Source organism: Chinchilla lanigera, unplaced genomic scaffold (assembly GCF_000276665.1).
Source record: "Chinchilla lanigera isolate Chin_1 unplaced genomic scaffold, ChiLan1.0 scaffold00008, whole genome shotgun sequence".
Taxonomy (NCBI): Eukaryota; Metazoa; Chordata; class Mammalia; order Rodentia; family Chinchillidae; genus Chinchilla; species Chinchilla lanigera.
This window is the reverse complement of record NW_004955409.1, coordinates 4,437,682-4,503,041: the sequence shown is the minus strand read 5'-3', so window position 1 is coordinate 4,503,041 and position 65,360 is coordinate 4,437,682. Positions and strand designations below refer to the sequence as shown.

Below are 65,360 nucleotides of genomic sequence, written 5' to 3'. Positions count from 1 at the left end.
TACACACATTCCTGGCAGGGATAGAATAGAATAAGCAACACTGATCTTGTTTCTGCACTCATACTGTGAAGAAATGCCCTGTTCACTATGTAGTACCATGTTTTTCACATTTTTTGTGCTGTTATTGCCAGTTGTGCTATTTGACATGGCTACTGAGTGTGCTCTGAGTTGCTGTTCGGTGCTTGAGTTAAGTGAAAGAAGACTGCTGTGCCTTATGGAGAAAATATGGGCACTAAATAAGCTTCATTCAGGCATGTGTTATGGATCTGTTAGCCTTGAGTTCAGTGTTAGTGAATTTAAAATATATATTAAATAAGGTGGCTTAAACAGAAACACACAGGGTTATGTATTAACTGTTTAACATAACACTATGATCAGGCACTCATAGGAATCCAACCCTATATTCCTACAGGAAGCAATGATTCAGCATTCACTAACTCAGTGTTTATTGGAATTTAGAACCCAAAATCACAAGTAAAGAGAATTAATGGTATATATAGTATTTTTATTGTTTTCATATATTATCTTTATATATAACATACATTGCCTATATAATGTCTTATACAGTATCATATCCTTCTTACATATATTCCTATTAGTAGTACATGCATTGATTTCCAGGGTTGCATATGTAACAACTACTAGGGGACTTTATAGAATTGTAGGCTGCACCCCAAGATGTTCTGACTCACAGGTCTGGAAGAAGCCTAGAAACCCTTGTGTTATAAAACCCTCCCGTAAGATTCAGACTCACAGCTGAGTTGGGATCGACTCAGCAGCACTTTCTTCCTCTTCCCTTAGTGTTTTGCCACATTTTAAGCTCATCCATGAAATTCAAATATAGAAGTCGTTTTTCTACCATTAGCAGTGACATGCCCTCATGAGGGATCGGAGTAAGACCAAGGAGGTGATAATGGCCTTTTTCAAACTAGTGCTTTCTATTAAGAAGGAAAACTTCCTTTTGTTTGTAAGACCCTCACCCAGGAGACCCTCTTTTTCTCTTTTTAAAATTCCCTTCCCTTTCCTCCTGCCTCCTCTAAATCCTCTCCTCCCATTTTCATTCTTGTTGATGTTATTAATCTTATCTCTTGTTTATGACCCAGCAGACACCCATGATGTGCAATTTATATGCACTAAGTTTTAGGTCCTGTGTTATTTTATTCTATTTGTTCATTGACACAATCTTCAGACATTGTGTGGGAAACCTCTGGAGACCACATGTGAGCCAGGGCTGTTAGTACACTCGGTTCCTTGTGTCCATAGATGCTACTAGGTCTACTCTCCCCATTTGACAGTAAGTTAAATCTGAGTTAAAACTGGTTTTATTTTACTACAGAACAAAAGTACCTATAATCTGAAATCTTTCAGTTTATCACACACATTGAAGGTCTTAGAATTTATTATCTCCGCAGCTTTACACCTTTCTTCTCTGCCTAGAGTGCTGCCCCTTCTTTAATGGAGGGGCTCAAGTCTTCTCATTTAGGATTCAACTTAAGCATCCTCTGAGAGAAACCTGCCCTATTGCCCTATCCAGAGTAATTGTCCCAATATAGTGTTCTGTCACAGCTATCCGCTAATTGTTTTATTTCCACTTACCGCTGGTTATAATTGGCTTGTTTTTTATATGACATTTATTGGTTGCTTTTATATCAGCATCTAAGTTCTGTAAAGGTAGGAACCTGAATTTACTTATTTATTTATTTACTGCTTATTTATTTTTTTCTTTATCTACCAGTGCCTGGTAGATACTCAGTCAATGAATGAATGGATGAATGAATGGATGAATGAATGAATTGTAGTATATCTTGTTGGCTTGAATTTTCATAGTTTGTCATTTGGGTTTGACTCCATGCCATTTTCCAAGCATTAGCATTCTCAGCACTACCCAGCAAGGACAGGTTGGGCCACTCTTGCTTGGAGGGAGCAGGAAGAACTTATTTGCAACAGTGCTGCTCTGAACATGCTGTGCTCAAGGGTCCATGACTTTAAGCACAGCATCTCAGCTCCCAACCTGATTTCTCTTACCCAAATTGAGGCTCCACATGAGAAATTCAAATACATATTTAAAAGTTGTTGGAGGACCAAGTAGTTTATAAATTTCTGAGTTGGAAAGTCTAAATGCTACACAAGTATAGCTGTGTGATTCTTATCTAGGGTCTATGCTGATAATCTAACATGTGACATAGTGTAGAAGAACACTGTTCCAAGAGGCAGAAGATATATCATCTCTGTTGTCATCTCTATTCTACTGCTAGCTTGCTGCATGACCTCTAGGAAGCGTTGTAATTTCTGTGGACTTCTCTTTCTCTATCTGTAAAAAGTATGGGTTTGAAGCCATTGGCACCACAATTCCTGCTCTGTTTAGCCGTACAAACCAAATCAAACACTTCTCCTCTTATTTCAGAGACGGGGAGTTGATGCAGGCCCAAGCACACAGAGACAGGATCTGCCAGGCGAGGTCTCTGACAGAAGCAGTGCAGCCCATTCATGCCAGGTCTGCTGTGTATGGCAAGACAGGGCAGCACAGAGACACTTTAGTTCAAGTGCTCTCCGAAGTCACAGAGGAGAGAGGCCAGGTTTTGGACTCTGTGCAGCTACTGCTTTCTTAGGAGGTGTCGTGGTTACTTTTCTCTCACTGCTGACAAAATGCCTGATGCCCAAAATTAAGGAAGGAAGGGCTTATTTAGCTCAGAACTTGTGGAGGTTTCAGTCCATACTCTGCTGGCTCCAAGGCAGAGTGGCACATGGCAGAGAACAACAGTTCATGGCACTGAAGATAGCAAAGCAGCAAGAGCAAAAGGGGAGGAGTGGTGGCAGCAAGCCTCTTTCACTCCCTTGCACTGTATGCAAACTACCCGCTCCAGGGCAGGTGTAGCACTCATGCCCATAGTCCCAGCACTGGACCATGGATTAATCATAAACTCTAGAAACCAGCCTCATGACTCCATGTGGCTTTGGGGGAACATCCAGACACAAACGGTAACAGGAGGTGAGCAGACCTTTGTGGAAGCCACACTGTGGTGAGGACTGTTTAATGTTCATGGAGGTACAGCAAAGGGCAAAGGAACAGAAAGAGCAAAAGTGGGAATTGGTTTTTTATTTACTAAAAGATTTTGAGGCATAGGGGATAATTTTGTCCTCATAAGTATAAAAGCCTGGTTAACAAAAATTACTCTTTGGGTTGTACTTTGGTCACTGTACTATGGTTTGCTTCTGTAATCCCTCCCTTTCTTATTTCCTCATAGACAACCTACTAATGGTCCTTCTTTAGCAGTTATTACATTTGTTATCACATTTAGTCAGGTGCTAACAAGAAACAAACAACAACAAAGAGAAACTGCTTCAGGAATTTGCAACAAAAGAATTTTAATTTGGGGAACCGGTTACACAACTGATCTACTAGCTCAAAAATAGAACAAAAGATGACATTACAGCACCCTAAAGGTCAGCTATAGTTGGAAACCGCCCTGAGTGGGCTACAACTATGCCATCCAACATGGTAGCCATGAGCTAGCTATGCCTGGATGTTGATCTCTTGAAATGCCTCCAGTGTGAACTGCAGTATGCTCTTGGTGTCAAATAGGCACTAGATTTGAAGACAGTATAAAAATACAAAACAGCTGATTTGTGAACCAACAGTAGTTGATGTGATTTTATTTTTAAATTTGACTCTTTGAATGTGGTCAGTAGTAAGCTGAAACTTACATGGAGGGGTCCCATAATACTTCTGGGACAGTTCTGGGCTAGGGAAACAAAGGTGGGAGGAAAGCTGCTACTGAGATCTTGCTGTGGATTGCTCCACTGAGAACTGGAGGTGCCACCTGGAGCTAAATTGGAGGAAGAAGTACCCCGCTTTCCCCTGCCACCCAACTTCTGTCAGTGCTGCTGAACCCACTGAAAGTCACCTAGAAAACTTGCAGGGATCAATCGTACTATGACATGAAGCTGAGGTCTGGGCAAAAGTAAATGCACCTGAGGGTGAAGGATTCCTATAACTTTACAAACAGGGTTCTGGTAGTCTTTTTCATTCATCCACTTATTTAACAAATATTTGTTGAGAGTCAACTTCCTCCAGGGACTCTGTTTAATTATTTTTCTGATTTATCGCCCAGATTCTTGCTGTTCAGATTCTGTGCTTGATTTGGTTCCAGCTTTTCTCACTGTCGGTGGTCAGGATACTTACTGTCCCTATAGTCTTTGATCAGATGGCTCACCCTGTTCTCTATGTCCTTAGTATTTGGACCTATTGTCTTATTCTCCTCATTCCTAATGTTCTTGTTGGGATTTTCATCCAACTGCCTATTTCATGTCATTTATAGTTCCCTATAGTCCGTGGTACCAAACCAGCTACTTTCCCAAGCATATCAGCTGCTCTAGAGTTCTTGGAAACCAATCTTGTAGCCTTACCATGATATACCACCATGCTTGGAACCAGTGGTGAGAAAGTTTGACCTCATGACCCAAGGCATGGACAGATATCTGAAAGAAATATGCAGATACCAAGTCTAATGGTGGATCTCTCTGGCAGAAAGCTAATTGTCTCAAAGTGTTTACCTCAGAAAGATTTATTCTTTAGGCTGGATCATCATCAAGTTCATGGAAAAATAAGATTTTCCATCAACAGCAAACACTTTCAGGATAGCAGTGGCGTGCTAGGATTTTGTAAACAATAGAATACAGAGATGAAGCCTTCTGGGGCATGGAGATAAGAAGAGATAAATAATGCAAGGACTCATGACATCGTGTGGCACAAATAATGAATGTCCTAGGAGTTTAGGTGAAGAACTTCCTTGTTGCAGGAGAGTTTCAGAGAGTCTCTCAGAAGAAGGGAACTTAAACTGAGATTTGAAGAAAAGCAAGAATCAGATAAAGAAAGCACAAGGAAAGATTTTCCAGCAAAGGCAAGTTGTACAAACGCCAGAAATATGCAGATGTGGGAGTAAATTTGCTCCACATTGAAGTGGAATGTACTGTCTTCCCAGGAAGCTCAAGTCTGGATGAACTGTCTTCACCTAAGAGAGACCCAAGGACAGTGGCAGCCTCGGTCAAGAGCCCATCATGTTTTTATGGAGATTAAAGCTAGGGCTGGAAAGCAGAGCTTCTTTGGAAGTGGTGTGGGGCTCTTCATGGAGATTATGTATCAACAGTAGAGCATGGATCCCGCTTTGTACTCTACAGTTCCTAAGGGACAGTGGCCCTTCTGTTCAGTGCTGAGTCTAAAGGCATGGCCCAGAATAAATGTTCAGTGATTCTCTGTTGAATGAATGAATGTCAGTAAATGATATATAGCGCATGAGTCCCTAGATGAGGAGACCTAAAGCAAGTCTTAATTCAGAATGTATTCCAGAACAGAGTTTAGAGGATTAGTAACAGAGTTAAGAGCATGTTCAAATTATTAAGACAACTCCCTTTAAAGACTTGAGTAGCATGTCCCTTAGGGCATAGCTATTGGGGAACCAAGAAAAACCCAGTTGAAAATTTGTTCAACCTGGCATGTTATTAGGAAATGATAAGATCTATACTATAAAAATATCACTCGCCAGTCTTTTGTTATAGTGGTACTTATTTAAGGCTGCTTCCACTCAACAATCTGGATTGGATTAAAAGTTAGATTGAATTCATCCTTAAGCGAATATTTCAGAGAATAGTCTCGCAGGCCATGGCTAAGTTCATTAAATTATAAGACCTGAAAATGGATAAATTATCATCACAGAACCCAGAGAATCATAAAAATCGTTGAAAGTCTCAGGGAAACAGCATTACATGAAGGAGGTTTATAGGGGGTCCACTCATTCATGCAGACGCTGGGGAGTGTTGCTTTATGTCAAATGCAGGCAGTGTGCTCATCCAACATCCCACCATATGGAGGCCATACAGGGGTGTTTTGTGGGTGTTGTCTCTAGACTCAGCCAGAGCTAGAATCAAAGCCTGGGTGCAGCACATATTACTCTGTGAACTTGAATGAGTGATGAGGATAAACATAGCACTTACATCATAGGGGAGTTGCAAGCATTCAGTGAGATAATGTGAGCAAGGCCTCTCACACAGTGCCTTTCACAGGGAAAGTGCTTAGTAAGTGTTAGCTCTTTTTATAAGAACGACAAAAGTTCAGTTATGGTTTACCCAAGAGAACCGTCCCTAACCATACTCCCCACTTCCCTATGTTCAACCCTTGTAAGATTGGGACTCCCTCAAGACCAACCATATACATTTCTTACGTGTTGCCCCAAAACATAATGCATTCAACCCACTACCCACTTCAATCCTGGATTTGCCCAGGGATAACTTTTGTGCATGTCTCTTCTTCAGATGACTGCCTCTTGCTCTGATTGCAGCACAGCTCCTGTCCTGGTTTTGTTTTACTGACAAGGTACTGTCCTGTGGGTCTTCCTTTCCTCAGCACCTGAGCCAAGTTGGCCCCACGGCCTACCTTCATCTTCCGATAGCCCACAGTGACCCTCACACTGCTATAGAGCTAAAACGTATTTTACAAAGAGAAAAGAAAATAAAAAGCCTGAATTTGAGGAATGAGGACTGGTGCCCGACTACTTTCTGAGAGTGGCTTTTGACTGGGGGAAGGTAATGCAACGAAACTGAAAAGAATACACCTGCGGATGCTGTCCCTTGGCTGGACACAGAGGTCAGGGAAAGAAGGCTCCCAAAGGGTGATACACAAGACACACTTCTGCTTGACAGCCCTGTCCGGGGGTTGTAGCAGCTAATGGTGGCCCTGGTGGCAGCTAGTAGTGCTTAGTCAAGGAGTCATTTCATCGGAAATCTCTTTATCTTTTAAAATATATTCTATTTTTTCCACTTTTGAAGATGAAAAGAAAAGGCCGTCTCTGCGGTTTCTCGAATCCCTGAAACTGAAGTCCTGCGGCAGGTTTTCAAAGCAGTCTCTGTCAGAGTGTTGCTTTTATGAGCCCAGAACCAAGCACTTGGCTTTAGGGAAGCGAGGGATTTGGAGATGAGCCACTCCAGGCCTGGAGCCAGGTCCTAGTCTGATGATGGTATCTACAACTCACCAGCCCGTAGAAACTGCTGCCTTCCGAGGGGGATTAAGATGTCTGCATGGCCCTGTGAAGAGGCATCCTCACCACAGAATGAATTTGCCATTCAGTAATTGCGATCCCTGCTCTGCTGTGGGAAACGCTGTCATTGGAGCTTTGGTATAATCCAACATGGCAAACACTAGAGGAAATTTGTGTTAACCATGACTGAGGTTTCCGTCTATAGACTCTCATATGCAAATATAAAAGCCTGAAAGTCTGTCTCTACCTTCCAGAACCCTTCCGAAGGTCTCTGAGACAGCGTGGAGGCCCCGAGAGCTCTTCTCGGCAGCTCCAGGCTCTGCCCACAGAGAGAAAGCTCTTTCTCATGAGCCACACTCTTCTTCCTTGTGTCTCTGCCTAGTTCTTCTCATTCCTGCCAGTCCCCTGCCTGTTCAGTGCCATAATATTCCAGGAAACTTTCTTTTTATTTTATTAGTACTTGTTTGCAATGCATAGTGATTACATTTGTCATGGAGAGTTCGTACATGTACATAACACGTCTTAATTCTTCTTTTCCTCCCTCTCCCCTCCCTCCTGTGCCTTCCAGCTCTCATTCCCCTTCTCATCTGCAAAAGCTCTATTTCCATTTTTTCTTCAATTCTTTTTTAATCCCTTTTCCTTTCCTTTCTCTCCCTCTTTCCATTTCTTATTCTACTTTCCCACTTGAAAAAGATTTTCTCTATGTCCATTAACACAGGGTAGAGGTAGCAATCCCTCTCTAATAGAAAATGTAATGCACCATATGGCTTTAATGTATGTTTGAGGAAAATTGACCAGGATTAGTGAGACCAAAAATAAAGTATTGCTATTTTATATGAATATTTTCAGAGAAGGTCACTCTGATAGTCTGAAAATTAAACAGACAATTGAATAAAATGAAGTGAGATTTAGAAGTATTAGAGAAAAATGATTCTAGGTGGAAGAAACAGCCAGTGCAAAGGCCATGAGGTAACAGAGTGCTGGGCAGGTATTCAAGGAAAGGCAAGAACTAGGATGACCGATGCACAATGAATGAAGGAAAGGAGGGCAGAAGAGAGGCTAAGAACTATTGAGGGGCTGGACCAGCTACTGTTTTGTAGGCCTTACTTTGGAAAGACAGGACCCCATTGAAGACTTCTGAGCAAAAGAAGGAGTCATCTGACTTAAATTTTGAAGGTTCCCCATGGTTGTCAAGAATTGTCTATGTTTAGGGCACCAAAAAAGGGGGGGGGGAGCAATCAGGAAATGATTGCAATAAACCAGGTGAGAGATGGTAGAATCTTACCAAGGTCACAGCAGTAGATGCAAGAAAATTGGAAGAGAAAGAGATGATAATTAGTAATATTGTGGATGTACTTTTTTTTTGTCTTTTTGAGACAGGGTCTCGCTGTGCAGTGCAGGCTGGCCTTGAGCTCACTTTGTAGCCCAGGCTGGCCTCAAACTCACAACAATCCTCCTGTCTCAGCCTCCCAAGTGCTGGGATTACAGGCGTGTGCCACCACCCCCGGCTCTGTGGATGTACTTTTAAGATGGAGCCAGTATTCCATCAACAGATGAATTCATAGAGAAAATGTGGGATTTACACACAATGGAGTATTACTTTTCAGGAGATAGGCCTTTTTTCAAGTGGGAAGGGTATCCAGAGATGGAGGGAGGAGGGAAAGGAGGGAAGGTGAAGGGAATTAAGATTTGTTATGTGCAAGTACCAAACTCCCATAAGGAATGTAATCACTGTGTATTGCAAAAATGTAACGACCAAAATTTTACTTTCAAAGAATTTCCCATACCATTCTAATAAAATACTATGCACACTCACTAAAAACCTGGCAGAATTTTAGTAATTTGAAAACAAAAAAGAATCGAATAAAAGTAGAGGTTTTGGCTCAGGAAACTGGATAGAAAAATTGTTGGTGTAGGTGAGGTTGGTTGTTGGTACAGAAGAAGATGATCAGAATCGACATAAAACACACTGACTTTAAATTCATGTTAAACAACTTTAGGTGGAGATTTGAATGGATAGCACTTTGGGTGGGAGGGTCAGGCTCAAAGATAAATACAGATAGTTGGAAGTGGTGCATACAAGTAGTCAAAGCCATGGGACCACAAGAAATTGTAGATACAGGTGGTATGATCAACATATATGAATGTTTAAGTTAAATGTTAAATTTATTACAGTAGAAGATACACTGACATCGTGTCCTTGTCATAGTGTTTGTAGCAAGGGGAGTATTTTAAGAGAGGTTAATGGCAATATTTTTTTTTACTATAATAAAGCAAAAAAATTAAACTTTCACTGTATTTTTGATCACATCTTGTGCAAGGATATTAAAGACTGATCGCTGAGTCAGGACAAGGTTTGGAGTGCAAGCAGAAAGCACCGAGGGTGACTGAAGTGAACAGCTCAGGAAGTAAGGGGAGAAGAAAAAGAGTGGACTATCAAAGCCAAGTAAAGAAAACACTCAGGCAGAAAGTATCAACGTCACTGAATGCTACCGTTAGGTTAAGAAGGCGAGGGCTGAGAAACACCCAGAGTGGAGAGTTGAAAAGTAGAAAGACTCTTGTAGTTGAGTGTTTAATATATTTTCCCTTGCCAAAAAATTAAGGGGCTTCATAGAAGCATGTGAGAGGTAAATATATATTATTGTCCACCATACTTTTTTTTTAACTCTATTTTTTTAAAACTGTATTTCTTAAACTCTCAAATAGATAAAGGTGATATCATAATGGAGCAATATATTTGAAAATAGAACAGTTTTTCAAAACTCAAGCCATTTTGCCATGGACCAAGAGAGATCTTTCAACAGAGATCAGCTCACTGCTTTGTGATGCTTTCTTACCCCACTGAGAATTAATGACCTACTTATCCTTTATTTTAGAAACCATTCGTAGCTCATGCTCTCAGTCCCTCTATCCATCTGTCTAACCATCCTACATCCATCTACTTATTCATGAAAGAAATGCTGCTTCTGTGGAAGGTAACCTGAACACTCAGCTCGAATACTTGCTAACAGAACGAGGAGAGTCTGTAACTTTTTTTATCTTAGGGGCTACACAGGATTATACCATTCTTTGATGTAAGAAAAAAGACTCCCTACAGCAGTCTAAAGCTCTCATTAGCTGTTTACACCTATGAGTGCCAAGTGATTTTGATTCTTTATGGGAAGGCCAAGGAAGAGCTATTTCTGAACGCAGTAGTAATTTCAGTACTTCTCCGAGTGATCACAGATTACAGTAGGGAGGACAGAGAGATGGACAATGGAGTCTGAGACATGTGTAATGTTCAGAAGGAAAGGTAAGGTAGGAAGAGATGGCTGCATATACAGACTTGGTGGAACAAGTGAGAAATCTACTCTGAGTTAAGCATTTGGTCTGTTGTAAGAGGTGGATGGAGTCACGTAGAGTATCCATAGTGGACGAGGAAGGACAGATTAACTACACTATCAAATTTTTCAGACAGAACTGTCTTTTCTGGACCTACATTTTATCCATGTAACAGCCTTGTTTCTTTTTACTGGAAAAATGCCATTTCTGATTAAATAATTGCAAAATAAATCACGCGAGAGAATAATAAAAGCAGGCCATCGTCAACGTTCTCATGTATCAGGGGAACACATTAGAAGTTTTTTCCACTCCCCGCTGCCTGTACCCCACTCTCTTCAGATTCCAGTTGTTCCATTGTCTTATTAAAGTCTGGAGTATTTTCTTGGGCACATTCCTGGATAGGGATATTTGGAATAGAGTAATCCTTCTCATAAAAACCACAGAGCATAAAGCCTTCTGAGATGGAATGCGTCTTGATAGTATTTCATTTGCTGTTTCATTTCTCCTAAACCCTGGCGTGCTGTGTAAACACAGTCTGAGCAGACACGAAATAGTTGAGAAAAAAGGCCTGTAGTTCTCTTCTGTGACGTGTATTGTTTTCCCTTTGGTTCAAACAATAGTGGCACTCATAGGACTTTCTTTGGTAATGCTGTTTCCTTTACAAGTCGGATGGGACCGTTCGGGGGTTTTGGAGGCAGCACGCTAAACACATCCTGCAGAGCCTCTTATTCAGGTTCCTAATTGCAGAGCCCTCCTTCTCCCTCTTACTGCTTCTCCGGGGGATCAGGACTGTTGACTCGTTTTCCTGCTGACATCCATAGCCCAACATCTTGCAAACCAGACTCATTTGCTTAATGAAACTGACTTAGAAAAATGTTTAAAATATGCATCTTAGTAATGAACTATAGCAAATTAAAATTGTGTGTATATTTTGATACTTTGGGGGCATTAGACATGCATTTGAACATGTCAATAAACAGATTTGTAAAAGTGCCTTGTCATTTAATTTCCTCTTAGCACTTTAAGATGTTTTCCTGTTTATTTCCCAAAGAAACTTATTGGAAACTTTTATTATCGTTGGAGGAGGGATTATATTTTGTCCAAGATGCAAATCATGAACAAAATTTGTGACATGAATAATATATATGCAAGAGTATTAAGCAAATGTGTGTGGTTTTATTTATTTGCCAAGATAAAAGGTATTCAACATGAGGAGTGCAAATCTCCAAACTTAGCATCAGCAGTTGCTTTGCGTGCAGCCATTCAGGTGAAGTAGAAGCTCACAGGGTGGTGGGAATTAGGTAGGAGATAGATGGAGGGAATAAATGATATTCTGAGGCTCCTTCTTTAAGGCATCCGTCCTGATACAGGCTTTTTACACAGTCCCCACACAAGCCATGTTAAAGTTTCAACTACGGAGCTGGGGATTTAGCTCAGCCACAAAGCACCTGCCTGGCAAGCGCAAGGTCGTGAGTTCGGTTCCTGGTACTGCAGAAAAACAAACAAACAAAAAAAAGTTTCAACTATGAAACTTAATAACAAGAGACATGTCACACAGTCACCCTCACCCCATCCTTTGGCGTAGGAATGAGCAAGGTGCAGGTCGGGGTGTGGCAGGGGTAGGGATGGAGAGACACCCGGACACAACCTGGCAGAACAAGCACGGGGCACGAAGAGGCGCATACTTATCAAACTCTTGTCAGGACAAAAATCACTAATCATTCTTAGCTAACGCACCTGTGCATTCTAGAAAAAATTACACGAATGAGTACTCCAAATATCTGCTTCCTTGATTTTCCTTTAAACCCATAAAGGACACACTAATTTTTCATTTAAATCAATACACAGAACTTCTATCTCTATCTCTATCTCTGTCTATCGCTAATCAAGGTAACAAGAGAGGGAGGATATTCAGAAAGAAATTGACCCCTTTCGCTTTACCCTCTGTAGAGAACTCTCAATTATATACTTAATGATTCTCTGAACAGTCAAAAACTGTACACAAATACCCATAAGCAGAGCATAACATTAACTATGTCATAAAGATGCAGAAACATGGATCTATTAGACCCACATTTGCTCTTTAGAATATTTCTATTAATCAGTTATTAATTTTAATTTGAGTTTTATATTAAACAATGAGTACTTAACGGCACTGAATTTTTAATATTTATTATTTATTTAAAAAGCGTCAAAGTTTTCAATATTGCCTGTATTTTTGGTGTGCTAAGTCTAAAAAGAACAATACAAATCAATTCCTATATGAACTACAATGAAAATAACCAGTGGAACTCCACCACAAAAATAAGCTTTGCTTCAACAGTCACACCCAAGGCAGTCTTCACACATGACAACTGCATGTTCCAGGCACAAGGATCGCTTACACTGATAGCACATATGTTTTGTTTTCCTGCTCTTTCTTGTGGAGAACAGTTGACATCTGTTTGGTTTTCCTGTTGTCGAAATAGGTCTTCTGATGCTGCCCCTGCCTGTTCACCTGTCAGCTCACCCCTGTGCTCCACAATTTTTTGCATAGTTCCCCGGGCAGAAACATTTTGCTTTTCCTCTGCTGTAAATGATCTCTGATGAGCTCCAGTCACAGCCTTCTAAGAGAATTTCTCTGTGATATTTTGCACTTGTTATTTTCTTTGTAAATTATCAAAATATTTATGACGCACATGTTTAGGATTGAGTAAAACACAGCCATTGGCCAGTGCTTTGTGCGTCAAGTGACATCATAGTTGCAGCATAACTCATCAGCAACATCTGCCTGCCTCTGGTTTTGTTGAAGAGAGTTAGCATCTCAGGCTTCTGTTTTATTGAGGTTTCCCCATCACTACTTCCACCGTGATGACATGTTCACATTAGCTGTACTAGTTTGTTTTTCTCAGCCATATATAAAGCCAATGTTACACCTTTCTAAAATACAAATTGTATACTATACATTTCTCTGTTTTAAAATTGCAGCATTTTATGTGGAAGTTCTGCTTTGTTCCTGACTACAGTTCCTGTGCTATCCTATGTTGGCAAATGTAACATCAGTTGGAAACTGGTAAATCAATTGTCAAATGTCACATTCCAATCAGTTCGGGAGATGGGTGTGACAATTCTGTTCATAACATCATCTGGCTTATTACTATACGAATAAGGACCCACCCACTGGCCGAGTTCCAGGATTAATTCCTAAACTGAAGGCATAATAAGTCTTTAAGTCTACAAGGACATACATTTTTGTCATATTTTGACCCATCACTGTTTGATAAGTCTTTTACATTTCTGTGATTACCATGAGAAATCTCTGCTAAGTACAGCAGAGCTATGAATGCTTTCAGTTCAAATAGTGAGGTGTCATAAAAAATACATTTTTGAATATCACTATTAGTGCATATAGAATGTTTTACTTGCATTTCAACCTTTGTGTATTTCACAGCATCTTGTAGCATTTCATCTATCATCATTTTCATCAATGAATGGCAGTGCTGGCAACACCTTTCACTCTTTGCCAAGACTCTCACTATATTTTCAGACCTAGTTCTAACATTGGACCATTCCATTTGGTTGTGTCCATTTTGCAACATTTAGACCAGTCAAATATACACTCACATTTCTGTTTTCTTCATCATCAAATTCAAGGAGGTCTGCATTCTGTGTGTCTACATCAGTTGATTCTTGCTCCATTTCACTGTTACAGGAACTTTGGCTCACATGGTCAGTGCCAAAGTTATCATCATCATCATCATTATCATTATCATTATCATCATCATCATCATCCGCCCACACCACCCTTCTGTTATGAAAGCATGTGTTTTACCATAATTGATCATCTTCATTATCCATGGATGAATAATCTGATGATTCACTTTTGACCTCCAAAATTTGCACATCTGGTTTTTCATTTACTGAATTGGGCTACTTCTATCAGAAAAATCAAAAGAAAACTTACAACAAAATAAAACAAATCCTGTGGTGGTATTGGTCCATTGGACTGTCTATGATGCTCTGGTAAACATATGCAAAATAAAGTTACATGGAACATAAGGTGGCTAAAAATCCCGTTTGCCACATTTGCATACATGCACACACCCTGCCGTTCATCGTACCAAGTAGGTAAACACATAGATTGCTTCCTGTACCCCTCAGGGAAAGGTCCTGAGATGCACAGCTGGCTACTATTATGCCAAAGTACAAATTTACAGTAGAAAATAGGGGATGGGCCTGCTTAACTCGATCTTATGTACCTGGGGCTAAAAGCTCGTGGGTTAATGTACTGCAGATGTTTCTTGATAAGAAGGCAAAGGGAAGCTTGAATATTTCAGGCATTTTTAATCCAGTTTTACTCAGCTGGGATAATGGGCTGCCTCAGTCTATCACAATGATTAGACAGTCAGTATAGCCATGAGAAAGTAACTCCATGAAATTTCCTTCTTATAAATGAAAACTCAGGCATAAAATTATTTTAGACCTATAGAATGTGGAGAATTTTTTTATTTTTTAGAAGTTTGCTTTTCTCTATTGTTTTGAAGGATTTATGATTGTGCCTTTTGGAAACCCCTGGATCCAATCTCTCTCTCTCTTTCTTTTTTTTTTCAGCAAAATGCCAGATAGTCAGAATATTTGGAAAATGGTGAAATCTGGTTACTTCTCTATTTTATATTTCTGATGTTTAAGAGTTTTTTTGTTTTCTATGGACAGTCTTTTCAACAATCATTTTAGAAGAGCTGGGCACAAGGGAAATACTATAAAATACATTAGTCCTTTTTCCTGTTTTAGTTGGTTATTTACTTATTTATTTATTAAATTAGTACATGTTGGAGTACATAATGTTAACATTCCTTGTGTCAAGTTGGTATATGTACGCAACACGTGTTAATTTCTTCTTACAACCCCTTTCTGTCCTCTCCCTCCCCTCTCTGTCCGTCTATTGATCCTGTTCCCCCTTTCAAAAGATCTATCTCCCTACTTCCTACCATCTATCTGTTTTTATTATATTTTAAATTTTTATTGATATGTTTTTGCGGTACGTAATGATTACATACATCATTGGTGGTTGGTGCATGTACACCTTAAATCTTTTTACTTACCCTTCCAGTTGGTTATTTATAAAGTCAATAGATATTTATGGATCATCTTTGTGCTGGTCAGTTTTAGATAAAGAACTATGCTTTTGCCCTCAAAGAGCACACTGTTTAGCATTAAGAGACAGGTATATAAGTGCAATCACACAGTGCATGGTAGAATAGACTAACTTCTATAATAACCAATATTGATTTTCAGTGGTTTAACACAGAAAGGTTTACTGCTTGAGTATATCCCAGCCCTGAGGGTACACAGAATGAGGTAGAGTTTCTGTTTCATACAGTCATTCAGAGACCCCAGCTTCTTCTCTGTAGTGCTTCTGCCATCGTTTGGGGCCTCAGACAGTTCTACTGGGCTTTCCATATCTGTTCAGCAGTGAAGGAAAAGAAAACATGAAGTATTACAAAGGAAATATCATGGACTAGATCTGGGAGATACATCTTTACACATTCCATTAATTGAAACACAGACATATGACTGCCCCAAAATCTGGGAGTCTGGAAGATACGGTTCAGAAATGTTCAGTTCCTCTCTTTTAGACATTACAAGTTTCTCTGCACTCTGAATTTATGTATCTTTCCGACAGTGCATCTCATCATTTTCTTTGCAAGGCAAATGATCTAGTCAAATAGTTATGCCTTGTTCTCTGAACTACTAGTGTAAGTCTAATTTTATATGAAATGTTCTTCCATACCAATATCTCCCCAAAGCCCCTTACACTTAAAGGCCAATTTTAAAATTCATCTCTTCAATGAAACTGCCACTGGGGGAAGGTTGCAGATTCACTTCTGCTTACAAGACATGAAAGAAAAGGTAGCTCCTTTGTTTTTCTATAATTGATCAGCACTTCCTTACAAGCTGTGTGTATCATAACTACCAAAAGAAGAGTAGGGGGAATATAATTCCCTAAGGTTTAAAACTCAGCTTGACTTAATACTTTAAACATATTTAAAATATGTTTTACCTGGTCCAAACATTAAACTCCTTTACCTGGTCCAAACGTTTGGTCCAAACTTTTTAGATGTATTATTTAACATGAATATGTATGTTTATCTAATGTATGCATCAAAATTATAATAAAACAAATAGCTATGGACTAAATACTCATTTTAAGCAGTAAGACATTATGCATGCCGTTGACTGTCCTTACGCATACTTCTGATCACATGTCCCCTGTATGGGGCACTGTATAACCATTCAGATCCTGTCTTCCTTGCCTGGCTCCTAAGGCTTGGCCTGACGGTGCCACATGGGCTGCCAATGCCACCTCCAGGCAGTCTGGCCAGAGGTCCCACTGCTTTTGACCCAGCAGGCAAACACTAGAACTTGCTAGCTCCTTTACCATTTCAAGATTTGAAGGAAGCATCCTCCCATGGAGCTTGGGAGATGGCTTCCATGGCAACTGCTGCAGAGCTGACAGGTCCGAGGAGTGCGGGAGAACTTGCTTTCTGAGGTTAAACTTTGACCAAGGAGAGCCAGAAGACTGGAGGGACCAAAAGGTCCACTTCCCCTCCCTCTGCCCCCTGACAGGCTTTTCCCCTTCTGCCCACAGGTAGGCTGCTCTGAGGACGGTTCTTCCTGCGGCATGAGCTGTGAGCATGTTGATTTATCTTTCCATCCCACTCTCTCCAGTCTTCAGTTTGTCTTTCTTTCACTCTTGGGGCCTTGAATTCCATGTCACCAAGATTACTAGCATTCAAAATCTGCATCAGGTTAGTCTTCTAGGAGACATGACTTGAGATGTTCGTCACTCAGAGGTAGCAATTATGGATTTGAGGTACAATATTTCTATTTAATTTTTTATACTTTCAATGCATACACACCTATTCACAACATGTAATATTGCTTTTACATGCCCTCAAACTTCATGTACATTTAGAACATAAGGATAGTGGGGTTTTTTTGTTTTTTTTGTTTTTTTGTTTTCTTCCAGTACCGGGAATCGAACTCACGACCTTGCGCTTGTGAGGCTGTCACTGTGCCAATGAGCTAAATCCCCAGCCCCAGGATAGTTTTCTATATCCTTATTAGAGTTGCTTTTTTCATCTGATGTTATGTTTGTGATCATTACCCAAGTTGAAAGACACCACTCCTGTCCTCTCATTTCGCTGCTATAGTGTATTCACAAATTATTCCATATCAGTGATAAATAACATCACTTGTTACTTTTTCAATAAATTGGTGTAATCATCAAGTTGTTGATGTACTTTTGGATTGTTTTCTACTTTTATGCTTTAGTAAATAACACTTTAAAGGATACTGTTACACACATCTTACACAAATGTGCCAGAAGTTTGCTAGGTTTACACTTAGAGGAATTGCTAGGTCAAAGAATTTATTAGGTGTTACAAAAACGCTCTCTGAAACCTTTCTATGATTCCTACATGCAGTACATGCAAGATATCATTGTTCTACATCATTACCAACATATTTTTTCTTCTTTTATTTTATGGAAAAAATATATAACAAAATTGCATAGCAAAATAATAGGAGAATAACAATAGCTAATACATTGCATGTTGTTATCTATAAAGTAGTTACTCAGAGTACAAGATATGGGCAGAAAACTTTCTCCAGTCAATGTGAGCACACACCTTCCTTTTCAATAAGCTAGGAGACACTAATAGTACAACTGACTTGCAGTTTTTCCCTTTTCCCCTCTGTCCTTTCCCCTATCCTAGTTCTTTTTGAACAATTTCTTCCTGTTTCACAATATCTATTGTACATTTCAGACCTTATTTACCTTTTCAGTTTCTCACACCAGGGAGACAATACGATGTTTACACGTCATTCTAATTTATTTCACTTATGAATACGATCTCAAGTTGCATCCATTTACTTATAGAAGTTTCAAGTTTATCCTTGTTTATGCCTGAGTAATAATCCATTCTATAAAAATAGCAACATTTTGTATTGTCATATTTATAAATTTATCCATTCTGATTGCTGTGAAATAGTGTGTTGCTGCTTAACCTTGTTTTTGAAGTTGAGTGTCTTTTCATGAATTTCTTGCCTATATGGATTTTCCTTCTTTGTTGAGTTTTAATTGTTTTCATATTGATTTGCAGGTTTTATTAATGCCCTAAATGCCTATCTGGTCCCAAGCTGTGGTTTGTTTTGCTCTGTTCATAGCATTTCTTTAAATTCAGAAATGTTTAATTTCAACCCAATGTTATTGTAACCAATTGATAATTTTTTAAAAAATGAATCTTACTATCACATTGTTTAAGAAGTTCTGAAACACACAGATATTCTTTTATATTTTTATACATGTTTTACAGATTTTCTTTCCATATTTAGGCTTTTTATTAACCTTAAATTGGCTTTTGTGAGGTTGTATGGTAGCAATATTATTTTATCCTTGTCGTATGTGTAAATGATTGCTGCAGCACCATTTATTAAATAGTGCATTCTTTTCTTGCCAATGTGAGTATTGTTTTTACTTTCTGTATATTCTTTATCAATCTAAGTCTGTTTCTGGTTTTCTTATTGTGATCTATTGGCCCACTGTTTATCCTTGCATCTGTACACACTGCCTGTATTATAAGTCTTGTTTCTCAGAAGTGGAGATGGCCTAATTTGGTTTCTTTTCACGAAAATGATCCTTTGCTTTTCCTAAAATGATCCTCTGCAGTTGACCCTTTGCTTTTCCATCAGATTTTTAAACTAGCTTATAAAAGTTCTATGAAAGAGCTTTTTCTATGAAATTTTTATTTGAATTGTATTTGATTATAATTTTAATAGAATTAAATTTGTATCTTATTCAAGTCCAACCATTACATAGTTGCTCAATAGACATTATTGAATGTATTAAAGAAAGATGGCAATTTTAAGTTTTAATACAGTGATCCCACTGTATTAGTGGGATCTTAGTATCCTACTAATGTAATAGTGGGAAATTACTACTAAGTTCCTGTATTACTACTGTATTAGTGGGAACTTACTACTGATCAATTAGTAGTAAGTTTTAATAGTGCTGAGAACTGGAAACTCATTCTAAAATTAAACAAAATAAAATTTTGCAAACTGTTGCAAACCTTCCATCAGCTAATACTATCACATCTTCTGCTAGCTTCTTAAAGCATTGGGATGAATCACTCAGATATTTAAATATGAAGTGCCTAGCACATCAATTATTGTAGTTGTGTGCACATAACAGTACATGGAGTGTTTTAATGCATCCCAATTCTGTTTTCTTGTACCACTGTCCAACTATCCACAAAGGTCATTAAAGGCACATGCATAGTTTTTAAAAAATATAGTCTAGGAAAACAAAAAATAAACATTGATATTTTATTACTTTAAAACTATTATGTAATACTTTTACCATGTATTGCTTATGACCTTTTTAATCAATTAGCGTAAGTGTTCGTAGCCTTGAAATAAGCTATAGCTGCTTGGTATGGCAGTTTGCTTGTGGAAGCTTAACAGTAGCATCCATGACTCTAAGACTTACTCTTACTAAAACATAAGATAATCTTTTAAATACTGAAAACAAACCACACAGGTGTATGGTCTAGTGCTTTTTCTAAGATGTCAGTGGTTTACCAGTGTGACCTAAGGGGTCAACTTTGGTATTATATGAATAAGAAATATGACAAAAAAGATTTGGATTTTCTAATGCAAGGAGACCAGTATTGAATAAGATCTTTGTCAATGCAAATATATCCTAATTGAATTAGATAATCCCAGGGTTGGAAGTTGCCTTTGCAGGATTTACTACCACTCCCTTCCTCCCTCCCATCCCCTTCCCTGGTAGTATCTCTGTTCCTAATCAGGAAGAATATAGCCCATTAAGTAAAGTCCATAGCTGAAAAGCGTTTTGCAAAATGAAGTCGGGCATCAGGGAATGGCGGGTCTAATGTTTGTTCTCTAGGCCTGGATAGATAGAGAAGTTCAACAGTCTGTTAAATCGATCGGCTCATCAATGGTCCATTCCTCCCTGAACCTCTAGTCAGAGGTGAAGAAAAAAAAGAATTCAAAATTAGCCTAATGTGATTCAGTCACATTATAAAGTGGTGTGAGAGATGTGTGTAAGCCCCACGCTCTTGCCAGGAAATTTCTAGGTGTCTAGCGAGAAAAAAAAACAAACAAACCCGACTTCAAATTCTGACCTCATTTTGCCACCAGCCACTACCAGGCTACTTCAAGGGACTGAGACTACTTCCAGCTCTGTGCCCACAGGACACAGGCTTCCAACTCTGAAGCAGGCAGCTTGACAAAGTGTATCTCTGGGGTGAGAGCCATTCATAAAAGTGTCTTGAGCACCAGAGGCAAATGTAATTATCATGTGACATTTTGAGTTCTCTCCTGCCAGGCTTCCACTTAGAAATAACAGGAACTTGCCCCATCTAGAGAACAAACCCAGTCTTGGTGTCCTTACAACCCTAAAATTAATTGCGCACCCTGTTGCTCCAGCAGAGGAGGAGTGGAAGGAGAGTGTGGGCTCTGGAGTCAGGCAGGGTTGGGTTGGAACCTAGCTCTGTCACTCCCTTGCCATCTCCTTAGACAAGACTCTTTGGACCCCCAGTGGTATGCGAGTAACAAGCCCTGCCAACCAGGTAGCTATGAGGATGAAATAAATGTTACTTCTTCTTTCTGATTTAGATGCCTTTTATATCTCTTCTTGCCTTGGTTTCCCAAAGACTTCCGGTACCATATTTGCTGGAAGTGTCAAAAGGAGGAGCATTCTTGTCTTGCTCCAGATCATAGGGAAAGCTTATCTTGTCACTGTTGAGTATGTTTGCTGTGGGTGTATCACACTGGCACTATTCCATTGAGGGTCATTTCTTTTATGTGTAACTTGTTGAGAGTTTTATCATAAAATTGGTGGATTATGTCACACGCCTCCCGCAACTACTGAGATGATCATGTGATTTTTTTATCCTTCATTCTATCAATGTGGTGTATCACACAGGTCAATTTGCATATATTGAAGTTTCCTAAAATTTCTGAGGTAGGTCCTGCTTGATCATGGAATTTGAATCTTTTAATGTGCTGTTAAATTCCAGTTATGGTCCTATTATTTTGATGATTTTTATACCTATGCCCTCTTCTGATTCAGGACATTCAGTTTTCCTGTAATATTTTCTAGACACAGTTTCCTGGACTCTTGACTTGATCAGCTTCTTCTCAGCTTAAAGCTTTCAGTTTAATTCTTCCTCAAAGAAGCTTTTCTGTCTGGATTGCTCTTTTTGAAGGCCCTCATCTGATTCCCTTTATCCCATTCCCATGCTTACTTCTAGCAGTGTCTTTATTTTACTCTAAATTACCTGTGTATTTATGTGTTCTACAAACTATTTTTACAGCAGTCTATGTCAGCTGGCTCCATTTCTCTTAGGCTTGCAACAAGGCAGAAACCATAGGAAACCTGCTCACCTTAGAGCAGCCAGGATGCAGAGAGAAGGGCAGACCCTCTGCTTCTTCTTATTTTGTTCTATCTGGGACCACACCCTTTTGGATGGTGTTGAACATATTCAAGAGTACCTCAAGAATATAAGTTCTGTGATGGTAGAAATAGTGTCTATCTAGTTCACTGCAGTATCCACAGAGGCTAGAACAATGCTAGACACATGATGTTCAGTAAAGTATTGGAGGAAAAAAGGAATACTTTTCATCAATGATTCTTCTCTCAGCACACTACCAAAAACTATCTCAGACAACTTACAGGTGTACAAGATCTTGTACAAGAACTCCCAAGGGCTCAAACTACAAAGTCTGAAGAGAACCTTGTTTCTACTGTTTGTGTTTATAATGGTGTATGTGAGAGTTTGTGAGGATTAGATGTATAGTTTGTGGACAAGTTATGAAACCAAGTATTGTAAATGAGAGAATGGATATGGTGGTAACTTCTATTTCATGCCCGTGTTCTATGGTTTTTATACAGATGTCCCCCCAAAGTCCCACACATGAGTAGGTAGGACTTTTGGAGATGACTGGATCATGAGTGTGTGATACTGGGTAGTCCACTGATGGGTTTATAGCTGGGCATGATGGTGGGAAGTGAAGGCCGGTTGGAAGAGGCAGGTCACTGGAGAAGGGTCTATGTCCTTCCCTCCTCCCTTGATCTCACTCTGCTTCCTGCCTGCTCTGCCATGGACTGTTCCTCCTCTGCGATGCCCCTCTGCAAAACAACCCTGCCTTGGAGCCAGCTGACTGTAGACTGAAACTCTGCAAAATGGGAGCCAAAATAAATTTTTCCTCCTTTAATTTGTGGGTGCTGGTATTGTGTCTCAGTGATAAGAAAGCAACTAAGACACCATGACATTGAAATGTTGTGCCCCCAAGGCAAGAAATTGACATCCCTGATACAGCTTACAAGTGCGAATGGAATTTACATCGGTCCACATTCTAGCTGAAACTCATGGTAGAACCATTTTTGGAGCACCAGAGACAGTTCTGACATCCACCAGCTGCAAGCCTAGTGGAGGAACAGTTGGAAACAAGACAGCAGTGTCTGTTCTTGATGTGTGCCTCAGAGCCCTGCAGACAGGCAGAGAGGATGCATACTCTTATAGGGCTCTTCTCCCCACCAGCCACAGTGCACTTGCCACACCTCTGTGGAAGTGCAAGGTCCATAAACCTGATGCGTCTTCCCAGAGACCCAGGGTCCCTTCAGAAGACCCAGGGAGGGAATTGAGGGCACATCCGCTGCAGTGGTGTTTGTGCTAGGTCCTTTCATTTAGTCAGAACATCTATGCCAGAACTGCTTTCTACATTTCATCCAAGAAAGGAAGTACACTACTGAAGACGTTAGGATCACCAAACGCTCTCTGGCACTCTGTGCCCCAGCCCTAACACATCCAGCTCCAGGCTTAGCACATGCTGGGTTTCAGATGCTTCATCCTGTAGTTCTCACAGCTGCCAGCATCTCCCTGAAGGCAGAGCCAGTTTCACCTTCTTCTCCTGGCACAGCTCTCACCTTCTGGAATTCCATAAACAGGCAGCACTGTGAGGAAAACAGAAAAAGAATGTCTTAGCCCTCTCTCACGCACTCCCCTCAGGACATCCTCTGGCTCCCAGGGCAGCACTGTGGAAAGCTATTCTCCCTATTCAGGGCTAGGGCTGGGTAAGGATGTGCTTGCCAACAGACCAGCTCCATTCAGTCTGCCTTTCATCCTTGTCCTCCCCCACACCTCCTTTTTGAAGCGGGGATTGTTGGTGGTGATGTTCAGGGAAGAAGAGATGTGTTAGTTTGCTATTGCTGCATTGAAAATTAATGCAAACTTAACAGCAGCCCACATTTATTATTTAATATGCCCATGGGTCAAGGGTCAAGCCAAAGCTCAGCTGGTTCCTCGGATTATGATCTGTCATGGATGCATTCAAGACACTGTAGTCTCACCTGAGACTCGGGGTCTTCTTGCAAATTCCTTTGAATGCTGGCAAAATGTATTTCCTTTGGTTTGTAGATGGTGGTTTGTTCTTTCAGGACCAACAGGAAAGAGAATCTCAGCTTTCCAGAGCCTCTGAGCTCAGGAGAGGAATAGCCCTCTCTTAAAGGATCACTCAACTGGGCAGGCCCTTCTTGGATCATCTATCTCCTTTTGATGAACTCCACATCAAGCTGATCAGGAGCCTTAATTTAATGTTGTATTAATCCATATTTCATCACAATTATTACCTGAGGAAGGCACAAAAAGAGGAAAGTCTTACTCAGTTCACAATTTTAGAGGATAAATGTCCAAGAAGTATAGAGCAGACTCTGGACAGGGCCCCAAGGAGTACATGTAGGAGGAAAGATACATCTTGAAACAGGAAGTCAGAGACACTGGTGCGGCCAGGCACTGGCTTTTGTAGCAACCTTCTCTTGAGTGCTAAGCAGGTCCCATGAGGTATATTTTAATCTCTCCAAACCACACCGTGCTTGTCCTGAGGACTTCCCTCTGGGCACTGGACTGAGGACCAGGCTGCCAACACAACTTCTGGGAGGACACGCGATGGGAGTAGGGGTGTCACAGAGGTGTGGATCTCTGGAAGTAGAAGACACAGGGGTCATTTTAGAAACATTTGTTCTCTTAGTTACAGGGGCTCATTACAGAAATAATGAAACCAGTAGCAGTTAATTCAGGTTGGAGAAATGGAAACTCAAAAAGATGCGTAAGCACTCATGGTTACCTCACGGCAGAACCTTGTTTTTAATCAGGAGTCAGGGCTCATTCTCTTCATCTCTACTAAGTCATGTGTGTGAAAAGTACATGAAGACTCTTGGGAGGTTTAATGGCAAACAACCCACACAGGACCCTACCGACCCAACTCCATCCTCTTTCCATACTTATCTAATTAGCTACCTTAGGTAGCTGCACGTCGTAGTCCTTACCTATGAACTCCCCCTGAGTTTTGTGAGGATTGGTGCAAAAGCACAAAGCATTACAAGAAAACACAAAGTGCTGCAAGTGCTAAGCACTTATACATGCTCACTGAACTGAAATAAAGAGTAGCAGTTTTAAGTGAGAAGAGATCGACCAACTTAACCTCTTCCTTCTCTGTCAGGTGTGGTTTGGAAGGCTAAGGGTGTTGGTGTGACTGAGAAAGGAAGAGGATGGCAGGAAGGAAAAGGAAGTACACCCCAGACATCACCTTTCTTCTTCCTCTGTGCGGAGGGGCAAAGAAGCGCTGGAGGAATTCTGAGGAGCGCAGTTTTAGGATTATATTTTCGGTTTAGGAAACTGGTTCTGATGGTGGACTGGAAATCAGTTGGAGAGTGGTAAGAAAAGAATACCAGACAGAAAACGTTGCAGAAATCTAGGTGAGAGAATTGTGGTGTGAGGAAGGGAATAGAGACAAAGAGGCTCTGTAGATCTTTATATTACAGAATATACAGGATCTTGTGGTCACTGATATGTGAGGGACAGAAATAAATAACCATCGAAGAGAAGCGTATAACAGTCACAAAGAAATGGATGCCTAATGTAAGATTCCCACTGTAAGAAGACAAGCTCCAGTATTTCACCGTCTTCCATTCATATGGGAAATAGCCTCTTGCCAGGACAGGGCAAAGAGATGGCTTGGCAGGAGCTGTCCTACCAGTGAGGGTCAATGGCTGCGTATCTAACGCTGAGTCCCGGGCAACCATTGCTTCCATTCGCAATGAACCCTGGGAACTTGTCAGAGATGGAACTCGTTAGAACTCATCACCCAGGAACTGGTTGGAACTTGTTCAGCTCCAGACCACTAATTTAGAAAGTAGAGACGGAGCCCAGTAATCTGTATTTTAACAAGTCTCCCTGGCAATTTCCCTTGACAAGAAAATTCAGCATTTCTCCAGACAAGTCCTTTTGTTTCTGAAAATAGACTCCTTGGAAAACCATCAAAAGGAATAGATAACCAGAGGCCTCTGAAGTGGGTCAGTACCCAAGCTGACGTGCAGTTGGCTGGACATGTAAGAACTCAAGGAGGAGAAGGCTCGCCTTTCTTCATCCCCTGTAGGTGCCAAGTGAATATATCCAAAAGCTTACGAGAAAGAAGGTGCCTGTGACTCGGGTTGTGTTACACTTTGAGTCTTGCTTAAAATATTTCCTAAAGGAAAGAAGCAATGGAGAGAGGCAAAGAAAGGACAGAGACAATATCCGCTTAGTCTTGCCCTTGGGAATGCCAGCCTCTCACTCTTCACCTCACAGTTTTATTTACCAGCCCCACAGGCTCAAAGGCCTGTGCCCAGAATCTTCTGGCATTCTAGAATCTGCAGAATGGAGGTGTGGATGGAAGGGGGTACCTATAAGGATGCCCTAAGTCTCTCTGTCATATTCAGTAATCCAGGTAAGGACCCTCAGTTGTCTGTAGCAAGGGGAGGGATGGGCCCGGACTGAGGCCTTGTACACACCGTCTATAGAGGAGGCCTCAGGGTCAGTTCCAGCATGTAGTTTGGTCTCTGAGGCTTACCTACTTCACTGTCACAGTGAAAGGTCAGCAAGATGGTACGCACAGTGTATTAACTTTTGTCTGTTCTTTTATACCAAAGAATTCCTGGCCCTACAGGTGAGATCAGTTTAGTGGCAAGTGGAAGTGCTATTCACTCTTCAAGGGAAAAGTCTTCAGGATTTTCAGGATTGTTTTGACCTTAAAGTAAGGCAAAACCAGCCAAACTCATACACTCTTGGAGGATTCCATGAATGTATTTATTTTTCTATATCTCAAACTAGCTATTTGGGGGCTTAAATTTGCATTGACAGAGAGATTTGATGTTAGCAGGTGAAGGTGGTTTCTCCAACCTCAGAAAAAGTTCTGGGGGAAGGTTTTGCAGTCCTTCAAGTGTTTGCAGAGAAGAGAGAAAGAGCCGTCTTCCTGAAGGAGCACCCCCAGCCCGCTGTGCCTTAACTCCTTTCCTTCATTTTCATATTAGCATAGATAAAGGTGTTGACGTTTTTCCAAGATTTTCTTTTGTAGACAATATCATTGAGAGATTACACAACTTGATTTCCCTTCTGTATAAAATTAGTTCCTTGACTTTTACTGTTTTTTCCCTTTTTGTTTGAGCAAAATATTTTGAACAAGACTCAAAGGCAAGCAGAATGTGAGTCAGAGGCATCTTGTTTCTCAGAATATTTGGAAGGCTTCACTTGACAGCTGGAGGTAGAGTGGAAAGGTGTGTCTTTTCCTTGCCACGTTCTCAAATGACCGGCCAACTGTACTTCGGCTTGAATCTTGGCTGCATTCAGAAGGTTATACATCCGTTTTGTCTGCCTTCCCGGAGGTTTTGTGAATGGGTACATTCTCAGAATCAAACATAATAACTGAAAAAAATTTCATGAAAAAGTGTCTGGAGGAAAAAGCTGTTTTCTTGGTTTCAAATAAGCGTGGCACTACTTTATCACAACTTGAACCAAAGTGTTGATTCTTGAACCACAGTGCACTTTCTTGTTTATTCCCTCACACATAATTTTGCCTTGCACAGAACCCTTCCCTGCAAGTTTTGTAACGTCTGAAAGCAATTTTCAGACTTATTTTGAAAGTCAAACGATTCCTCCTAACAGTTCAATGAAATGTATTTGGAGAAACATTGTAATAATTGTTTTTCAAAATAAAGTAAAGGCAAAGAAGAATAGGCTGCAGGATTAAGACTACATGGTGAATCACTGTTCATGCAGATTAGAATTTACTTCACTTATGCAGTGTTCAGCAATATTCCCATTCTAATCTAATCCTTCACATACTAGGGTATATTTCTTCTGTTTGTCTTATATCTATCTATTCCAGTGCTTTTTAAAGGGACAATTTTATCTAAATATTTTCCCGATTCTTCCCAGCATACATTCAATCTTAAACAATCATGCTATAAAAAAGGAAACTTCTACTGTTGTATCCAATGGCCAAGAAAAGCTAAGGGAAGAAGAAGTCTAAAGGAGCCCAGGAAGGTCATACTAGGGTGATTTTTATCCCTTGGCTGTAACAGAACAATATGAAAGCCTTCTCAAAACAGCATTAACATTTCCCCCGCCTCTCCTTAAGGAACGGCTCTTATGCAATCTCTCTTTATGTGACTGTTGATTCAGAAAAACCTTGGCATTAAAGAATGGGGAACTTCAGAAGCTCAAGACCTTATTTATAACCAAATTATCTATTTTAAAGACAGCATAATGAGTTCCTGTTGAAAGTAAGAGGATAAAAAGAGGTTAGAGCTACAACAAACTCTAAAGATCATCTGCTTCAAAGAGCAGGTTTCAGCCCATATCATTTAATATCAACTCTATTATTTAGGTATACTAAGTCCACAGATCCAGAGATGACTTGCAGAGAAAAGACTGTTGTACTCACAGACCCCCAGAGAAGGGGTCATGCAGTGCTGGAGAGGTCGTGGAGAAGTGCTGAGGTCTGTTGAGAGGCAGAGGGGGAGGTGAGAACTGGAACAAGAGCCATCTCTTTGGTGTCTATGAGAAGCAAAGGCAAGGCGGGTTTCGGATTGGCTCGGACCAATCATTTCATCTCATCGGCCTGTGGGGCACAGGTGCCAGCCCTAGTTGATTGGTACCTGGCCGTGGTGTAATTAGGGAGGATGGTTAGAGGCTCAGAGTGAGAAAGGGAGTAGTTGGGGTGCGGGCTTCTGTCTGGTTGGCTTGCTTTGGACTGACTTGGTTGACTGCCCCTGTGCTTCTGGGAAGTTCATGCACCATTTCTAGGAACTGCCTGACCTCGGAGGGCAACCCTCTAGGAGCAGGAGGACTGCCATTTCTGGATTTTCAAGCCACCGACTCACAAGGGTCTTTTTTTCTCTCTTGAATTCTTCAGTAAAATTGGGAGTTCAAAGAAAATTTCCCAACTACTTGTAATCCCCACAGCAGGCAACAAACTATTTAGACACAAGTCTGAGGCTAACTACCTCCTCAGGGCAATGGTGGCTACTAAAAAGCCCACACAAATGGCAGACCAGAAGCAAAGGCAAACCTAGGAAGTAGATACAATTTTCCTTTAATGTGTTGGCATTTCCCTTGTGGAAACTTTCTACCCTCCTTGAGCCTATTTACCAGAACGCCAGTGCATTCATTCTCTTAGGCAAGTGCCCAAGACCACTCAATTTAGGACTTTTCCCTGACCTTCCATATTTGGACATTCCTATCTATCTTACTTCTTACGCCTAGAAACTACTCAAGTTATGAGTTGAAATGGGGTTGGGTGTGTAGGTAACAAATGTTGAGTTGCCTGGAATGGAGCATAGCCTTCTCACAGTAGTCCACTGGGTTACATCTGTCTGTAATTAGGACAACACGTTGGGTCCCAAGGGAGGGGTTAAAGTTGGAGATAAGACAGTGAAGTGGAAGGAGAGGAGGAAATTTTAGGTAATGGTGTTCATAGCTACCTGGGCTGTGGTGGCTTTCTCAGAAGGAACTGCAAGTATAAATAAACTAAAGAGCAAAATAAAAGACAGATAATAGGACACAGGGAGATAAATCTCTTGCAAAAGATAAGAGGACCAGAGATGGAGGGTGGGGGAGGGATGGGAGAGGAAGGGGATGAAGAAAGAATTAAGATGTGTTTTAAATATGGACCATCTCTCCAAGAGGATTGCAGTCATTATGCAATGCAAACATGTACCAATAAAAATTAGAAAAGGACAATCTTGCAAAAGAGAAATGAGAATGTGTTAGAGCAAATGTTCAGACTTTATGACATCTTTTCCTTGAGAAAGCGTGCTTGGGCTAAACTAGTGAACTGCACACACCCAGGAGAACTGAACAGATGATAATTTTGCACAGTGGAAGTTGCCAAATGTCATTCTTGTGCTGCCATAGTCAGCATCAATAGTTAGGAATGCCCGGGGTGAGTTGTTTGCCTGACTGCAGAAAAGCACCCTGTTTTCATAAAAAATCTTGAGGGGTTATGTGTAACGGCTTTTGTGATTTTTGTCTAATTTTTATAGGATACTTGATTCTGTTTGAGACTTGCTTATGAATTTGGGCTTGTTATGATTTATAAGTGACCTTTGGATGAATCTGCAGTTGTGTTTGGAATTTATACCACAGGGATTCCCTTCTTGTCCTCCTTACTTAATTAGTGAACATATCACACATAAATGCGAAGGGAAGCCAGACATTTAAATTATATTCAGAAGAAAGCGTATGTTGGGAAAATATTTGAGCTTCATCCATCTTATGGGTCTCTTTTGTCTAATTCAAGCATTTTTTAAAAATTTGGCCATCCTGATAAATTATTACTCAAAAGCATTTAAGCTTAATGTACTCTCCTCAGAGTACTGGTAATGATGTGGCAAACACTCGTTCAAGAGTTGCCTTCTAGGTCAAGGTCTGGTAACCAGACCACACCATTTAACAAAATTCTCAGGTCTTGTGAAAGGTCACAAGAGATCTCAGTGCTGGAGGGGAGGATCCCACCCCTCATACCCACTGCTGAAATGCTGACTCTTGGGATCTAGTATGGTAATTCTGTGTCTTTTGTTTTCTTGGAATATTCCAGAGATATAAAATGAAGAGAAGAAGCTGCTTCCAGAAGCTACATATTTGTCTCTTTGGTGACCTGAATAACACATGAAGGCGGGCTCATAATGGGAATGTGATACGGTTACCAGAATATCAGCAGATGTCCTGGATGTGTCATCTGCATTACACTAAAGACACATGGAGGAGTCAGGGCTCTGCCCAAAGACTAGCACTAGATCAGTCCCATGCTGGGTAAATATTGGAACATGTTTTCCTGCTAAAAACCACTGTTGTTATGCTACTTCCTTGCTCAAAAAATATGCCATAGTGTGGTTGGCCAAATAATGGTCCTTAAAAATGTTTATTTTCTACTCCTCTGGTATGCTTTGAATGTGTCCTTCAAAATCCATGTGTTAGAAACTTTTCTTATTTTAAAGAGAAAAAAAAAAAACAAAATCCAATACAGAATTTCAAAACAAGGTAATAGATTAACAATGGTTAATACATTGCATATTGTTATCTTCAAAATAGTTGCCCAGTTTACAAGACATGGACATGCATAATGTGTTAGAAACTTAATGCCAAATTCATATGTTAAAGGCATTTGGAGGTGGACCCTTTTGAAAGATGATTAGATTTGATGACATCATGGGATGGGGCCCTTGTCATGGAATTAGTGGCTTTATGAGAAGAGGAAGAGAGATCCAAGCCAGCATGCTTGCTCTCACCACATGATGCCCTCTACCATCATAGTATGGCACAGCAAGAAGATACTCACTGCATGCTAAGCAATTCCCAGTGGCTTTTTTGGGTCTGTCAGTATCCAGATCCATGAACCAAAAACATTTATATCCTTCATAAATTATTTAGTTTAGTTTTTCTTTCTTTTTTTTTTTTTTTTTTTCCTTATGGGGAATCCAATTCATGACCTTGTGCTTGCCAGGCAGGCACTGTGCCGCTGAGCTAAATCTCCAGCCCCCTTCATAAATTATTTAGTCTCAGGTATTTTGTTATAGTGACGGAAGACTGACTAAAATACAGTTGTCCCTCACTCTATCATGGTTCACTTATTGCAGCTTCATTGTATTGTGGGTTTTTAAAAAAAATATATCGAATTCTGTATTGCGGGGTTTTCACTATATCGTGGGATTTTATGGTATGTAGGTATTTATATAATATTTATGATTTTAATTATTTTTGCCTAAAAATTTAAAACAATATAAAAAATAAAAAATGTTAATTCAAACATATTAAAAGAATATTAAATCAAAATAAAATACAGTATGTATTTCATCGGTGGATGAATACGATACTATACACAATGGAAATGCAGTACACCACTACCACTTGCGCAAGCTGGCCACCATAAGATTGTACAAGGCACACTATTGCCTGATGGAATGGAAGGCAACCAACCACTGGCACTGTGTGTTATATCCTGGGCACTGATTGACTCAGTGACTGTGGCATCAGTGTGTTTGCTCTCCTGCACTGTGCCCATGTGTTCGGTATCTCTCCTTGTCCACTTCACATCAAGTGCCCATACAGAATTTTACATGTTTTTAAAATTATGTAGGTTTAAGAGTGTAGAAAATGTTTAAGAGCATATGGAGTGTTTATAAGAGCATGGGAAAGGTTAATAAGAGAGTGAGAAATGTTTATAGGAGTGTGGGAGGGGTTTATAAAGCCTTAAAATATATATAAATAATAAAATAAATATAACACCACTACTTCACAAATTTTCACCCATTGCAGGGGTCTCTGGAATGGAACTCCCGTGATAGGTGAGGGGTCACTGTATGCCCGGGATATGTTATCTTACATATCAAAAGGGTCATTCTCAATACGATTAAGGTAAATGATTTTGAGAGGGGGAGATTACTGTGGATTATCTATGTGAACCCAATAGAATCACATGAGCCCTTAAAATCAGAGAAATTCTGTAGACAGGGAGAGAGAAGATATGTGATTGATAGAAGCAATGGAAAGATGAGATGGAAAAAGAAATAGAGATGTGAAGCATGACAAGGACCCTCCTGCAGGACTCACAGTCCTCCAAGTCTGCCATGGCAGTTCCCACTGCTATGCCTCTCCTCACAACGTTCTTCCTCTGCTTTCTCCATCTGAATCTCACAACCTGTGAGCTGCATCCACTCTAGGGCAAGGCCACTTTCAACCCCCAGCGTCCTTCTACCTTTGCACTCCTGCTCTACTTACTGCTTTACTATGATCGTATACCTGGTGGTAAGATTCTCCCATTACCTGGTCTAGGGAGGTTTTTACACTCTTCAATATTACTGAAGACCCCAAAGATCTTTTGTTTATGTGAACTATATCTATGATATTTAATTTGTAAGAATATCTGGTCATCTGAACAACTAATTTGAAGACAATGATATGCAACATAGGAACCATTGTTGAATTCCTATCATCTTGTTTGGTGAAACTGTATCATTTATAATTTCTTGTTTTATTTTTTATTCTCTTTTATGGTTTGGTTAATCTTGCATTCTTACATCTGGTGATCTGACCAACTTTGATGAAGGTAAAAATATGTAATGTAACAACCACTATTAATCCCTATCATTTTGTTCTGAAATCCTGTATCATTGTTACTGTTCTTGTTTTGTTTTGTTTTTGTCTATGTTGTTGGCATTTTGCTATTGTTCTTTTTAAAAAATTCTCTTTAAAATAAAAAAGAAATTAAAACAAATAATTTTAAAAATTATTTTTGTTTAAAAATAACAATAATATTGGAAATCAATATTTTTCAAATGACTAATCTTGTGTTCTACAAAATCATGCATGGGTAAAGATTCCATTTAAAGTGCAAGAAAGTCAGTGGCTATTAATGTAACAGAGTATCAGATGAACCTCATTTTGGTCTAAAATAGATAATGTATTTTAATAATGACAGCTTCATTTTTCAGAACAAATAATTAATGAGAAGCATGACATTGTCTTACAGTTTTTTCAGATATCTTTGGCTTAATAGAAGATAGCTGGATTCTCAATCTATGTTTCACCTATTGATTTGGGGAGAATATGACCTCAAATAAATTACAGTTGTAAAAGGGAAATTATTTGTAAGCTTTCCGGGCAATTCTAGATATTCTTGCTTGATATCACACCAAAACTAAGTAAGTGCTAGTTTCTTCAAGCTTAATTGGAATGTGGAATCTGAAGCTATAATGATGAATCAATTAATCTTGTTACATTAAATCTCTCATTGGTTTCTCTTTTGCTTTGAATGGAGTTATAACTCATGCATAATTTTGTAGAATGTATGACTGACCATTTGAAAAATCCTGTTCATTGAATTATGCAAATCTTATAAGTATTGTCAAATTTATTAAGCAACATCAGAAAGAATCAGGTTTGTTATAATCACCAATCTCATCAGAAAAGTGCGGATGTGTTGAGAAGTTATGAAGTCATAGGGGTGGCAACAAGACTTCAAAAGTTCTAATTTTTCTTCTGAAAACTTGAACTTGATTGTTGTTAACAAATATATTGCCAGTTGTTTTTCTTCACATGACAGACTCACTTCATTCATTTTAAAAAAGATCTGCCAAATACTCATGTTTACACTTCCAAAGAGATCCTGTTTGTCAGTCACTGTTTCATGAAAAAATGGACAGTGCCACTTCCAACACAAACTGCAATGAAGAAAGGCATTGACAACTAGTATTTTTGTTGTTGAGCTAATAGCCAGACAGCTTTCCTTTCTGATGTTCTCTTTCCTAAAAGTGAACATCAGAATTCCAAAGGCACTGTTCAGTGTTCTTTGATTAGAGCAATTGCATCCACAGGTGTATGCCAATCCCAAGGGAAGTGGGTTATATTCCCTTGTAGACCTTGTTTGTTACAGCAAGGTAGCAAGGAGGCAGAGCTGAAGGCAAAATCACATTGACCTTCCAACTTTTCTACCTTCTCTCCTTGTAAGAGATGGAGATTAGAAGGCAAGGGAGGACAAAGGAAGAAGGGAAGCTTCCCATGAGCCTCTTTCAGCCTCTTAATGACTGAAACTGGAATGACTTGGGCTTTAAGAGAAAAGGGAAGGTGAAAACTGATGAGGAGTTCAGGAAACCAGACTAGAGAAGCTAAGGGCTTCTCATGTTTACTTCCTACCTCTCCCTATTCATTTTTAAGAATGCCTGGACCCAGGCAGAGCTATGTAATGATCAGAAAAGAACAAATATATAAAACATAGACAAGGAAGAGGGAGTGGTATAGAGAAAGGGGAAAGATAGGAAGAGAAATGGAAAAAAGATAAAAGAGTTCATTAAATAAAGAAAAGGATGATTGTAAAAAATTATTTCAAACAAATTTAAATCTTAAAAAAACTCAAAAGAGCTACAAGAAGAGACAATAAGCAAATTGGTAGAGCAAGGACGGAAAGAAAACTATTACATAGGGCAAAATCAGAATAAGATAACAAAATTAGTACAATGTAAAATGAAGATTAGAAGATAGAAGAGGATCTATTGAGAAGTATAAGGGTAAAATAAAAAGGAACAAAGGTATTTAAAAATTGTAGACAGACTTTCAGGAAGATGACAGAGCAGTGAGCAGTGGCAAGTCAGCCTTTCTGAAATTGGGAGTCCAGATGCTCGAACACAGCAGCATGGGGAAGAGAAGAACGAGGAAGTGGACCCCAGAGGCCCAGGGAAGTTCTGAAGGGTGAGTAGGAGTCCATGGGGAGAGTGAGGTGATGGACCTAGAGGCAGAAGAGGCAGGTGATAAACCACGCATTCTCTGTGGCTCTTAGCTCACAGTGTAAGAGAGGAGGCTGAAGCCTACAGAGATGTGGCAATGCTGGGGGCCAGGGAGGCCTCCAGGGAGAAAGGCACCAGTGCAGCAGGCAATAGATGGTGTGGGCTGCAGGACCTGGTGAATGACTCTAGTCCAAACATGCCCAGGAGAGGGTGATTGACTGGACGCCATTTTGGAGTGGGGCCCGCTGAACCTGGGACTCAGATAGCCATGGGTTGGCTCTATCTTGTGGTTACCAGTGTCCAGGTGAAACACAGCTCTGGGAGATGCCCAGGTTTGGGGAGCTGAGATCAAACTGCCAAGAAACATCTATAGTGTTATAGGCTGAACAACTGAGGTCACAGACCTGAAGCTGAAGACCAGGGTCAGTCTGAACTTCTGTGGAGTTAAATGGGCACCGCACCCTATTCCTACTGCAGGCTTGTTGGGGTGATACAGTGCCCTGCTCTAATTCTACTGCAAGCCATCCGGGCTCATACAATATGGATCTGGACTGTCTACTTCATTTGTTTACCAGTGACAGCAGAGATACTACCACAAAACTATAGACCCCAGAAGAGAATCACAGGCTTGAAATCACACAGAAATCTTTCTTTCTCTCTCCCTCTCTCTCTCTCTCTGTCTTGTTTGTGTGTTTTTTTAAAAATGTATATTCTTATTTTTTTATGAGTGTGAACATTGTTTTTAGTATTTTGGTTTTGTTGGGTTGTTGTTTTTGTTTCTTCCTTCTTTGTTTCCCTGTTGCTTTCTTCACCAGTCTCCCAAAGCTTGTCCTTCAACTTTGCTTTTAATCTCTTTCCCTTCTATTTCTCTATTTTTTTCCTTCTTCAGTTCACCCTTTTAAATTTTTTTACCAGAGGGTAAAATTGCTCAATTGAGGGGATATGTAATGTATATAAATGTCTGGTTTCTTTATGTTTTGTTATATAACTATAAGTCTCGTTCATATGGTTAAAAGTGGCAAATTAATATTTACCACAGTTTGCCATTTTCTAGGCTGTGCTAGATTCTATTGTTAATACTGATTGTACTACTTTAGCCAAGGTGACATAGTTGTTCTAATCAGTTATTCTTCCTTGTATACCAAGACCAAGACTGTCTAGGTTCATAAACAATACTATAGTTCAGTACCAAGGAATAGAGGCCAGACCAAATAGGTGAAAAATTTTCATTCTTAATAAATAAAAGAGGTGGAATTTTGTGACTGACTCAAATGCCAAAAGCCAACTATGCCAAGAAGAGGTCTCTGAAAAGTAGTCACTTCGAAACTAGTAATAAGGCTACCTACCATAAGCAATCTGCAAGCATCAATGCAGATGATAAATTTTAAAAAGTGCAAAATGAGAAGACATGGAAACAAGATGCAACCCCAGACATCCAGCTTGCCCAAGGCAAACTCAGCGGGTAGCAAATTGGAGCAAATGAAAAATCACCAGGCTGAGCTCTCTGAAATGGTAACAGTGGAAGTAACAAAGTAGATGAATGAGGCTCTGGAAAAAAATCAGAAATAATTTTGCAGATAACTAAGGAGATGATGACCATAAGGTAAGACATGATTAGTGAATCTAGAGTAGCCACAGATTAAAAAAAATAGAGGAGCTTAGAGAAATGATGGAAATCAAGAATGCTAAACATTCAAAAGAAATGGGATCTATGAAATAGATTCAAGCAGATATGTAAGAGATTAAAAATTGTTTTGCAAGTATATGAAGTAGAGTCAAACAGTGTGAGAACAGAATATCAGATCTAGATGACAGGTTTGCAGTTAGCAAAGAAAGATTTCTTAAATATAGCAAAGACCATGAAAAATCAGCCCAACAGCTGCGAGATGATGCAGAAAAGAATAACACAAGATTGACTGGAATCACTGAAAAAATGAGAAGACAGTGCAAATGACATTTTAAAAAACCTGTTCACAGAAGTAATAGCAATTAGTTCAACAAAAAATAAATTCTAAAAATCTGTAACTGCCACACACAAATTTCTTCAAGATTAAATCATGACAAGCAAGATATAAAGATTTTTTAAAACTTGGGGAATAAAAAAGCCGTGGTTAAAAGCACAAGCAACCATGGTCCATAGTAAATAGATTTAAATATAAGATTAATACTAAGCAGTTATGCAAATATGGTTACAGAAAAAATATAATTTTTTCCAGCCATTGAACTGGAAAATGGTAAAACAAAATTCAGAAACTAAAAAGGAAGGAAGTTAGATTAAAATTTAACTGTACTTGTTTTCTCATCCCTCACAGCAAGAGATCATCAGACATGTAATGGTAAAACTTGCTGTTAAAACCGTAATGATTTAAAAGTTGCAATGTCTTTATTTTATTTTTTACTTTAGAAGGATTGTTGATGTAATAATAGAACTGTGGTAAAAAAAAATTCATCAGAAACTTTAGCATTTTTTCCTTTACTTTTCTCTTTTCTGTTGGAGTCAATGAAAAAACAAATCAAATTTAAATGTAGTATACAAAAATTCATGTATAATTTTTCCATCGGTGTAACAATTATTACTGCTACTATAGATTATATCTGCATGCATACATATTTAAGATGCCTAAAATACAGTTCACTATTGGGTTAATACTATTCCTTAGTTATTGTGGGCTGATCAGGTCCACAGTCTCCTGAATGAGTATATGGAGAAGGCTATATGAAAAGAGGTGAATGGAATGATTTCAGGGCTCCAGGAGGATCAAAGCCCTCTCACAGCATTCGAGATTCTCTCTGGGCTAAGACCAAGACCTTCCCTGGGTAGCCCATACTTAACTGGTTATCAGAAGAAGGGAGGGGAGTACTCAAGAAGGGTGGAATTACTCAAGGACTTCTCCAAGTAATAAGGATTAAATTAATCCACCCAGGAGTGAGATGCCTGAGGCTATTGTCTTTACCTAGTTGAGATTGGATCCAGGTGTCCTTAGCTGTGATCTTGTTTTATCCTTTGAGGTTTTCCAGCTTCATCAGCCATTACAGGTTTTAGTAGGGATTAATGACTCACAGAGGTTCACTTACTATGAGTCCATCACCCAATTCCAGACAAGTGGTCTAGGCTTTCAACAGATTCACAAGTAAACATAAAAAACCAATTGGCTAATTTAAGTCCTGGTCAAGGCTGCTTCATAAAGTTCTCCTTCAGTTCACCAAGTGCTTGGAATTTATATAGTCTATGGAAATGATAAATTATATAATTTAAGGAGAAAGCATAGTAGGGTCTACCTTTGCCAGGGTTTTGTGAGAATTACATAACTTGACATATGTAAGAGACTTAGCATATCTGTTCTGAAGCAAGGACTTAATAAATGTTGTCATAGTTACTAGAAAGAAAAGGAAAAAGAGGAACAAATCCATTTGTAGCAAACTTGATCTATTCCTAACAGCACTAGATTATTGAGTGTAGCAGTTCATCTCATGGTGAGTCTGGGATTCAGTGTGATTTTCATGATGTCCAATGCAGACAGCCATAGTCAAATTCATAATTTGATGCTAACTCTGCGCAGAACGATGTCCTTGATAAGGGTCCCTAACAATGGCATGATCACCACTATAGAAAGGGCTGAGTTCCATGTTGTTCTTGATATCTGCACCTCCTTGTTGTGCTCCCTTCATAGGAGCATGGATAGCTTTGGTGGATGCATCAACAAATCTATTGACTGCTAGTATCTTTAGAGGCAAGAGAAAGACAAGTGACCAGAAGTTATGAACACACACACATAAAAGGAATTCCTAGAGAATGGAGGTACAGTTGAGGTTCACCATAAGGGGCCTATTTGAAGACAAACCCATGACATGTAGGATTTTAATATTTTCCTTGTCTAAGGAAGGATATATGTAGAATAAGAAGTGTTTCATCTTCTCTTTATGAGTATTGGATTACACAAGATCTGTCAGCAAAATGCTTGAAAAAGGCAGTTTTTTCACAGTTTGTTCACATTCCTACAAGGACTAATATTGAAGAGGATAACTTTCCCATGGGTGATCATTCTTTCCTATTTAACAGTGTTATAATTGGGCAAAAGAGAGTGACTCATGTGACCATGCTTATGTGACAGTTAAAGCAGAAAAACAGCACATGAATGCATGTGGTATAACTTGGTTAGAGAAATGGATAAATATAAACATAAAATTACAGTGAAAGATGAAATTTCCAGCAAGCAAACAAATCTGCATAACATGGACAAGGCCAAGAATGCTGTATCCTGCCCTATAGATAGCTCAGAGAAAGCAAAAATAGATGGACTTGGCCATCGGGCTAGATCTCCTTCAGGCAATGTGACAAGGGTGTAGGAACAGGGCACTGATGTCAAACTAACCTGATTCTGACACCTGGCACTGCCTTTACATTTGGACAAACTGACATTCATAATCTAACCAAATGGTAGTTCTTTCACTTTTAAAGGTAATAACAATAACACCACCTACCATACAGTTATGCAAATCTGTGGATTAATATGTGATAAAACTAGTGGAGTGCATAGTAGGATAGATTCTCCATTCATGACAGTTAGAAAGGCTCTATTAAGAAAAAAGTAACATACACCTGTAAATTTAAGAAAAAGAAAATAGCAACATGAAATGCTTAGATGTACAAAGCAATTCTGTAAATGTTTTCAGTTCTGTGAATGTTTTCCATACTGCAGGGAGCTTAAACCCAATGGGACCACTGAGTTCTTAGAGTAGATCTCCCTCCGGCCTTCTGTGTGGCCTGCACAAACTGCTTAACCTCTTGCCTCAGTTTCCTCAGGTGCATGATAAAGGGATGACTGATTGCTGGTATTGGAGCCAAAAGAAATATGGAAGATATAAGAGCTCTGAAAAAATATGTTATTCTGTGCCAAAGTGAAGGGACAGACAGTGATGTTGATAATTAGGATCTGATTTCTATACTTGATCTTCATTCCACTCTATAATCCTTTCTTTTAAGCTAGGTACTAAGACATCGTGGTTGTGGGCTAGGGGAGAAGATTTTCAAGTTTCTATGTCTTCCTAGCAACTCTAGGAATGGAACTTTGAATGGAGCTCCCCTCCTCTTCCTAATTGGAAAGCTCCTTGTATCCACAGGTCTTGGCTTAAACATTACTGTTCTGTGACCCCTTTTATAACTGCCGCCATGTCTGTTCTCACAGCACACGGTCTCTTTTGTAACTCTTAGCTACGTTGTCTTGTGTATTTCTTTGTAGCTCTGTTTCTTGCTAACATATAGTGACCAGTATATGATCTCCTTGTAGCTGCAACCTTCCCTATCATCATCATCCAACAGACGGAATGGATTACACTAGGAATTCAACAAATATTTGGGAAGAGAGAAAAGCTAGGAGTGGAGAGGAAATGACTAGTTACTGAATATCTAATAAATAAATGTCAGGCATGTAGCAAGCCTTTCTCATGGGTTATCTCATGCATTCTATTACTCACATCCTTTTATGTGCGTAATCATTTAATGAATATATCCATTCATTTAACAAATATTTATTTAGTCCTATAGTATGTGCCAGATACTGTTCTAAACATCAAGGATACAGTTAATATCAAATGAAAGGAGACAGTCAACCAAAAATTAGCAAATAAATATATAAATATGTTCATCAATGATACATTTTATGAAGAAAAATTAAATTGGGTGAGAAAGTATTTGTAGGAATTGAGGTAGTATATTCTGTCTTATATATAAGACCAAGGAAATACTTTGTGGTAAGGTAAATTTTGAGCAAATAACCAAACAAAGTAAGCTGACAAACTACAGATATATAGAAGGAAAGTGTTCCTGGAAGAAGGCTAGGCAACTGAAAGGCCCCAGGCAGGAACATGTGTGGCATGCTGAGGCCCAAGGTGTCTGGAAAGGAGTGATAAAAATGCAGAATGATCTAAGAGGTTAGAGAGACAGTTAGAAGCATGTGCTGTAAACCTGCTTGGGAAACCCTGGGAAGACCTTGTGATTTTATTAGCGGTGAAATGGAGCGGGTAGGAGAATTTTGACTAGAGGAGTGACTTTCCATTTCATACAGAGCACAGAACTGCGGCAGAACAAGTTGTTGGAGGGAGTGCCTTTATTGCAAGAGAAGAAGACAAATGTGACAGGGAGAGATAGTGAGGGTCCTAGCAGGATAACAGAGGTGGAGACAAGATGAGGTGCAGCTTAAGGAAGAGCCAGCAGATTTATGATGTATTGGATGTGGGAAGTGAGATAAAGAAGCTTTAGATTTGAAGAACAGGACAGCTGGAGGTGCTGTTTGTTGAGTTGGGGAAAGTTGTGGGAACAAGTTTGGGTAAGAAACTGAAGAGTATAGTTTGGCTAGATTGAGTTTGAGATGACTGTCATATATTGTATTTAAGCAAGGTTGGTGAGTAGGTAATTTCAAGAAGTCTAAACCTCAGGATAAAGGGTAGGGCTGGAGATATACATGTGAAAGCCATCAGCACAAATAATATTTAAGCTCACAGGAATGGTTGAGTCATAATTACTTTAAATATTGTATTGCTTTAGTTTGTGTTTCAAAACTGTAGCACCAAAATTTACTTTGCCCTCAAATAAACAAATAAATTCATAGAACTAGACGAGAGGCTTAAGAATTGATAGGTAAGAAGAAAGCTATACTGATTCCTGGGCAACCCAATGATTAGAATGTGGGGAAGATAAAAATAATCAAGTAAAGGAGGCTCAGAAAAAAAAAAAAAAAGCACAGCAAAAGGACAGAGAGTAATGTCTCAGAAGCCAAACAGGAGAAGTGACTCAGACAAACAGAAAATCCTCAGTCAGAAAGTTCAAATGCCGCTCATAGGTCAAATGAGGTCTGGGAGTTGGTTTTCTAGATTTATTTTTGCCATCAGATTTAGTTACTTTATTAGGCATCTTCCTCCCTTTTAGAGATGCAGTCAAGCTGAGGTTCAAAGAGATTAACTTACCCAGGTTCAGACAGGGAAAAGAGAGATTGTGATGAAAGCATAGGTTTGTCATTTCCAAGCCAAAGCACTTTTTTCCTCCTTTGGCCTTGGGGTGCAAGTTGACCGTCACAAACTACACAGACAAGGGGACATCGAGGGGATGAAATCGTGGTGCATTCTGCCTGTCTAAGCAAGAGCCCCGACGCAGGGAGTATGACTTGAGGAACAAGTGCCTCTCCGCAGACAGGCAGGGCAGAACTTGGCGGTACAGGGAGAGTGGTAAAAGTTGGACACATTGAAAGAAAAAGGTTAACTTTATAGAGTAAATCTGAGCCTGAGCTCTGCATCAGGATTACCCTGTGAATATTTAAAATTGTGCAGACACCTGAGCATCACTCTAAACCTGTGCATCGCACTCTGAGGAGTAATCACCTGTGGAGCCTAGCGCTTATAGGTGGGTTGTACCTTCAGTATGAAAGACTTCGAGACTTCCTACATTTACACAGTCTTCAGAAGACCATGCAAAAGGCTCTTTGACTGGGACATTCCAACCCAGGTATACCAGCAGTGCTCACCAAACAAACAGATTTAGCATAAAATATTTAAGGATATACAAGGTAGCCTTACAATGGCTGGCTGCAGTCAGGGTGGAAGATTACAAAAGAGGCTGTCTCCATGCTGGAGATCTGAAGGATCCAGTCAGAGGTGGAAAGCCCAGTTCACTTTAGAGTCCCATGCGAGTCTGTACCAGGAAGCTGAAGCATCTGCACTGGAAGCCAAGGGATCACGTCCAAGGCAAAGGTGCAGACTGGAGCTCCTCCAGAGAAACAGCAAGACAACCTTCTTCGTTTCCCTTTATTATCCTCTTCAAGCAACAAACCTATTGGCTGGTGCCACTCACACCCAGGCTGGGTCGTTTGTCTTCAGTGAATCCCTCCAGCCACACTAAGAACTATGCTGATCCCATCCAGTTAGTGTTTCATACTCAAACTGACCTTTAACTTCCATACCCGGCAACACTAAACAGCAGTGAACAGTCCCCAGTGGGTCTTTTTACTCTGTTCTGGGTGTGCCTACTCCTGTTCCCCCCAGTAGACTTCCCTGATGCGATCACCAGAGAAACTTCTTTTCCTTGGACCCTCTTTTTCTTTTTCCTCCCAGGCCCTGTAGTTTATATATTTTGCCAGTGTTCCCTTTGCCTCTCAGCCAAATTTAACCAATTATCTCTGGCTGAGCAAGGAGGGCTCTGGATATTGTTAAGAAGAAGAAAGACAGATAATAAGCCCCAAAGAAGCACTCATCTGTAGCTTAGCTTCAGGATGGTTATTAAAAAGACTGTATAGCCTTTTAGACTGTCAAAATTAAGCTCGGCAAAACTGGCTCCCAGGTACTATGCTAAAAAGGATGTTGTCTCCTTCTGTCTTCCTAGCTTCTGTGCCAGACTTCAGACAGAAAGGCGTGGGTGTTAAAAGCTGGAGGAGGATGCAGTGGGAAGAAACCAGCCTGACACTCCGTATTCAGATTTTGCCCAAGTTCCAAAAGTGAACACGCTGGGGAGTTCAGATGGATCATCTCCCCCACCGCCTCCCACTGCCTTGTAGATGAGGATCCTAAAGCCACAAGGAGCAGGTGACTTAGGGTACGGCTGGGCAGCAGGCTTAGTGGCAATCAGTGATTCAAAGTCAGGAGACCCAATTCCGAGTCTGGAACAAGAAAGATGGGAATTGTGTAGTGACCCACCTGTAAGAAGCTGTCCAGCAGGGACATCACACCACAGTAACCCAGGGGACTGCAAACAACCCTGGCACCTGGTCCCCACCATGGAGATTCTGGTTTGGTTTGGTTTTGCTGAGATGGGGGACTCAGTGTGTTGCTTGAGCTAGGCTGTGACATAGAGGCCTTCTACCTGAGCCTCTTGAGAGGCTGGGATTAAAGACATACATCACTGGATGTGGCTCCACCCCTATGTATGTATGGATTTATTTATTCATTTATTTATTTTGAGAGAAGTTCTCACTGTGTTGCAAAGCTGGTCTTGAACTCATGGTCTTGAGCTCAAGTGATCCTCCTGCCTCAGCCTCCCAAGTGCTGAGACTATATGTAGACAGGCACCACACGCCAGTTCAGAGATTCCAATATAATAGCATGAGGAAGACCTAAGAATCACAAAAGACTTCCGATGCCTAGTGAAGTTTAGGGGACTTAGACAAAACGCAATCAGCTGCAGTTAGTCCTGAGAGCTGAACAGCCTCAAGCTGGTTTTCCTGCAGAAACTCTCCACAGGCTGAAAGCGAAATGAACGCAAACAGAGACAGGTGTGAGGAGAAGACCTGCAGGGTATAGGTCTGCGTGGGAAGAGGGGACCGCACTGACTCATCCTCCCACTCAGTCTTGTCTTTAGGTCCCACAGGCTCTGGCTGTCTGGGACATGTTAGGTGACACTCAGGACAGCAGGAGGTGGCTCTGGAGGCCCGTGGGAGGACACGGGCCCTTTGGCTTCTCCAACCTCTGGCTGGCCTCTCACTCTGGCTGCCAGGCACCTCCTATCATTAGCACGGGTTGAATTTCCTGCGGTCAGGGTGAGCTCAGCCCCGGACTCGCTCCAGTTTCTAGGAGACCAGGATCTCAACTGGCAGGAAGGGTCTTGGAAGCCTTCACTGAAGGGGAGTTAGGAAGGAACACACCGCACTTCCTGCTCCTCGTTTGGAGAACAGGCACCGCCGGAAGCACCTAGGATGGAAGACCCCTCCACATACAGTTTGCTCCTTGCCTTTCCTTTTTCAAGAATTCTTTCAGCTTTTTTCTTTTTCTTTTCCTGTTAGACTACAAAGAGCAAGAAAGGATTTAACCAGTGATGTAAACATACCCTGTTAACATTCCAAAGAATGCAGCATTTCCCTTTCAGTTGAATAAATTATTAGATTCTCCCAGTTCCTTACAGAGTGGTCCCAAAAAAGGTTTTCAAACCCTTTCTGTGCTAGGTTTCCCAAGGCTTGGAGCTTGAACAGGCCCATGGGACACTGAGTCACTGCTTTGGGGTGGTCAGGGCAGCTGCACAGGCCATGACCCCTGGACAGAGCACCCTGAGACAGCCGCAGCGGGTGACATCTTCTCCCAGGGCAGCAGCACGGCTGCCTCTCCACTTTCCACGCTGCGATAGGCAGCCAGCTCTGGCTCTGGGGAATGTGAGTGACCGGGGTTCCACTTGTCTGTCTGGAAGGTGAGTGCTGCGGAGAGATGGAGTACACGTCCTCCACGCAGTCTGAACAGTTCTTAAAGAAAGCTGCCCTCATCCCGCTGTTTGTGCCCCTGAACTTTGTACTCTCTTTCAAAATGCAATGGTTCCTGGAAGAATTGGCTCATTAAGCTTACTGAGGGTTCGGTTAAACTTTAGTATAACCTCATTGGTTTGTGCTTAGTAGGGTTGAGATCAGTGAGCACGTGTGGAGGTAGTGATGAGAGAGAGAGGGGAAAGAAGGGGAGGGTGAGAGAAGCAGAGGGAGAGGGAGAGGAGGGGATAGGAGTAGGGGAGAGAAGGATGGGAGAAGAGAGGAGAGCAGAGGAGAGGAGAGAGGAGAGGGGAGGAGAGGAGAGCAGAGGAGAGGAGAGAAGAGAGGGGAGAGGAGGAGAGGGGAGGAGAGGAGAGCAGAGGAGAGACGAGAGCAGAGGAGAGGAGAGGAGAGGAGAGGAGGAGAGGTTGATTCTGGATTCTGGGGAAGGCTATAAGGAGGTCTACTCTGAAGAACCTGGAAAATCCCAAGGCAGCCCTGAGGATGTGGTGGTGATGGGTGAGCAGACATAATCGGAGAGAGCTAAGAAAGGGGATGGAATGTGCCTCAGAGCAGCACTTTCCAGTTTTTCATACAGATATCCCAGAATCACTGAGGAGAAGCTTGAAGAACACACATGCTAGCACTCCTTGCAAAGCTGCTGAGGCTCAGTGAGTTGGATGCCGACCAAGTCTGAGGAACACCACCCTTAGATGTCCGTCATTTACTTCATTGCTTTGCAAATTCTCTGCCTCAGCATGGCTCTTTCCTTACCAAACTTCTCCCTCGGAATATGAACCTGGTCTACCTTAAGGGTCTTCTAAGCCAAGAGTACAACACTGCAGGAAAAGAAGATTAAAAGGAGAAAGACCTAGGTGTCAGGTAGGCCAGTCAGCTCCTCCCCTAGCCGTGCACCTCAAAAAACACAGGGTTTCTTGGAGTGGCTCACTTACCAGTGGGCAAGACCCTGAATTTCTTTGACCCATGTAGTCTTTAAAGTTCTGGAATTCTTTTAGCCGCTGAGAGTGCACAAATATTTAAGGAAAGACAAATTGCAATGTGGTTCCTTCCAGTAAGAGATGCTTATGAAAGACAATAAATTTGGGGGAGCTCCTTGTGCCTTATTAATGTCAGGATGTGGTTGGTGTCCTGGGGAGTGGACCCAATCGGCCTAAATCCCAGTTCCAGAGTGTCCCAGAGATGATCAGATGTCACAACCATACCCAAGCCCTGTGAGAGACAGGAATGGGAGCGTGGGGAGAGGAGCTGGGGACACGGGTAAGAAATGCCTCGCTGTGATTCCCCAAAGACTTTGACAATCTTTAATACATTTAGTCAGTTGGATCTGCTCAGTGTCTGAAATCTGAAACCATTTTAGTGTGTAGCTTGTATCAGACTATAATTGGTCCAATATTTGAACCAGTTTGGATTTTCAGTTAATAAGTTCCTTGTCCAAATCCAAACGACTCTGGAATCATTTCCAAATTTGAATTGATTCAAACTGTGACTATTTCTGAATGATGATGGGTTGGGTGGATGTTTCGTGGAGCTCTGAGGATCTCTGTGGGAGGGCTGGGACAGGAGCGGCTGGATCCATACTCATCCGGCCCTAAAGGGCTCTAAGGCTGGACAGTCCAGCGCCTCGAGGCCAGAAAGTCCTTTCAGTGAGGCCCCGCTGTGCTTGTGACTCACAGTAAAAGATCCTGACTCTCCCGAGGAGAAAGTGAGGCTGGTTTGCCTCCAGCTCCCCTGACATTTTCCTCTGTAAAGAGGAAACAGGTCCAGGCCTGCAGTCGCGCTTGCACGAGAGAGAATCATAAAAGAAGCTGCAGTCTACATTTGGAAGGACCGAGGACACTGATGGTGCTGCAGGCTGCTGGTAATCAATGCTGCCCAAACAACGTAATGAACAACTTTGTCCCTATGTGTCTTTTACTGTAACATGTCTTAAAAATAAAAACCCTCAGATTGCTTTTTGTGGAAATTAAAGATTCTCAAGGACAATAGAAACAACCTTTGAGAACATACATGATTATTTGGAATCCTGAGACTATAGGGAACTTGGACCCCTCACCTGACATTTGGATATAACTTTGTGGGAAGCTAAGTTCCAATCAGAAGAAGATGCCCTCATTTCATGGCTAAGAAGTGAACCCTTTCCTGACTTTATGAGGCATTAAAAGTATAGGAACAATATCTGTCCCCTTTAGTATCTAGATGGAGTATCAAAGTGAGTTGTGTGAACTACTTAGGCCCAAAGAATCAAGGAGGTATCCTGGGTGCTGTCTACTCCATCAGATGCTAGCACAGTTGAAAAGGAGCTAGGTGGTGTGATCAAAACATAGGGTGAGGGTTTTTATATTTAAAATGCATTACGATGAAAGGCACATTGGCATTAATCTCCTTCAAGGGCTCCTTCTTGCTTCAGATATACCTATCCCTTTGTTCTTGCCATTTTCTGAAGCAGTTCTAAAAGTCCTCTCTCCTGGCTGACTTTAATGGGTCTGTGATGGCTGCCTCAGTGTCCTGCATCAATTTGAAATGTTCACCTTCTATGGTCGTTTTGACTTTGGGGAAGAGCCAGCAGTCAAATGGTTTTTTCTCCTTTTTGTTTTTTGTTTTTTTTTCTGGTACCAGGAATCAAACTCAGGACCTTGCCCTTGCCAGGCAGGCGCTTGTGCCGCTGAGCTATGTCCCCAGCCCCTATCCTCCTTTTTTATTTTAAAGAGAAGAGTGAAAAAAAGGAAAAGCAAAATACCCACATCACAGACAATAACAAAATAAAGCAAAAACACTAAAAATGATACAGGGTTTCAAAACAAAATGATAGGAACTAACAGTGGTTGTTATATTACATACTGTTATTTTCAGTGAAGTTGCTCAGATTACCAGATGTAAGAATGCAAGATTGATAAAACCATTAAAGAGAATAAAAAATTAATAATTAAAAAAACATTAGAGATGATACAGAGTTTCATTAGACAAGATGGTAGAAATTCACCAGTGTTTTTTTCTGTTTTGTTTTGTTTGTTTTTTTCCGGTACTGGGAATCGAACTCACTACGTTGTGCTTGCCAGGCAGGGCCTGTGCCGCTGAGCTAAATTCCCAGCCCATCACCAATGGTTTTTATATTGCGTATTGTTGTCCTCAGTTGCTCAGATTACCAGATATAATCATGCAAAATTGGTCAAAATAAAAAAAAATGTAAGCATTGATTGTTCCTTTCAATAAACCACCAGAGATCAGCAGTACAGTTATCCCAGCTAGCTATCTCTCTACATTTATTTATTTATTTATTTATTTATTTATTTTTCTTCTTTCCCTCATCCCAGTTGTTCCTTCCTTTGAGCAATTTCCTTTTCATATTATCTATTGTACCTTTTGGGTTTTATTTACTCTTTCAGGTTCTCACCCTAGGGAGCCAACATGATGTTTACACACGTGGGTCTGATTTATTTCACTTATGAGTATGGTCTCTAGTTGCACCCATTTACCTACAAAAGCCTTGAGTTTATCTTTCTTTATAGCTGACTAATACTCCACTGTATAAAAATACCACCTCTTTTTTATCAGTCACACGGTTTTTACAAGGCCACCTTTCTGTTAGACGATGCTTAGCAAGAGCAGCCATCGTATTTTTGATCACACTTGGTGAAGACAACCAAGAAAGAGAACTTCCAGAACTGCTTGGAAAAGTGGCAAGAATGATATGGTAAATACATTTGAACTGGGAGGGAGTATGCTGAGAGGAATTAAAGTCAATATGTCTATTTCTATAATAAATTTTTAAAATTAGACATTCACCATATATTTCGATCACACCTCATATGTCACGCACATATTTGGTAGGGTTCTGATAAAAGTTATAGGATCATGATTTAAAAACTGCTTTTCACCAAAGCTGTGGCTCTGCATAGGGGTCACATGTGAACCTGTAATGTTGTCTGAAAGTATTTGGGCGATGCATAACAATATCCAGTTCTTGTTCTGTTCATTTCCAGTAAAAACACAAGACAAAAATGTGTAGATTTAATGATCCGTGTAGGAAAAGTTTCCCCTTATGAATATCTTATTTTTTAAATGATTAAATTCTATAGAAAATTATAATTTGAAAATTCCTAGAAGTACTAGTGTCCTTACATTACAAGCTCGTATCTCTCTTTAGTTAATAAACTATCTGAACCAGAGAAAAAGTTCTTGTGATTTATTTATGATGTTTAGATGACAGATATTAAGTATGGTAGGTTTTACTGTTGTTTTTTAAAATACTTTGTCACTCTACAAATATTGAAAGCACTTGCTGCAATTTTTCTTAATTCCCTGAAAGTATACTAATTCAAATCCTAGAGGTCAAGGAGATACTACACTAGTAGTTAGTCTGGCTTTATAAGGCATAAAGTAAAATGAAGTGACACCAGTTCTGATATCTCCACACCAGATCCCATGTCATCCCGAGAACTCCGCGAAAGAAGGATTATTTAGGGAGAGTATCTATGTCCCTATCACAGTTAGTAGCTTCCAATCTAAATACATTTGAATACTTGAGGCACTCTAGGATTTGAGATTTCTTCTTATCACTAATGTCTTGAGAAAGACTTGGCATTTGCTTAGTTTGGCTGGTAAAACTCAACAGTTAAACATTTCAGTGGATAAAATGCATTGATTTTTTAAAAAATGCATTGAGTCTTTTTTTCTAAGTCACATTTCTTTCCACCACTTGCAACAAGAAGTTTATTTATTTGGAGGATGACTAAAACTTGAATTTTTACCAAATGTATGAACTAGAGCAAATTTTAAGTTGAAGATGTATAGGAACTTTAGAGAAAAACATAGACAGAAATATTTTATCTATCCTCAGTAAACTAGGATTAGAAGTCCCATTCAAACCAGCTATTCCCCTTCTTTGGTATTTTGGTATTTTTCCAAAAGAACTGAAAACATCCCACCACAGCGATATATGTGCACCCATGTTTATAGCAGCGCATTTTGTAATAGCTAAATCATGGAAACAACCCAGATTCCCATCAACTGGGGAATGGATAAAAAAGATGCGGTATTTTTATACAATGGAGTATTACTCAGCTATTAAAAAAGATAAACTAGAGGCTCTTATAGGTAAATGGATGCAACTAGAGACCATACTTATAAGTGAAACAAATTAGGCCCACATGTGTAAACATCATATTGTCTCCCTAGTGTAAGAACCTGAAAAAGTAAATAAAATCTGAAAGGTACAATAGATATTATGAAAGGGAAAAAAACTACTCAAAAGGAAAGAACAACTGGGATGAGCAAAAAGGGAAAGAAAAAAAAGAAGGAAGAAAAAAATACATATATATATACACACACACACACAAGATAGCTAAAATAATTGTACTATTAATTTCTATTGGTTTATTGATGGGAACAGTTAATGTTTAATTGTTTGGTCAATCTTCTATGCTTATATCTGGTTATCTCAGTAACAAATTTGAAGATAATATGTAACACAGCAACCATTGTTAATTTCCTACCACCTTGTTTGAAATTCTGTGTCATTTTTATTGTCTTGTGTTGTTTTGTTTATGTCTTTGTTTCTGTTACTTTGTTTTTAATTCTTTTCTCTTCAAAATAAAAAAAAAGAAATATTTTATCTACTTTCTTATCCTGCCAAATTTATCTTGTAAAGAACAGGATTGGTCTCGATTTCTCTACATCTTTGTGACTGCATCTGGAAAATATGGATTAACTATCCCCTTAGGTTAGTGGGTCTGATAGTATAGCATTATTTTTTAAAAAGGAATTTGCTCTCCCCCCCCACCCCGGTATCTGGAATCGAACTCATGACCTTGAGTTTGCCAGGCAGGCTCTGTGCCGCTGAGGTAAATCCCCAGTCCCTGGAAGTTGCTCATTTATTAACAGTTTGGGAAATCTTCTCTGCAGGTTCAACCTGTTTTGTACTTCATTTATTTAGCATTCTTGGGACCACATACATATTTACGAGGTGAAACTAATAACTAGTAAATTTTTGTTCAGGTTTCGTGTTACCTCTTTGATTGTAATCAAAGAACAGTAAATCCAGATAAACAGAATAATGGTTGCAGCCTCCTTTTAAAGTACTTTTGCACTAACTATCTATAGACAACTTTCAAACAATCAGAAATTCACATGTAATTGAAGTGAATCCAGGTGATGACAAAAGTAGGACAGTTTATTCAGTGAGGCTGTAGCGGGCTGAGGTATAGCCGAGTGGCAGAAGCACCTGCCTGGCAAGTGCAAGGTCCTCAGTTTGATTCCTGGTACCAAAAAAAAAGGATGTAGCAGTTTTTAAACACTAGACAGCAATGAATGAGACAAATCTAGCAAGAGTGTCTCCATGTAGATATCCACCCATTCTCCCAGACTTTGTAATGCAGCTGAAAATTTTAAATCCTATTACTATCTAGTTATTTCTGTGTTAAGTGTCATGAAGAGGAAGGAAAAGACTCAGGCTAAGTTTCTGATGAGGACATAATGAAGACATAGGTGGATAATCTGTGTGAACTCTAAGTGTGACCATGAAGTTATACAGATAACTGTCCACGGGGCTCTTGACTGCATGAGCGAATAAAAACCAGTAACTATTGAAAGGCACAGTAATTAAATGAACCAAGAGAACACATTCCAAAGCAGTAGTTTTATTTATTTAACTAGATTGAATACATTTTGGTTTTGGTTGGACAAGGGAGCTAAGGGAAGGATGGGGAGAAAGAATACAGTCTTAGTCAATACAAGAAAACAAAGAAGACAGAAAGTATTTGCAAGTATCTCCAAGAGGAGATTTTTAAAATGATTTTTAGGTATATGCAAAGACCTCTACTACCCTCATAGTAAACCTACTGCCAGAATATATTTCACTAAGCAAATATAACTGACATGCAAATATTTGGTCTTGCAAATATGCATATATTTGGTCTATAAACCATGCATTTAACATGTATGCATTCAGAGCATTGGAGCCCAGTGGCTAGAAAGAATTCATATGTCTCCAAAGGACAGTCACACGATGTTTCATGAGTTAGCTGAGAGGAGTTTACTGGTCTCATTAGCACATAAAATGTTATCGAATTAAAGATGAAAAATTTAGAGATTTTATATCTTACTAAAGGACTCTCATGGAGGGGGCAACACTGAGCGAAGGATCTGTAGGAAAGGGTTGTAGGGTGGAGGCACATCAGCGCAGATGTCAGGCGAGAGGGCAGATACTCTCAGCCTGCCCAGGGTTAATCAGGAAAGATCAGGGAGACTTAAACAAGATAAGGATCAACCACCAAATTCACTATGATATTTACATAGGAAAATAGTGAGTACGAAAATAAATAATTTACAAAAATGAAATAAATAACTAACAAGGCAACGTGTTCAGAGTCTGCATTCAAGGCAGAACAGCTGCCCAAATTAGGCAAAAACCCAAAACAAAGCAAAGTCTAAAAACCAGACATAAATGATTCCAAACATAAGACCAAAGAGCACAGTAAAAAGCCCAGAAAGAAGACAGAAAGTGGTCCCGCTCAGGAAGGCAAATCATCTCCGAAAATGAACCTCTTGGGTGAACTGGGGAGGGTGCGGACACCGCAGTGGGTATGCCTATTCCCATTCAGTCACCAATTCAAAAAATATGGACAGAGGATTTCAGTAAAGACGGTAGATGTTGGACCTCCAAAAATCCTCTCTTTAAAAGCAATAAGAACATTTTATAAGGAGTCAGAACCAACCATTTTAGAGCTCTAAAAATAAAAGGGGGCTTACAAGATATCTAAGGAACACTTTTCAAGAAAAAATGACAAATCTTGAGAAGGAAAATGAGTTTTGTGATTTATTTTGCCCAATTTCCATCCTTTATAGACCCAGTTCTGCGATAGCCTTAAGAACCAAGAGCTTGCAATCCTGGTAGAAAGTAGCAGTCTGACCCTCACTAGAGGAGACAGCATGGGACTGGACCTTCCACAGAACCACTTTGTAGAGAAGTGTCATTATTTGTCCCCAGGGTTCCATAGACACCCACTTCAACGCTATCTTTATTTGATCTCACACAGAGCTTGCTAGGGGCAAACAGTCATTTTCTGAGGGCATTTATCAAAAGCAGCCACAGCTATTTTGGCTGCCTGAGGCAGGAGATAGCATTAGGGACAAACAACAGCCTAACAGCTTAAAAGGAAAAGCTCCTGTTACCCATAGGAGGCTTTGAAAATCTCTGGCACATTCTTGGAAATGTAGAAAGCCAAATGCTTACATAGCACTGTGTGCTTGACCAGGACTGTGTATGAGCTCAGGACAGATCTGTGCAAGATGGAAGTGAAATTTCACAGAATTCCACAAAGCTACTATAATCAAGAGTGTGGTACTATCATTATAAGAGACACACAGGTCAATGTCATAAAATTGGGAATCTCATCTAAACCCATAGATTTGTGATTTATTGATTTTGGAAAAGGATGCCAAGGCAATTTAGGGATGCAAACAGCTTTTCCAATAAATGGGGTCAAGACAACTGTAAATCTATGTGCAAAACATGAAACTGGTGCTTTTTCTCACACCATATGCAAAGTTAACTCAAAATGCATCAAAGACGTAAATGTAACCATTAACATTATAAAATACTGGAAGAACGTAGCTATGAAATTTTGGAGCCTGAGATTAAGCAATGATTTCTGTATGATTTCAAAAGTACAAGAAAACAAAAGAAAAATAGATAAATTAAATTTCACCAAAATTAAAAACTTGTGTGCATCTAAGAACACTGTCCAGAAAGTGAGAACTGCAAAGGCATAACAGAGAAAAAAGTCACATATCTGGTAAGAATGTAGCCTCCAAAATAGGTAAAGGACTTACAACTCAACTATAAAAACACAACACAGTGTAAAAATGGGAAAATGATAACCATATGAAAATATGCTCAGTTCTAGCAATGAGTAAAGTAACTAAGACAATTTTCAATTGAGATCTCTAAAGAACTATACTCTAAAAATAAGAGCAGATCAAAATGGACCAACTTTGATTAGACTGAGGTGTCAGTCCATATGCTGTCCACCTACTAGAAAAATATTTAATCCTCAATGGAGGATGATAACATCATTCAAAGAACTGTTATCATCTTTCAGATGTTGAATTCAGTATTCAATTAAACTTTACTAGGTATGTCATAAAACAAAACAAAACAAAAACCCAAGAGACTGGAAAAAAAAGGGATAATAGATTAACATGTGGCTTGACAAAGTGCGTAGAAAGATGGAGAATTTCAATAAGCATGTGAAAAGGGATCAAAGAGAATTTTTTTAAAAAATGCAATAATTGAATTAAGAATTTAAAGAATAGAAAACATATGAGACACAGCAGAACAGATTACTGAGCTGAAAGAAGGTCAATAGAAGGCAACCAGAATAAAGCCCAGGGAGGGGGAGACAATGAAGAATATTTTAAAAGAGATTATTAGATGCATTAGATCCTACTAAAAGCCCAGCATAAATGTAACCGAAGATGTGATTGCAAAAGAAACAATTCCTGAAGAGCTACTTCAGGAGAATTTCCCAAAAGTACCCCAAACACCCATAAAACATTGAAGAATAGAGTCAAGAAGATGTGAAAACGTCATACAGGGCAAACAAAAATAAATCTTTGCCTTATGCATCATAATAAAACTGCTAAAAACAAAAGAAAATGAAACATTCTTACAAAAAGCCAAGAAAATCACATTACCTTTAAAGCAGCAGCAATGACAGCTCCGTTTTGGAATGAAAGAAAAGAAAGAGTGGAGTCACATCTTTGCAAAATGAAAGATAAATGTGAATTGAGAATTCTCTACTCAATTAAAATATCCCTCAGGAATAGAGACAAATACTTTTTTAGGCAAACAAAACTGGCAATTTCTTGCTATGGATTTAAACCAAAAGAAATTCTAAAAATGATTATTCAATTTTGCATCCCAACATCCAATAACCTGAACAACTACTTTGAAGATAACAATACACAATCTAACAAACATTATTAATTTCCTAACACCTTGTTTTAAAATTCTGTATCACTTTTATTGCTTTCTTAATGGTTTTTAAAGATTTTTTATTCTCTTTTAAATAAAAAAAGGATTATTAAGAAATCAACCAATAATAAATGCTGGTGAGGCTGTGGAGAAATAGGAACTCTTCTCCACGGCTGGTGGGAATGCAGACTGGTGAAACCACTGTGGAAATCATTTTGGAAATTCCTCAGCAAACTAGGAGTAGAGGTCCCATCCAACCCAGCTATTCCCCTTCTGGGTATGTTCCCAGAAGATCTGAAGCATCATATCACAGCTATATATGTGCACCCATGTTTATAGCAGCACAATTTGTAATTGCTGAATTGTGGAAGCAACCCAAATGTCCATCCACTGAGGATTGGATAAAAAAAATTGTGGTACTTTTATATAATGGAATATTACTCAGCTATAAAGAAAGATAAACTCGAGGCTTTTGTAGGTAAATGGTCACAACTAGAGACCATACTTATAAGTGAAATAAACCAGACCTTCATGTGTAAGCAACATATTGTCTCACTTGTGTAAGAACCTGAAAAAGTGAATAAAAATTAGGAGGTATGACAGACATTGTGAAACAAAAGGAAAATGTTCAAAAGTAAAGAGCAACTGGGGTGAGGGAAAAGAGAAAAGAAAGAAGGGGAAATTATGTATGTATGTATATCCAGGATAGCTAACATAGATGTACTACTGACTTCTATCACTTTACTGAAAGGAACAGTTAATGATTAATTATTTGATCAATCTTGCATGTCTGTATTTGTTTTCCTGAGAAACCACTTTGAAGATATCAATATGTAATACAACAACCATTGTTAATTTCCTACCACTTTGTGTGTAACTCTGTATTGCTTGTACTGTTCCTATGCTATTTGTAAATGGATGTCTGTTTGTTAATATGTTTTCCTTCTTTTATTTTAAAAATAAAATTTTAAAAAAGGATTACTTTAGCCAAAGAAAATTAGTCCTAGAGATAAGCAAATAAAGCAAGCTGGACAACAATAGAAAAATTAACCGTAATTGCTTTCTTAATTGTTTGGAATGGAAAATGCAAATAAATATCAATTTAAAGTGCAAATAAGCAATTACACTACAAATAAGTAGCAATTTAAAGTGATAATATCATCTCTGTGTTTTAAAGCATATGTAAAACTGCAATACATAGTAAAAACACAAATAATAATCAAGAGGAGTTAAAGTGTTATAAGGTCCTTGTATTATCTGGGAAGTTGGTAAAATGTTAAAGTGACTTCTAATGAACCAAATATGTATATTTGTAAGAACTGAGACCCAGTAAAAGAAAAAATGAAAGAGTTCTATAAAGACACACAGGAGAAATGTGACCATTGAAAATTCCTTAACAGGTGGGATAAGTAGATAACAACTGTAATTTTTGTATGTAACAGGTCTAGAGATAAAGAGAAAACTTTCATTTTGACAGATTCAAAAAGAAGATTTAATGCTTATAAATATTTCAGTATTTATTATTATTTTGTATTAGTGGTAATAAAGAGGAATGCTTCACTGTGATAAAATGATCAATTAAAAGAGCTAGGGATGTAGCTTGGTGGAATGGCTCCTGAAGACAAGTGCGAGGTCCTGAGTTCAATTCCTGGTACCAAAAAGAAGAAGATCAATTAAAAAGGAAAGTATTATAACCTAAATTTATATGGACCAAATAAAATAGGCTTCACATGTATAAACTATAACCTGCCAGGATTAAGTGGAAAAATAAACAACAAGTCCATGCTTATGGTCACATATTTCAACACATTTACCTTGGTAACTAACTTGGTTACTAAAATAGATCTTAAACCAGACAATAGAGCGAGTTCCAATAAATAATAAACAATTGAAATCATAAAGAATTTTTTCTGGTCATGCTGAAAATAAACTAGAAAGGAATAGATTACTGCTAAAATAACTAGAAAACATTGCTTAAGAAGGATGTATAGTAACAGGCAGGTAGAACATGTTTTTTTGGTAACCGAGCAAGTATGCAAAACCTTGACTAAGTTATCAGGTTAATAACCTTTAGATATTGCAGGCTGATTGGGTCCACAATCTCCCAAACAAATTGACAGCAAAAACTTAAATAAATGAGACAACTGAAATGATTTTAGGGCTCCAGGAGGGTCCAACTCCCCTACAGAATTCGAGATTCTCTGGGTTAAGACCAAAACTTCTCTGGGCAGCCTGTATTTATTAGGTTTTCAAAAGAGGAGAATATTCAAGAAAACTTGGGAATCTAGCAGGACATTGGGAAATATTTTCCCAAGCAGTAAATTATGTGAATCAGGATAACTACCTTATCTCTAGGTTGGCATTTATTGTAGGATTATGCTGCAGTCTCCTTTTAGTTAATTGTGGTTGGAGCCAAACGTCCTCAGCTGTGACCTTATCTTGTCCTTTGAGGCGTTACAGGTTCACAGACCAATACAGGCCTCAGGGTGACCAGTGACCCACAGAGGTTCACTTACTATGAGTCCACTGCCCATCTCCAGACAAGGTACCTAAGCTTCGGACAACTCACAAGTAAGCATGGAAAGCCAATTGGTCAATATTAAATCCTATTCAGGACCACTTCATGATGGTCTCCATCACTAAGTCATCATTCTTTCATTTGAAACTTTTCCTGTGTTCTCTGTATGCTTCAGAAAATGCATCTGTTTGCTTCTTCCTTCTCCCAAACTGAGATCGTTCCTGTATGTCAGGAAGAGAAAGCTCATCCAATTTTCAGTAGAAGTCCCACCCTTTCTACCTGGAGGAAGTTCTGTATGATGGTTAGTGTATCTGCATATAATGTAAAAAGGGAAAAAAGCTCAAGTAGGCATTGGAAAACCAAATTATACAAGGCTGCGCTTGGCAATGCTATGGACAAGTCAGCCTCTGACTTTCTAAAGAAACAGCCTGAAGAAATAAATCAAGGGGGCTTATACAACAAGATGCTCCATGGATCAGTGGAGAACTTAATGAACAGCATCAAGGTCAAGGTAAACAGTCAGGCAGCCTCATTTCTGGGCTTGTGCTATGTGTGTCTTAGCAACTGACAATACATAATTAGGACACAGTGCTCTTGGATGAGTAGTCAAGGAGCCAAAGACCAAATTCGATTTGATTTTGACTGACTCAGCTACGGTACCAGGGAAGCAGGCAGCCTGAGTGGGCACCACTGCCTCAGTTCATCCACAGTGCTCCCTCCCTTCTCCTCCTGGCCAGTTCTTCTTGTGCAGATTTGGCCTGAGGCTGCTGAACACCCTGACTTCATTACTAGCCAGCAGTCCTCCAAGGAATTAAGAGGAGTTAATCCTTTGCAAAGTGAGAAAACCTGCTGTTCCTCTCTTATAGACCAGACTCTCCACCTTCCATGGAGGCATTTTGTTCTCCTTCATGACTCTCTACCACTTCTTTTGCTACTCCTTCTGCCCTGGACACTTCCTTTACTTCTTGTCTCAGTGAGCTCAGACAGAACCTCCTGCAGGGTGTGGTGGTGCACACCTGTAAGCCCAGCATTGGGAGGCTGAAGCAGGAGCATCTCTGTGAGTTCAAGGCCAGCCTGAGGTACATAGTGAGTTCCAGGTTGGCCTCAACTATATAGTGAGACCCTGTCTCAAAAAATAAAACCAAAAAAAATTTTTTTAAAAAGTAGAATTTCCCTCCTGAAGCATTCATGGCACTCTGAGGAAATAAATGCTGACCTCACCTGTGTCTTATTGTACTTTTTTGCATGTCGGTCATAATACTTTTACCCTTGTATTATTTTTCACGTATTTAAATTATTGACCTTCCCTATCTACTATGACCTGTATAAGGTTAGAGTCCATTTTTTTTTAGTAATGATAATATTGGATCCTTATTATGTGCCAGGCATGTAATATAACCATCAAAACAAACTTCAGTTTAGGTGTTGGTGTCCTGCCCATTTTATAAGTGAGGAAAAGTCTTAGAGAAGTTAGATGACTTAACACAAGTTCATAGCTGCTTAAATGACAAAGGTGAACTCATATACGTCTGGGTTTATTTCTTAGCTTTCGGTTCCGTTCTACTGGTCTGTATATCAGGCTTCATGCCAATGCCATGTTGTTTTATTTATGGCAGCTTGGTAATATATTTCATGTATTTTAAAATTAAGAAATGTAGAGCCTTCAACTTTGTCTTTTTGAGATTATTATTAATTTTATCACTAAGAGATCTTGCTGTTGACATGAATTTACTGAAGTGGAAAGGTGCCCACTACACACTGTTAAGTGAAATAGCAGGTTACATGACAAGATGAAGGGCACTGTCAAGTTTTTGCTATGAAAATTCCTTAATGTACAGGTACACCAAGAAATCATCAAAAACAGCGTCACTTAACTATTTTAATGTCTCTAAGAGTGGGGTACTGAGTGCATTTCTCTTTTTGTTTGAGTATTTTTGACTTGTGCTATATAAAATATTTCTAAGGAGAAGCAATTAAGAATTTCTAAAAATATGTGAGGTGATTGATACGTCAATTCCCTTAACTGTAATAATCACAACATATGCATTTCAAAGTATCCTGTTGTATACCTTAAATATACATGCTTTAATTTGTTAATTTTACTCAATAAAAATACCCCCAAAATTAAAAGTGAAACAAAATAAAACAAATGGTGGACATCCTTATATTATTTCTGACCTTAGAAGAAAAGCTTTCAAGTTTTCACTGCTAATTATGAAGGCAGCTATGGGTTTGTCATATGTAAATTTTGGGAGATTGAGGGAATTTTCTTCTACTGATAGTGTGTTGAGTTTTTAAAAAATCACAGGTAAGTGATAAATTTTGCTAAGTGCCTTTTCCACAACTATTGACATGATTATATTGTTGTCATCACTCATTCTATTAGTGTAGTGTATTACATTGATTTTCAATTGAACCATCCTTGCACCCCAGGGATAAATCGCAATTGATGTGTATATTTTTAACGTGCCATCAAATTCAGGTTACTATTTTGTTGGTGATTTCTCATTGTATGTTCATCTGGTATACCAGCCTTTAGTTTTCTCTGCAGTGTCTTTTTCTGGATTTGCCATCAGGATGCTTCTGGTCTCACAAAATGAGTAAAAAAGTATTGCCTTCTCTTCAATTGTTTGAAAAAGTTTGAGCAGAATTGGGATTAAATCTTTAAATTTTTTGTAGAACTCACCAGTGAAGCCATTTAATTTTAGACTTTACCTTGTTAGGTGTTCTGATGTTGGATATGTGTACATTTATAATTTTACTTTTTCCTGGTGAATTGCTCCGTTTGTCCTTCCTCATTTAACATGTTTTGAATGAAATATAGGTGTGGCCACTATTACATTCTTTAGGTTGCCATTTGCATGGAATGTCTTTTCTATCTTCTTACCTTCAGCCTATTTATGTCCTAAAACCTAAAGTGAGTCTCTAATGGAAAACATAATTGGATCTTGTCTATTTATCCATTCAGCCACTCCATATCTTTTGACTGGTGAGCTTAACTTACTTATATTTAAACCTTTGATCATAAAGGGTGTATTATTGCCATTTGGTTAATTGCTATCTGTTTTGTATCACTTATTACTCTTCTTGTTGTCTTTTGTGTATAGCTGTCTGTGGTTAACACAGTTTACATAAAATATCTTAAAGCTATAACAATATGTTCCAATCTGATTATAGTTTAGCTTTAATAGCATCTAGTCTACATTTTTATATTTCCTACCATTTGTTATTAATGTCCTAAATTATATCTTTATATTTTATGTATTATTAACACATTTTATATTATGGCTATCTTTGCTTTTGTCTTTTAAATTCTATACTAGATTAAAAGTGCTTTATGCAATAGTCTACATTTGTCTATATATTTACCTTTACTAGTGAGCTTTATGTTTTCATATGCTTTTGGTTGCTACTTTCATCCTTTCATTTCAACTTGAAGTATTTCTTGTGACACCAGGGTAGTGCTGATGAATTCCTTCAGTTTTTGTTTATCTAAGAGTATCTGTATTTCTCCTTCATTTCTGAGGGACAGTATTTCTATATATAGTATTCTTCTTGCGTAGCATGGTTTTTCTCTTGTGGCCCTTCAAGTGCCTCATCTCACTCCTTTTTCCAGTCAAGCTTCTGCTGAGAAATCTAATAATAGTCTGTAGAGTTTCCTTTGTACATGACTGATTACTTCTCTCTTACTGCTTTCAAAATTCCATCTTTGTTTCTGCCTTTTGACAATTTGATTATAATGTGTCTCTGTGGATTTCTTTGGTTACATCTTAGCTGGGAGTCTGTTTAGCTTCTTGACAGTGAATGTCCAATTCCTTTTCCAGATTTGGAACACTTTCAACCATTATTTCTTTAAATAAACTTTCTGTCCTTTTCTCTCTCCTTCTGGAACTCTCGCTATGTGTATATTGGTCTACTTAATGTTGCCCCATAAGTTCCTTAAGTTTTGTTCACTGTTTTTTTCTCTCTGTTTGCTTCTTCACATGGGTAACTCAAATGGCTTCTCTTCAAGTACAGTTATTTATTCTTCTGTTTCATCAAGTCAGCTGTTGACCCTACTAGTTAGTTTTTCTGTGCAGTTATGTTCTTCAGTTTCAGCATTTCTATTTGGTTCTCTTTGTATTTTATTTTAATATTTTTATTTTATTCACATGTCTTTGTTGAACTTATAGAATGTCTTTACAATGATTTAAAGTTTCTTGTCAGGTAATTTGTCAAAGTCTGTTTCTTTAGGGTTTGTTTCTGGACAACTGTTTTCTTTCTTTGGATCATGTTTCATGTTTGTTTATGTGTCTCATAATTCTATTGGGATCTCTATACTTGAAATAAAAAGATATGTCTCACAGTCTGGCTTCCTACAGGATAAGATTCTCACCAATCAACAGTGGCCCTAGGACCTCCTCATAAGACTGCAACTTCTCCACCTGTATGTGTAATTTTTCAAAGTTTGCCAGTTTCTTTTTCAGGAGTTCATAATCTCTTGGTCCCTCTGTTGTCTCCTGAGGTGTTGCAAGTTCTTTCATTTTGGAACCTACATTTAAAGTGCCCCACATCAGGGAAGATAGAATCAGTAATCCTCCAAAAAGTCAAAACACTTGATGTGTGCTTGCTCCTTCCTCTCCCTCCCAATGGGGAAACATCGTGTTGTATACTTTCTCTTGATTACACTAGGATATGTTGTTGCTCTTGCTTTTCTTTGTCATCAGCAGCCTGCATAGATCCAGGTGATGCCTGTGCTGTCAGCACTGCGAACGAGTTAGGACAGAAATCAGTCCCTCCGATGCCCTCTGAAGAGCCAAAATGTTGAAGACACCCTCCATTTTTTGCTTACCCCCAAAGTCTCCCTTTGTGAGCCAATGTGTTCTTTTCCCGTGCACAGTTGTGTCAGCTTGGGGGAGGGTCTGGTGCAGGTAAAGTGAAATTGCTCTTTTTAGCCATTTCAGTGTTGCTGTTTTTGGCTTTCTCCTTGCCTGAGGTACTGCAACTGCTTAATTAGATTGAAGAATTCTCCTAAAAGTATTTCGACCCATGTGTCATTAAGCCACTGTTTCTGTCGGTGGTAAAGACTGGTCATTTTTATTGCACTGAACTCATTCCTCCTATACATGTTTTTAGACCAATAAAATAACAACAAATTCCTCTGCATTCCATGTATTTTACTAGGGAAGGCAGAGGGACAAGGGAGCTGAAAGATTTCAGGAGGGGTGGCGATGGTAACAGACACAGAGGAATGGCTGAAATACCTCAGAACTGCCAGTAGACCCTGAGGGGAAGAATAGCTGATCTACCCATGTCGGCTGCTCTTTCTTACAAGAAAATACTTTGGGTAGGACCAGCCTCAGACTGCTGTAGAAAGTCATTTCTTTCTCATTCTTCTAACAACTGAAATGACTCCTTGGATGCTTTAGAAATGCACAGCTAGTGGTGCCTCGGGGGATCCAGAAACACTTGTCTTCCATTAGCCTGATCGCTGCTTGTAGTGCATGGTGTTCTGGAGGGAGTAGCTCATGAGTACTCTCACAGTCAACTCTGGGTTTGGCTCACAATCCCATTTTATGATGTTTCTTTCCCATTTTGTGTCAGGAATTGTTGTTTTCCAGTCTTACAAGCCTTGCTAATGATCCTGCTTCAGCTGAGCTAGAGATATCGCGCCACCTCTTTCTGTCTGAAAGAAGGAAACGCAGCAAATCCCAACAGCTCCTGTCAAGAAAGAAGTCAGCCTCAGAATGATAGGACTGTCTTGGTCACCTGCCTGGTTCCTCTCCCACGGACCCATTTGGGCACGGGGGGAATAATGAGAACAGCTTTTCATGACGTTGGCAAGATGGTAGGGACTCATTTTAAGCCTGCACATGGATTATAAGGACAAGTCTGTCTTTTTCAAAGGGTGCTTGATCTTAGAGCCTGGAAAACTAAACGCAAAGGAATTTCAAGACACTACCATACAATTTTCTTTTCATCTTGTCTTGTCACTTTTTCTCTTTTCATTCAAAAAATTGGTGCACTGGCTTCATTTCCCAGAAATTACATGATTCTTTTCCCTGAAGGACTCATCCATTGGCAGGAAAGACAATTGACACAGACACACAAGCTGAAGCAAAATTTGTTTTTAACCACATTTAATACCCAGTCCTTGATCTAAACTAAAGAATTTAATAGCAGGAGAATTAGGAGATTTCATCCTTTCACTTTTGATTTTTCCTTCTTGTTTTGTACACAGTGTATGACTGCATCGGTCATTAAGGTCTCCCATATATGCTGGCAGGGCTGCTTTCCTTCATTAATTCACCAGCCTCAGTATCTCAGGAGCTGTGTTCTAAGTCTCATCATGAACAACACTGTTTTCTTGTTAATTCATACCTATTGTGTGTACACATCAAGACCCAGGCCTTTAGTGGAAACGTTAGGTTTTTTGGTGCAGATAAAAATAGAGCAAAGTAAAAAATGCCTTTATTGAGGAGGAAGGAGACCACAGCAGAAGGGAGGGATGTGGAACTTCTGAGGGCCTGTCTAGGGGAGCAGTAGCTATACAGGATTAGGCTGGGGGTGAGTTTGGAGGTTTGGTCTGCATGATGTGGTGGATAGTCACTGGAGCAATACGGTAGGTACTGATTGGATAACTTGGGGTGCTACGGTGGTTAGTGATTGGGCCTCTTGGAGTGACAGGGCAGTAAGTGATTGGGCTATGTCCACTGGGAGGAGGGAAACAGAATGTTGCGGAGGAAGGAAGTAGCTTGACCATGAAGGTGGGGCCTGCCACATGGTCTTAATGGAGGGTACCATGTTGGTTTTGCTGCCATGATGACTAAGCAGATTCTTTTTACAAAGGTAAAGAACCTATCAGAAATGCAAATAGTGATGAAATCCAAAGTCTTTGCTTGGAATCTATACCAACAATACAAGGGGAAGGGTACCATAGCAGAAGGTGGCTTTAAGGCCAAGGGAGTAGCTGGGTCCCAGCAACAGGTTCATTAACTTGAGACCTCCTTTGATCCATCCCAATAAGCGTGTCATCTCATCTATCAAAACTGGATGATAACTGCTCCTCAGCCTTCAATGGATAAGCACTGAAAAAAAAATTAATTCAAGGCTATTTTCCTCTCCATCTGATGTGGAGTGACTAGAGCTTATTAAGTGTTTAGAGTCTATTTGTTGGTCAGACCATTGGCTCAAGCTGTATTTACACTCTGATTCATCCTTCCCCATGTCCACCCTCCCCCACCTCTCATCCTATTTTGAAAGGTTAATCCCTGGCTGCAATTGCTGGCAGTCCTCCTTTCTATTAAGCATGGCTCTTGTTCCTTACTTTTTTTTTTTTTTTATAAACTGGTAGCCATCCAAGTTTCCTCCTAGGACTGCAGTGTACAAAGCAAACACAAACTGCTTGAAGCATTGCTTCATTGGGTTAGGGACCGTTCCAGAACACCACATGGTGGAACCAGGAGTCGGCCAAGCCAACCTTGTCCAGGCTAGTAGGAGAAATGGAAAGAAGGGCTGTCCTAAAAAATGGAGTGGTCTGACTGGCTATATGCAAGTCTGGGAGATACTACTTTACAAATAAACTCCTGCCACTGGCTGTAAACATTGTTATATTTTCTGATTCACACGGAGATCTACGGCA

At 39.6% G+C, this 65,360-nt stretch overlaps 2 long non-coding RNA genes across 3 annotated transcripts; one reads left to right on the top strand and one right to left on the bottom strand.

Annotated features, from left to right (window-relative positions):
* Window positions 1-22,813: 22,813 nt before the first annotated feature.
* LOC106147710 lies at window positions 22,814-25,205 on the bottom strand. 2 transcript variants are annotated; one of them, XR_001232616.1, is made up of 4 exons: window positions 25,008-25,205; window positions 24,232-24,400; window positions 23,773-24,051; window positions 22,814-23,376 (listed from the first exon to the last, which is right to left on the bottom strand). It is a non-coding gene; the product is annotated as an uncharacterized LOC106147710 (long non-coding RNA). The 2 variants fall into 2 exon arrangements; XR_001232615.1 differs by having other exon boundaries at window positions 23,773-24,400.
* Window positions 25,206-26,131: 926 nt separating this feature from the next.
* On the top strand, window positions 26,132-43,914 carry LOC106147711. The gene is made up of 3 exons (XR_001232617.1): window positions 26,132-26,186; window positions 30,336-30,550; window positions 43,388-43,914. It is a non-coding gene; the product is annotated as an uncharacterized LOC106147711 (long non-coding RNA).
* Window positions 43,915-65,360: the final 21,446 nt, after the last annotated feature.